The sequence below is a fragment of the Ptychodera flava genome, chromosome 4 (genome assembly GCF_041260155.1).
Source record: "Ptychodera flava strain L36383 chromosome 4, AS_Pfla_20210202, whole genome shotgun sequence".
Lineage (NCBI taxonomy): Eukaryota > Metazoa > Hemichordata > Enteropneusta > Ptychoderidae > Ptychodera > Ptychodera flava.
Window position 1 is genome coordinate 6,023,103 of NC_091931.1, and position 59,256 is coordinate 6,082,358.

The 59,256-nt window shown below is 36.9% G+C and overlaps 2 protein-coding genes across 2 annotated transcripts; one reads left to right on the forward strand and one right to left on the reverse strand.

Moving 5' to 3' along the window:
- The first annotated feature begins 6,351 nt into the window (after nucleotides 1-6,351).
- Nucleotides 6,352-40,681, forward strand: LOC139130775 (ubiquitin-like protein 3). The gene is made up of 5 exons (XM_070696570.1): nucleotides 6,352-6,735; nucleotides 21,636-21,744; nucleotides 23,590-23,676; nucleotides 33,131-33,208; nucleotides 34,106-40,681. Exons 1-5 carry the CDS (start codon nucleotides 6,688-6,690, stop codon nucleotides 34,156-34,158), a joined length of 375 nt encoding a protein of 124 aa, XP_070552671.1. The 5' UTR covers nucleotides 6,352-6,687; the 3' UTR covers nucleotides 34,159-40,681.
- Nucleotides 40,682-45,931: 5,250 nt separating this feature from the next.
- On the reverse strand, nucleotides 45,932-58,839 carry LOC139130776 (NACHT domain- and WD repeat-containing protein 1-like). Its single transcript, XM_070696571.1, has 8 exons — nucleotides 58,717-58,839; nucleotides 55,483-55,691; nucleotides 54,196-54,749; nucleotides 53,658-53,814; nucleotides 52,632-53,290; nucleotides 51,640-51,815; nucleotides 49,285-51,253; nucleotides 45,932-49,055 (listed from the first exon to the last, which is right to left on the reverse strand). The coding sequence occupies exons 2-8, from the start codon at nucleotides 55,658-55,660 to the stop codon at nucleotides 48,249-48,251; spliced, it is 4,500 nt and encodes a 1,499-aa protein (XP_070552672.1). The 5' UTR covers nucleotides 55,661-55,691; nucleotides 58,717-58,839; the 3' UTR covers nucleotides 45,932-48,248.
- Nucleotides 58,840-59,256: the final 417 nt, after the last annotated feature.

A 59,256-nucleotide genomic window follows, 5' to 3' on the forward strand; every position in this document is an offset into this window, starting at 1 on the left:
GAACACACTGCAAGATTTCCGGTTGAAATTTGTGCATTGACAAACCCTAGCAATACCCTTCAAAGTCTCCATTCAAATTATATGGCGCGACAATTACAATTCCTTGAAAAGCACCTTAGCCTAACACCTTCAATAGTGCATAACAAAAAGAAAACAAGAGCATATAAAGGAAATCCAAAACACCGATTTGAAGGAATCAAGGCTTCTCAATGCACAAATTTCAATCGGAAATCTTGCAGCGTATTCGCTAAAGGGAGGAAAAACCGATTTTAGAAGGTTCAGCAAACCGCTTGTCACGTGACTATTATGCAAATAATGACTGTGTACTGTGAACGGTCGGATGAACCAATATCAGGGCTTTCAGAAAATATACACTTTATTGGGGGGCGGGACTTCTATAACTGAGAAAAAAATAAAAATATGAAAGTGTCCATAAGGTATGTCACTGCCTTATGATAAAATGACAGTACCGGGGCAAAGTTTGTTCTCACTACATTCTTCTCAATACCAGTCTTGTTTGAAACATTGAGTGTTCTCGCCATGAAGTGTTGTATGAAGACATCAAAGTCTCCAGGACCTTGCAAAAAACAAACTTCTCCAAAGCCATACTAGTAATTACACAACAGATATTTAATGTCAGTTGCCCAAGACTTTTTGTTGTTATCAAGTGCCATAGCACAAACTACTAATAATGTCTTTTCAAAAGTTAATTTTTTTTGTACGCGTATGTGAATGTAAGTTAGAAATTTAAGTCGGGTCCTTTGAAACACAAGCATCCGCTGTTCATAATTTGACTCCCATAAATGCATTACAATATTTGAGATGCACTCGTTCAACAACGTTAACACTGTACATGCGATAACCCAATAAACTCAAGGCGTTAAGACTCGCACTATCATCGATCGTATCAAGTAAGTAAAATATCCTTGAAAATGTAAAATGAAATGCTTTTATCATATACTAAAGATCCAGCCCATAGTTTTCCTAGCTTGATCTGATAGGGCACTCATAGTTTTACTCCAGAAATGTTTACTTTTAAATTACCTCATTAAAGCCAGGTATCACCTAAGTATTAAAGTGTTACTCTTTAATTTTTTGTCCATTAAAGCTCCAAAGTTTGATTGTTTGACAACTTTTGTTTGATAGTCAATTGAAAGTTCCTGTTTCACTCCCGAAACACGATGAAAAGCCCACTATTTAGCTTGTCCAACACAGCGTGTATTTCGCCAGCGTACAGTATACGAGTATACGTGTAAAGTGTACCCTTGTTGACATTTGAATCGCAGTCCGGGCTAGAATTCCCTCGTCAACAATAACAATGCAGTCAATGCATGTATAGGATGAGTTGACAAACTAAAGACTGTTTATCTCACTTAACAAGCGTTAAGTGAGATAAACAAAAAATTGCAGTTGCGATCACAAAGAAAAAATTATGGAAAAAATTAACCCAAAGTTACAGCTTCTGACCTTTTAATATCTTTACTTCGTTTGTGCCTTTTTTCGCCTGCCTGAGTTCATCTGTTTGTCTGTTCGTTCCCCTGTTTAACTCTTGTCTGTTCCTCTCCATCTCTCTACCTCGCTCTCTCTTATTCTCTTATTTAGGCTGCACTCACAAATACTGGTGAAGCGGGGGTTGGGGGTTGGATGAATCACGATTGAATTTTTTCGGAACCCCCCTCATTCCCCTCTCTATATGATCAAACTGTTCAAGTCCCCAAATGATCATACAGCCAAATGTTTATTAGATATGTGTTCGCAGAAGAAATAAAAATGTATTGTGCAGTTGTTGTTGAGCACGCATAAATATTTCGTTGTTGTTATAGAAATATTTCAGCGGTTTGTAGAGCCACATTCCAAAGGCAAATTCTTAAATCAGTGGACTTTTTGAATTTATTAGTCTAAGCCGACTTCAGTTAATCCAAATCTGGTCCGATCAATGACACCCACTGAAGAGCCCCCGAAATGACGCCGATAAGAGAGTATGCAAATTGTAAATTCGTGGCTACATTCATCCAAATAGTGAAAAGCGTAGCACAGAGACTTACAGATAAGATAATTTTGAAAGTACAAACCATGTATGCTACTTATAAAAGTTTTACAAAATTGACAATACTGGAAGATTGAAATATTCCACCAAATAAACTTTTAATCTCTAATGACAAAGTTGGTAAAAAATACATAATTCCATTTATTCATACATTTTTAAAATTTAAATTAAGAATCTTTACTGTTTAAAGTTTTAACTTTGTGTTATTGTACAATGAGAATTTGAAAATTTCGTTCACCGCATGAACTTGAAATGAATGTGAATAGTGAAAAGCTTAGCACAGTAACCCAAGATTTATGTAGATTTTAAGTGATTTTCGTGCAAAACAGTGACTTTTCATCGTAGGATTGTAGAAAATCAAACATGGTGACTCCAATCTTTTCCCTGTTTTTTTTTCTAATATACTGGAAATCAAAAATCCCTAATTCATAAGTATGACAATAGTTTATATTTTCCGATCGTAAATCCTTAAGCAAACAATATTGTAAACATAAAATGTTCATACTTTTTCAGTAATTTTGCTTTTTACTCCAACTGCAATCTCTTTTTTCACTGTCATAAGCGTCATATGACCCAAACCCTTCTTCAACTACATGTACTCTAGCTATCGAACCTGAAAATGTAAAAAATAAGGAACCAAAGTTTTTCAGATCCTCCCTTATACCTTCGAGTCTCCCTTCTACTAGTACCCCAGAATTTTCATTTCCCTCCCCCGAAATCCTCCCGCGCACCCCCAATATTTTGAATGCAGCCTTAGTAATGCTTCACTGATCGAGGTCAAAATCTAGTAAACTGCATGATTTCAAAGCTGCGGTATAACTCCCACTGTCCCCATCAGGACTGGTTGACAGACCAAAGGCATATACAACCTTATTTTTAGTAAGTTTAAAATAAGTGGGAAGCCGTTTAAAATTTATTATCGGTCTACCGTCATAATGACACTATATGTTATTTGTATTACTGGGGTTAGAATTATGTTTTTGTTGTTTGTGTTTGTACAATAAATCTGAATTTGTTGTACACATGCGCAGTTAAACTATAACACATACGTTGTGACAAGCTTGGAGACATGCATTCAACAGAGTGCTTGAAAACGTGTCCCTCATACACATGACTTACCCTGTCTTTGTGCATTTGAACTTGACGGCAGCTTAAATGCTAATTTTCAGTAACTTTTTGCGCTTACTCGAAAAATAAATGAAATCTCGATGGCGAAGTAATCTCCGAGCGTCAATAAACGGGTTCTAAGGAGTAAGCTTACCAGTAATGGGATCTCCAAAAGGCGAAAAAAATCACTCGCGCGAACATTTAAAAATGATAATGTGCAGCTCTGCCGCGTCTATGAAACGGTTACACAACATCCATAAAATTGGACATTGAAAGGAGAATAGAATTCTTGGGAAGTAGTACACATGATCTGCGCCCCCCCCTCTCCATGCCAAATCTTTGAATCTTGGAAAAATGCATGTGCTCGTTCAGACAATCACATCCGAAGTATAACACCTCATTCATTACAAATGCGTCAGCCTAATCTTCATAGAATAATTCAATTTATATGCCCTCTATTTGGTCTGTCAACACGAACAATGGTTGTGACTCTTGCGTCAGTTGTATAGAATATTGATATCAGGAAAAGCTAAGTGGCAATGACAACGAGATCTGCACCGTCCTTCAAAGGGTTCTCTGCTAACGGCTTTCACTCACGATTTGATGGGAAAGTGAAGGCGGCAAATCCTTCAACTCCTTTCAATGACGTCAACGCATTGTATTGACGAAAATATAGAATGACTTTTGTTACGAGTCTTGGCAACGGTTACCTTGTCAAATTACATTGACCTACTCGCATAGGATATTTCTCCTATACTTCCAGGTATTTTTCCTCTCTTTAACATTCACTTAAAGCATCCTGTTATAAAATATCCTTGGAAATTTAATAACTGGTCAAAGACACGGGTCGACTTTTATTTGCGATATCACATCTTCCAAAATATCCCAAATATAAGAAATTGAAGACCAACGGTTATTGTTTTTACAGAGAAATTTGGAAACGAACGATAGTTCACGTATACTTCCATTTCTTCACAATGGTGTATAAACCATCGCAAGCAAAGCAAACATTGTGATTTCAATGTACATCACAATATCATTCTATCGACGGCGTTTCTTACTTACAATTTCTGTCCACAATCACATGGTTGTTACGCTCAGAAATGGTCTTACCAATCAAAAAGTGTGATCGGCATGTTAAACCAAGCGTCGGTGTCTTTATAATGAGTTCAAGTTAGATAGCTGTACATTTGAAAATATATACAATTAAACATTTTCCTGAGCTCTACATAGCAGGAAATTCTGGATATTTTGGTAGTGTGACAGTATTCAAAAATCAGTTTTTCTAAGGCAGGCAAATAATATAAAATGTAAAGTTTTGCTCGTGTGCGATCCCCAACAATCAATTCTGTACAGAATTTGGTAAATATGTCAGATTCTGGGACCGAATGGAACCAAGAAGAAAAAGTGACCAACTACATTGTGTGTGTGTGTGTGTGTGTGTGTGTGTGTGTGTGTGTGTGTGTATGTGTGATACCAGGCTGAGAGCTCGATAAGAAAAGCGGAAAAAAGATAGAAGAAAACTACTAAACAATAACTGCAACACTTCCTAGCCATATATACGTATCTCCTCATGGAAGAAGATCACGATACTATAAGGGACTGGTCAGTTTCTTCGGCCTGGGGGGGGGGCAGGTGGATTATTTTTTGCCGATGTCAAAAAGTGGCTGACACCTCCCTATTCCAAATTTTGAAAACAGGGTGACCCCCATTCCAAATTTCGAAAACAGGGTGACATCCCGCGCGACAACGATTGAACAAAAGGTGGATATAAATTGTATATATATATATATATATATATATATATATATATATATATATATATATATATATATTATTTTTATATTTAAAGTCATTCTGTGTTTTAATGAAATTGTTGACATGTCAGTTGTAAGATAGGAATTTCAAAGTGTCAATTTTAAAGTTTGAATACAGTACATTTTGAATGAGCTGTGAATGTATTTCACACTTTCTATGCTTAACCAGATGTCCTGAACTGTTGTACAGAAATGGATGTCAATCATTAATATCAAAGAGGAAAAAGCAGTAAATCAAAAACTTTGATGGGTGTTAAGACTTACTAGCCATCCAATTAAATCTCCTGAGAAGCCATAGAGAGCTATTTTCGCCAAATCTGATGTGTGCAGTGTCTAAGAGGACCTTTTCTTGTAACATTGAAACCATAAAAGCACAGCTAATAATGACGAAAACTGCCCTTTTTTAACTGTAATTTTTGTCATAAAAAGCATCTTTTTACAGAAAACCTGAGACACAAAGGAAAATAGTTGCATCAATAAGAACGAAAGATATCTTGTCATTTTTCTATCTCTAAAATAAGTCACTGTATCAAATATATATTGTGAAATATTTGTGCATGTTGCTTTCTCATACTGAATTCTCATAGAGAAAACAGAAAAAATATCAGGAATTTATAATGGTACTCATTCACTTAGCAAACATCAAGATATCTCTGACATAGGCCTATATCGCTGATTTACGAAAGTATGGCACCCGAAGGGCGCGCCGAAAAATATGAAACATCCTTCAGCTGATCCTTATATCTCTGATACATTTGTCTTGTATATTAAAGTCATGCACCAGAAGGGCGTACTGAAAAATGTCTGATATATTAAAGTAATGCGCTTGAAGAGCACGCTGAAAAATATTGAACATACAGATATCTCCGATATATGTATGCCTGATATGTTAAAGTCGGGGGTGCTGAAAGACACGTCTGATTATTGAAGTTACGCGCCCGAAGGTCGCGCCGAAAGAAAGCAACTGAATGATGAAATTCGTGGCTAGTAAGATGTATTTTAGACAAGTATCACCCCTTGTTGTTATTCAAGAACACACTTACCCCCTATTGAGCATTTCAAAAACATGGTGACCTCCCATCACCAAAGTTAACGGTGACTCCCCGATGAATCCCGCACCGCCGACGTCCCCCCCCATTCCGAAGAAACTGATCAGTCCCTTAGAGAGCAGTACAAAGTTTCGTTATCGAGCAGCACGTAGAGTAACCGTAATGACGGTATCTGTCACAGAATTTGGAAATAATACAAACACAAAATGACTTTGAAGACAAATCCAACCTCATAATAATCAGTATGCTTTATGTGCTTTTACTCGGGTCAGAAAAAATTTGAAGGACAGCTTCTGTAAGCGACAAATCACGTGACCGATACCCACAATGCACCACGAACCTATCCGCCATATTTTTTGAATACGCTGTATGTGTAACTATGATCAGACCGAGCGAAAATGAAGTATTTTAACGGCTACACAGCGCTAAATTAGGGATTGTCTCGGCGGATTTCAAGTGATACATTTTCCTGAGGTGTAAGAGCTGAAAATTTTTGCTGCACGAGGATTTTACTCAAGGAAAATCCATCTGGAAGGCGGCGTACTAAAGGAAACATATCAGCTGAGTATCGAGAATTCAGCTGTTTACTTCACCAGAAGGTCATTTAAAGACACTACCTACTTGTCCGGTATTCTTGATTGGAACTTAGAGAAGGACTCAATACCTAATGACAAACAAATTAACAATGACTGGGGGATCAATACCTAGTGATAAGGTAAGAAATTCGTAATCGTTGTAGCTGTAGGAAATTTTAGACAGCCCAGTCTTGTTAACTTATCAAGTTCTGTATCATTTGTGTTGTCGGTCTTCACAGAATTTTCGGGGTGCGTCAGAGACATCATTACTTCATAAATCATAGAAGATTTCGATTGTTTTCAAATATATGGATTCTTGGGTTGATCGAAAACATCGACAGGGAAGCAGCCTATCGGTGTCCCTGTAAATACGTCCCTTATGTGTACTCGCTGATTGACTATCTGCGATTTTTCAGGTGTTAATTTTTTGTTTACTTCAGTTGATACACGTCAATTGAAACCTGCTCCGAGTATTCGAGTGTGGCGAGGGTTTCATTCACTAACCACACACAGATGAAACGTGCTCAATGTAGACTGTAAGACAACCTGTCGGAGAGACTGGCAATTGTGTTATATTGTTTCAAGGAGTAGAATACTAGAATCGAGACAGCTGCCAAGAATCGCACCCTTCAAGAGTGTGACAGGGGCTGCCATCCTCAATGGTGTTTCCGCTCCCGGTCACAAAACTTATCTTGGCGCTTTGGTAAATTACAAAAGCGTGCACAAAGAGTGGTTTCCTGTGACACGGTAAAGCAGGAAGCAGAATGTATGCGTTTGTGCAAGAAAGTCAGAACTTCAGCGGTGGTTTCTATTTGTTCTGGACAGTTCTTGGTGAGAGAAAAATTGAAAGCCATAATACCATTCCATGAGTTGGTTTCTTGTAATAAACACAAGCTGTATTTATTTAGTAAAGTTTGAACTTTGCACGTCTGGTTTAGTGGGAAGTTGACTCATATGAAAGATTGTTATCATGACATAATGTAATTTTTTCTTGGTTACTGTATGTGTTCCTGATTTGGTTGGAAGCAGCATGCCGAGAATTTTGAAGAGAATATAAGCTGTACTTTCTTGTTCTCTACTACCTCCATGTTCCTCCTTACCAACATTTGGTGAATAAGTTACAAAACACTGGTACACCATGTCACTGTGATGGGTGCAAAGTACAGATGTATATTTATGTACATACCGGTATATACCTTTTGCACCAGGATACATGGTCACATGCAGTAAAGATGTGTTGTTTTGATATAGACAATCATACACACCTTTGAGAGTCGTACATTCTTGAACATTTGAATAATTATGTGAAGGTATGGAGACGTAATATATGATATATTACGTTACTGACTGATTTCAAGTACTTACCTCAAATTTATAACAACAATGGAAGCGAAAACTGGTTGGAATGTCTGCTGTTCAAATAAAGCTGGAATAGTAATTACAATCACTGAACAATTGTTTTAATGTTGTACATATTATATGTCATATCATCTAATTATTGATATGAAAATATATTGACAAGTATTTTGGCATATTTTTTGTACAATGTATACATACTCTCCATATAAGTACCTAAACTACAACTCAAACTGTTTTAAAATTTGTATAATTCACATTTACAGAGAGTAACATGAAGTTTCCTGGAAGGAATAGAATGGACTGAATCAAACTCCTTGATTGGCATATCATTATCACATATACACTTTCCAATGAGAATTGTAAATTTACAGATGAGTTATCACAATAGGAAAATTTGGCTAAATTTATATATACTGGTCAGTGTGGCAGTAGTTTCTGTTGTTTCAGTCATTATTCTTGACATTAGTCCCTGACTGTTTTCAAGAAGATTGATGGCCTATGTGTATGGAGAGAATGTTGTTTAGTCTGGCATAAGGGCAAGTCTGCCAAGTGTGTTGATGAAACAGGTTTTAGTATTCATCCTGGTCCTACAATTACAGTATCAGAGTGCTGAGTAGATTGATGATTTTTTCTAAAAGTTGTACGTATGACTTCTGTTGTGATTTCTTCTCTGCAAAGAATAAGATGGATTGTGTTGTTTGCTCTGTGTTTATTGAGTAACGTTACTCATCTTATACGTTATAATATATTATTGTGTCTTTGAAATACTTTATATTGCATCCACCAATTTAACATATGATCTGATTTTAAGTGCCTCAAGATAAATTTTAACTTGTGGAAACGAGATCATGGGCTAGGAGTTGAACTGTGAGAGAACTGCTGTGTTAACGTTGACACATATGACCTGAAAGAAAGTGATTAGATTATATATCAGTTTTTGTTCCACATGTACGAGTGGTGTAATTTTTACTGTATTTTTGCATAGACACTTCACCTGTACTCATACTGTCTACCAATTATTTTGTTAACTTTACTTCTGTGAAAAATGTTGATGTAGAAGCCAGTGTCTACCTTTCAATTAAGTCTCACTAACAGAGAAGTCTGTGTTTATTAGCTTTGTTTGTGGCAGTCTGACAGAACTTTGTGTGATATCTGTACAAGGTTGTGAACCTTGTGTGATCTATTGTTTTAGTATCAGTCATACATGTCAGTGTATACTGTCCATGAAAGGATGTCCTCAAGTCCATGGCTACTTTTACCTGGGTGTATAGTTTCATGGTCGCTGTTTTCTTCATCACATCTGTTGTGTGTGTTTAACTTCACAAAATAACACCTGTACACATTGCTGTTGTTTCAAAAGGTAATTAACCAAATCATGACTGAAGAAAGCAGTTACATCATCAAAGCAAAGAAGCAAATTAGACAAAATTTTGGTTCAATCATGAGGGTTGGTTGCCACGTGGATTTCCAACCATGTGATGTCAAATACACCTTTGAAATAAGATTTTTAGGTATTTATGTAAATTAATACTTTGAATAGGTTTATACAATTAAGTCTAGTAGTTTTTCTTCTTAGGCCCATTTCTACAATGTTTTCATAAATCGTACTGGATAAGAGATTTAAGTTAGTGTTGTTCTTCTTCTTTTTATTTTAATACAACTTTATGAGCATGAAATGTACACTTCCTGATTTACACACAAGTTGCACATGTTGGCGTGTACCATAACATGGATATTTGTTTAGTTCAATGCAAGACACGTTAAACTGCAGCTACATGTACTGTACATCTGTTATGATTTTAAAGAAACAGCTGAAAGGAAGTACCAGATTGGAGTTGGTGGATAATGCAATGTAGATAGAGATGGGAAGAAGAAGAGTCTTTGGGCGCATCAAAGAGATCCCGTTGAAATGACTATGCTGCCTTGGCAAAACCTATGGGTTCACTGCCACTGATGAAACATTGCGATTGAATCAGCTCATTCTCAGAAATGTTCTGCAGGCTTGTCTTTAGCAAAATAGGTTATGCAGGCAAAAAGACCTCTCCATTACAAATGTTGTGAGTGCTGTATATAGGGGACCCCTTCGCAGTGTCAAGGTCAATCAAATGATTCCATTCTTCCTCATAACTAACAGTGTACACTGGTCTCCAGAACCAGTTTATGTATTGCATTGGTTCAGGCAAAAATAGCCATAATGCCTGAATTTAACCCGGGTTATGCCTATACCTGCTTACACCAGATAATTTTAAGGATTCTGAGAGGTCTTAATTGTTCCCTGTGACTGTATTATACTGTACCCTTCACATGTACATCTGTACATGTACACATTATACATGTAACCCTTACAGTATGGATAACCTTCATGAAAATCACACCCTGTTTGACTCTAAAATGTTGAGACTCAAGTGTTGAGTCTGGTGATTCGTAGTATTCTCAGAAGCAGGCGGTATTTGCTAGTTTCTGGTCGTCGGCATCTTTCAGGAAATCACACCTTCAAAATGTGATGGGAATCATTGGGAAAAAGTATTGATTGGAGTGTGTTTTGTGAGATGGAAAGGCGTCGTAGATGACAGTTCACAGTGGAAAATGAAAGCGCAGAAAGTTTTAGTTCAGAGTGGAAAATGGAACCCTAGAAAGACTATTACACCGAGATACATGCAGAGATCGTGCAGCTTCTGTTCTACACAATAAGACAATCTGAGTGTAGCTATCAACATAATTCCATTGAAAGTGGTCATAGATACATAGGAGATTGTAATGTGTGGAAACAATCCTTCGTGAAGATGATAAACTGATGTAAACTTCAAACTGAACTGCTGCATGCAAAATTTTGAAATCCATTAATATGAAAAATAATGATTTTGAAAATCAGAAAGTTTTTTATTTATCATTATTTGTGATGACTTATGTAGAAAATGTCATTGTTTATTTCTGCCTTTGGTTTTTGTAGTTAATAATATGTTTGCCCATGGCATATGTACTTGTAGATTGAAGGTAAATTGAAAGAGAAGAAACACAAATGACCAAATGAAGGTGCATTTAGTTGTAGCAGTACAGATAAACCGACAATGTTTTAATAGATCACAGTGTTGATGACCAGACAGTGCAGGTAATGGGGCATTGATTGTAAATTGCTCTACATTTGTATGATACTGACTGAGTCATGCTGTTACATCTGATCAAAGATCCTTGACATGTGTGACTCACCTTTTGTGTCTGGTCTTCTAGCAGTAGACTGCTACAGAATTAAAGCTCTCTTGTAGGTTTCATGCAAAGTGCACACAGAAATGTACATCAAGTACCTACATGTACATGTATGTTACACATTTTGGCTGTGTTTCATTGCCACAGACATTTAATTTTTGGCAGTGAAATCACACCTTCAAATGCAGCTACATGCAGCACCTGATAAAATCTTGTCACTGTACCAAAATCAAGTACTTATTTTGCTAACCTTTAGCAATTGCACAATGAATTTGAAAAAACAAAAAAAAATATTGAAGTATTGGCTGTGAACGTGACTCTTCGAGGTTACATACATGTATGTAGTGGCTTTCAAAGAGGTACTTGCATTGTTGAAGGTTCATATTGAGTATTATATTTTAGCTCTTGCACGTCATTGACGATAATAGCCGAAAGAGGGTCTGTCATTTTAGGAAATGGTTTGCTGTATCTCAATGATAAATGGAGCATACTCAGATACAATGTTTTCTTCAATATCAGAAACACAGGAGATCATCTTAACCCTTTCACTACCATGGTTTGTCCAAAATCCATTGTTTTCTATGGTAAAGTTGGACCTGTACACAGGGAACTGGGGGTGAAAGGGTTAAAGTATTGGCTTCCCTGATATTTCATTTACTGATTATGAAACGCTGCAAATGTTTAATTGTTACTGATTTAACTTTCTTTTATTTGGATAAATAACAAATGAAAAGTAATGGCAATCAATTACATGTAGTTGTTTATACTTCCATTTTCTTGTATGTACATGTAGTCTACAAGGACTGGCTGTTTCGATAAATCTGTAAGTGAGATATTTAGTTATTAATCATGAGACATAATACAGTATGGGTTTGGCACTCAGTCAGTGTTAAAGGTACTTTCAATGTAAGTGAGTGATACCATCCATATAGGTATTGCACACAGATATGATCAATTGTGAAACAGATGTAATGCTCTTTCTGATACCAGGTGAATGTTACTCAGTACTCCGGTACTAGTCCACTGTTATAATAAAGTTAACATTCTCAACCTGGTATTGAATCAGAGACGTTGTCAAGTCATGGGCATTCGTGATATTATTATTAGTCTGCACTTTGGCCCGAATGTCTACATAATGCTTGGAATTTGCTCATCATAAATATGCCAGTCATTCTTTAATACTGTAAACTGTGTATTCAGCATGTTATGAATGATAAACCTATTTCTGTAACCTCTATTGAGTTCAAATCATACAATATGTTACGATGTATTTTGCACAATACGCATGCAAATAAGGTTGTCGAGTCCCATATGTATGCAAATTTAGGAATAAAGCTGACCTTTGGCCTGTTTTCTCCCTATGCAAATAGCAATTCAGTTCAGCAATGCAGTATCAAAAAGTGTTGACTACTTTAGGTCACTCGCTTGAGAAAGAAAACCTAAAATAAAACCCCAGCATTTTCATGGTTAGAGAGACATGTTTCATGAATCGAGGTGTCAGTATTTAAATTGTATGATGTATGGCCTCTCTGCACTGTATTGTGAGGCTAATCCAAAGCATGGTAGTATTTTACAGTTAACACACCAAATTAACAGTCAATTAACACTGCCACAAAGCTGTCTTTTCTTATTGAAATGATTTCCTAGTATGGCTGTTTCTGTTTTTCTTTTACAGTACTTGTCAAGTGATAACTATGACAAATAAGTATGACTTGTGCCTCTATGGCATATTGATATTTGTAAATTAGCATTTACCACATCACATTTGTTTTGAATGAAGTCTGATGTCAGCTTTGTGACCAGCTGTCCCTTTTAAGTCATTCTTCCTGTCCAGTTCTTCTCCTGCCTCGGTGTATTGTCTGTTCACAAGTAACAACACTGTACTCTTTCATTGTAGAGAAGTTGAAAGAACTTGAAGGGACAAATGTCTCATATCTCTTCATGTCACTTGATAACTCTCAAAGCAGTGCAACATGCACACTTACAAGAATAGGGAGTACAATGGGTATCATGAACATAAATGTTAATGAATTGATGTCAGTTGAATTGACTGTTAATCAATAAAAGATAATATTCTATGATTGATTTGACATCAACTAGCTCTCTGAAGTAGTATTATGTTGAGATTGTCACATTTATTTGTTGACCATGTAATTTACTTTACATGTACAGTATGTTTGCAGACACCCCACCTGAAATGATATCAGCTACTGTAATGCCTCACCTTCTTTACACATTACATGTGCTTGCTTTTGGGCTTATTATTTTGTCCTGTAATTTTACATAGGCATCAGCATTAGCGCCTGTTTTAAAATGTAACCAGTTTTTGATCTCTGAGTCTGACAAATTTGACTGTGTGTTACTTTGTCAAACTAAATCAATGAAATTTAATCTCCACTACATATAGATTCCAAACTCTTGTTATTTATATTTTTCTTTATGCCCACATGTATTAAGATGCCTTGGCAAATACCCTACAGTGACTCTGTAAGTGTCAGGTTTATGTACATGTACATGTGTCACATGTTATTATGGGTATACACATTTGCAATCATGTTTTATACTCAGATAGGGGAGGCTACTTCTGCAGATCCTATGAAGGTAGTGTGTGATTCCAAACTGAAAGATTTAAACTTGCCCTTAGTACATTGTAAACTTTGAACTGTTTTTTCCTTAAATCAAGAATAAATGTCAAGGGGTCACCATGGAAATTTTTGTCATAGACAGACAAATTACGTAAAATTTAGTGTTACTTGAAATAAAATATGGCAGCTTTTCCTATGTAAACTGTATGAGGGAAAAACAAGTTTTGATTTCTAAGAAATAAGACCTTGAGAACTTTATTATTTCTGCATACTTGAAAATGAGTCTGAGTTGGAATATGTGCCCCAAATGTAGCAATCTTTAAACTTTAGGGGATGATTATATCGTAGCAATGGATAACTAACTCTTTTTAGCACTGTTTGTTAGGACATACAATAGTATGTATTTTAGAGCACTGGCAGACTGTCAGCTGTTCAGAACAGCGCCCTCTGTGGCCAGATTGAATATTAGCATTGATCATTATTGAATGTTAGCATTGATTGTTATCATCACTCTATTTGCACGTAAAGTATCTTTAAATGTCATAATTGAAACACAAGCTAAGACTTGTTTTGGAAAATGGAAAAAAAATTACGACTATAAACTAGTCTTCTAAAGTTCACTGTTTGAGAAATCTGTCTTTCCAGCCTTATTCTGTACCCTACCGATGACAAGAGACCTACAGTATTACTTTGGGGTTCAGAGTAACATTCAACATCATTGAAGATAAATCATCTTGTTCTTCCAAACATTAAGTTAGCTGCCCTGCTTTTTATTAGACCAGCAGACAGTACTATGCTAGTGAAAATCATGTAGAAAATGTGTTGAAGTCTGTTTATACATACAGAAGAGCTAGAGATTAGGGAAGAGAGAAGTTGACAAAATTATATCAAGGGGGCGCTGCACCCAACACAGCATTTTGCTAAAAAATTATATTTTTGCAAATATTTATTCAATTTTAACTAATTTATTAACCTCAGATTAAAATATTGGTTGGGTTCCCCTGTTAGCATGTCAAGGAGTCGTAAGTTGCGTGATAAAGAAGTGTTAATTTATGCAAATGTATGCAAATTACCCGATTTCTTGGCTTCTTTTTCCTCCCAATTTCAACATTTCCAAAGAATTTAACTCCACTCTGGCTGGGTCAAATTTTCTGAAATTTTCACACATTATGTTCTTTAAATACTCTATAAAAAAAAAGAGTATTTTGTCTGGCAATAAAATTCTTACATCTTGAACAAGAGACATTTGAATTTTGCTAATCATGATTTTGATCTCTTTATTTGAGTGTCAGTCTTTTAACCCTTGCCATTTTTGAATGAGGATAGATAATGCAAAATGAAATAGTCGTTTTTTACTACATATACTCTTCTTTCAAATGCAATATTACATTACAGAAAATAGTGTCAAGTTTTTTACTTTAATTAATTTTTATCATTATTAATTAATACCAAAATTGATGTTTTTTACCCCAATATACACCCACTTCATTCCTCGAGTAAACCACTCCTACCATAATAAACTTTAGAGTCTCTGCTTTTTGAAAATATATAGTATGAGGGGGTTTCCTTGTCATCTTTGATGAGAAATATTGCTTTGAAAAAAACTCTGTTGGCAACATGCAGCTCCACCTTAAATTGCAGAAGAATAGCAATGATGACAATGGGTAGATTTTTATTCAGATACCAGTGCAAGGGCAACAGAAATGAAAAGTTGGACAAGAAATGTACAAAGTTTTGTAACAAGTACATGTACCACAGGTAGGAGGTATGATTTGACAATTTCAGTGAAGGTGACATTCATGTTCAGATATGTTTAGAGCTCATGGTGCCATTTCAGCCTCACTTTTTGATTTTGTTTGTAGTGTTGCTGCTTCCAGCATACCGTAGGATTGTGTTATCATAATATGGCTCAATCATGTAGGAATCACATAGTATAGTAATTTGATTTTGAATTGCCAGTCATTTACGTGTATGAAATGTTTACAGCTCTATTTTTACACTACAGGAAAAGTTGTTTGGTTGACAGTTCTTACAGGTAATTGATAAGCTTGCACAAGGAAGATCTCTACATGTTCAGGCACTATGCCAGCTTCCTATTTCTCTGTCAGTTAACATGTCTGTCATGATCACATCAGGATACCAGTACACATTTACATGTACATGTCCATGTAATATGACCACACTCTAAAGATATATACATACATGCATGCTTTCCTGAATTTATTTCTCGAGAACCTGTTACACACGAACTTATCAGTTTGTGTTTGAATGTGTAAAATCCCAATAGAGATTGATGCTTGAAAAGTTGTCTGTAGCAGAACTTACATAGATGTAGATGTACACCTAGAATTGGTTGTGCTTTCAATTTTCATCCCACTGGTACAGCAATATTTGCTAATACTGTATGTGAGACAATAAGGATTGCAAGACCATGCAATGCACTCCCATGGCATGTCTTGAAATGTATTTTTTATTTTTATACATGAAAATTTCCCCAAATTCCAAGTTAACATGAAGAAAACAGAAAGCTCATGTGCAGTGTAGCAGGGGACAATAAATGCGTCCCTACAAATGGAATTTTGGTACTTGGTCACACACTTGAATCGTTGCCAAGATTGTCCAAATATCACGTATGGTCAATTTAGCAATCATCTTCAGACTTAGAAAAATGAAATACACCGGTACAAGTAAACAAACTCAACAAATTAAATCAGTGAAAGTTAAATGATGCAACTTCAAGATGCTTAATCAGCTGGCTGGTGTGTTGATATGTATTGAATATGATGAAGTTTTTAAGAGATTAAGGAAGTAAAAATTTATAGAAGTAAAGTCCACCTGCCGAACAATTGCATGACTGTGTTGATACGTTTGATCCCTAGATAAGGGGTATTTCCATATTATGCATAGAATTACATAATTTTGGTCAAAGGTGATCAGTACAAGTTTCAAACTTCTGCAGGAACCTTGTAACATTTCCGTCATCCTCTGATATGATGGCAGTGATATATTGAGAGAAACCCTGGGAAAAGTCACCTTATATTGGTCACGACAATAAATCTTTCAAATAATAACACATAAAGGGGATAAATGTACCCATAACTGATTTCTGTATTGTTATCGAAAGCAGGTAGTTGTCAATTAGTTCATTTATCTGTGTATATGTTCGTAGTTGTTGCTCATCTGGTATCAATGAAAGAGGATTCACCAACATTATTCAATGTCAGTACTTGGAAGGAATTTTCATTTCTGTAGCTCAAATATCAAGATATCAGACCAAAAACAGTTGATGTTTTACAGTTTTGAAAACAGCTCTCCAGCTTGGCTAGCCAATGGTTAGTCCTGAGTCAGTTCAGTACATGTATCTACATGTATATGCCCATTTTGAACTTTATAACTTGTGGACTTTTTAGGGTTTACACAGCCTCAAATGAACTGTACATTGTAGATGGATTCTTAACTGTCTGAGGTACATGTAGCACTTTGCTAGCCCAGACTAGCAAACAATAAAATGTTTTGAAGTTTTAAAATCCCACATTATATATACCTGTGATGTACCTGCTAGGCTTCCTGACCACCAAGAAATACATTGTGTAGCTTACCAACACCCCTTATTTTGAACAACTTCATTTGCAGCCCCGGAGTGTACTAGTTATAGAGATCATCATTTCACCTTACCATAGAGAGAATACCCTACATTCACTGATGAATAGTCTGCCACCTTATTCATGTAATTGTTATCCAATAATTTAACCGTAAATTATCAATATGTATACATGTATGTTGTAAATTTACAAATATAAATTATGAATTCAGTTTCCTTGTGGCAGTGCAGTTCATATATTTAGGAACTTCTTCTTACTCCTTAGTTTGGCAAGGAAAATGGAACTGAATTTCTTAGGGGCAGGGGTGAGAGGAAGGATGGTTCACTGAGTATTGACTATAGTTTGTAAGTTTACAGAGTCTTGCATATTAAATGTGATAGTGCAGTGCAGAACAGGAGAAAATAGTGACACTTGACTCATGTGTGGGTTAATAAGCAGTGTTTTGTCTATAGCATGATTGTAAATACATGTACATGCATTGTCAAAGCCAATACCTGAATTATTAAAATTCAAATATCGCTGTGTAAGTATTATTGTTAACACTTGGAGTGCCAAAGTCAGTTTTTGTTGCCTCCATAAAATACACCTCAGTCAATTTTTTTTGCCAAAATTTTGATTAAAAATTTGAGCTTATGAAATTTGGTGTCCATTTGGTCCAAAATTATCAGAAAAATTACAGAAAAATTCATAAAAATTGTTAAAATGTTGTACTAAATTTTGGTTGGAAAAATGACAGCACTCAAAGGTTAATCAAATTATGCATATGGTGTAATACAGTCGTGAGAAACTCAAAGATATTGTGTTCATTTGTTTGTTTGATAGTGAAAAGTATTTCTTTTGTTGATACTTCTATCAGTGTTTGCAGAGTTCCCATTCCTCTACATACACAATTCCTTTCTGAATAGTGAATGATTACCTAGTATTGTACAGTGTTTATTTTAAGGCTGGTAATGGTTACTGTGGTTCCCTATAGTAGAGCGGTCCCGCTCACCATTTACACACATACCTATACCCATACCTTAATGAAACAAAAACACCGTTTGGACCTTGTAGCCTTGGTGTATGTACAATGTGCATCAATCATGCATGTTGTGAATTCATATAAGTAAAAACAGATTTTAGTTTCCTTATCAGCAAAGCAATTACATAGTTTTACCAACTGTCATCTATTCCTACATCATGTCTGCATGACTTTTACTTGTGCTACGTTAGACACAAGATAAAGCTACATGTCTTATACAGAACTAATGAGCTAAATCTGATGTTCTCAGGGGAACCCCAGTAACATAACTTAGGAAACCCCAGTAAAATTTACAGGCCTTTAATCAAAAACAAACACTGAGTTGGGAATCAATGCCCTAGAAAAGGTTGATCAAGTGGGGACTACGTCATCACTAATGGCTTGTGATAAATTGACCTTCATTGCCTGGTCAGCAACTCACTCATGTCTTCACAAATTTGAAAATTATTTCAACAAGAATGTTTTAGAAATTTATACAGAAGAGAAACTGCAAAAAGTTAAAAGCTGAAAATATTTGTAGAGCAACATGAGCTGCCAGAAATATAGCAATATAGGAAAACTAGTTATGAGTTTCTTACTCTATTTCTCAGTTAGTCTCTGCAATCCGAAAAGTGCCGTTGTTAAGAAAATCATAATATTCTTACTATAATCGCATATATGTAGTTCCCCGCCAGATATTTCTTATGAATTATTCATATAAGAATATTTGCAGTCTCCAGGGAGTTAGGACTATGGTCTTCCAAAAGATACATGATTTAGTTTCCAAACACCCCTGAAGTACTTGCACATGCACTAGCAAAATAGCATTGACTGACCCTAGACCATACCAGTGACATCAAACTTTAATTAAATCTTGAATGTAAAAGGGTGACATGTAAATTTTTGCATTTGATGTCAATAAAATTGAGTTTCATGAAGTGGTGTGAGGACAATATTTTGAAATTGTGAACAATATTTAAAGGGTTACCTGTAATCTTCCTTTCCTATTGTAAATCTATACATTACCTGTGTTCAGGTCAAAGCAACTGCATGCATGCAATAAGCCCCTTTACAGTTCCGCGGACTGGTGTTCTATACCCATGATGCTTTGCGAAACTCGCGGCTTTGAGGGTGCCACTGCACTTTGAAAGTATCACCTATCTTTAAACACAAGTCTACTATATCCAGATTAATTTTTCGTGTGTTTCAGACTCATTCTGTGAGAAAACGTAAGCTACCAGTAATATTTTATTTGTCGATGTATTTATAGCTGTCTGTTGCAACACTTTGCCAATTGTGCATCGATTTTGTGGAAATCTGGAAAATGTTTGTGGGATTCACGTTTGTTTTCATCCACAGTCAGTGTGCACGTAGCGAGCATTCCTGATTCTGCAAAGTTAGATTTGTGAGGTTGCAACAAAAACCTTACAGGAGACACCTTCAGGACATGTCTCCTTCAACTAACGTCGGACTGGTGGTGTTCTATTCTCCAGTTCAATGATTGCCGCTGTGTCCGTATCAAGTTTTACTTGTTTGTTACATGAGAGGGGGTTCCCATTTCTAGTTAAAAATTTTGTTCAGTAGATTTTGTCTGTAGATATTAAAATCACAATTACTTTTTGTACGTAATCTTTACATGTTCAGTGCAGTCTTTACATTCAGTTTGACAGCAGTAATTGTATGTGTAAATAAATTAGAACGACACAAATTTCTTCCAGATTTCCATAAAACAGTAAATAATTGGCGAACTGTTATATTCAACAGCTTTCAGATAGATTGACATATACAAAATGAATAATTAGCTTACTTTTTTCGACAGAATAAGTCGGATAACAAGCAAAAAATGATTCTTGTTATAGCAGACCTGTGTTAAAGAATAGGCGATACGCGCAAAGTGGTACCCTTGAAGCCGCTAGTTTTGAAAGGCATCATGGGTGTCGAACACTGGTGCGGGGAACTGTAAACGGGCTTATAAGAGTAACTATTTTCTTGGTTATCCCACAATGCATTGCAGTTGCAATTATTTAAAACCCTACAGAAGCACTTCAAAGAAATTCATTTTTGTTGTTGTATGCATATTGCATTACATTGTTCAGTTATTCAGTTCACAATGCTGAATATTTTGGGGCGTTGTTTCATTCAGTGACGAATGTGTTGACCAGGGTAGCATCAGCCACAAATATAATAAAGTTCTCACCCTGGTGTGAAATGTAATTTGTGTAGATTGGTATGAGGACGATACTCTGAAGCGAAAGTGCTGTCAATAATTTCAACTGTATTTGATTATTTGATATAGAAGTGTTCTCAGACTGTTGGGCTGAGTGACTGTTAACATTTGCTGGTTCATTTGCTCAGAATCACACTTTTGTTAGTAGTTATAAACAAAAGATTAATGTTTTAGAAATATTACTCAGTCAAAAGTTTGGATATCTGGTTAAGAAATTGACATAACACGTTTTTTACATCCCAGGACAAAAACATCAGTGACTGCAGGATTTCAGAAATATCATCTCTCATTGCAATGTTGAATGGCTTCTGTTATGACAGTCCGCTTGTTACTGTTGACACTTTTGGACATGTGATCACCAACCTACTTGTAGTGTGGATTGGTAACTGTGCTCCGTGGATTATGCCTCTCATGGATACCTACATGTACAGTCTCAGGCATAAATGTACCACTGTAACATCCATACAGACTTTCCACAAGGATGTTGTTCACAATCATTTGCCTAAATCTCAGCGTCTGGTTGATAATAAATCAAGTAATGTGTATCAGCAATGACATTTGATTTCACTATCGAACAAATAGTCATGTCAAAGGTTGTTTGTTGGGACAAGACCTAGAGTAAGGTTCTAATGATTGGGCAAGCCACCCAAGGTCTGTTATTGAGCAGACTTACATTACATATACATGTATGTGTGAAAGTTGTGGTATTACATGTATGAAAAGAATATAGGGCAGTGCATACGGTAAAGATCTGTCAGAGTTAATCATTTTCATATGCTAGTTTTTGACATATTCTATACGGTAAAATACCATCACACAAAATGGAATGTCAAGATAGAAAAAATTATGCATTACAAATCTTGATAAAGATTTGTTTATATAGAACATTAGAATAGAATACATGAAAAGCCCTGGCATGTTTACCTGCAATTCAAGGCTTACTGATGCAGGACAATCAGTTTTTAAATCCAACAAAAATAAGAGCCACACATAGTGAGAGTTACTAGGTGTAATGAAAGTGGCTTTTGCTTTACATCATACACTATGTGTGCTTTGTTCGCAGATAAACCTCCGTCTGATTCTGGTGTCTGGTAAAACGAAAGATTTCCTATTTTCAACCAATGACTCAGCAGGTGATATAGCATCACATGTATATGAAAATTGGCCACCAGGTGAGTACAAGACTTGTATGGAGATTTGTAAGCAGTGATGTTTACAACTTGCAAAGTTTCGTAAAAGAATGGACTCATGATTACAGGTATCTGGTCGGGGAAGTTTTTGTCACCCTGATAGCTCCAGCTTTGTTTCCAAATGACAAGGCCAATCATGCTGAAAATCTGACAAATATTTCACCCTATGATAACGCAAAGCTAAAAACCATTCATACTGCTTGAAAAATAATTCTAGAATTCATCTAAAGAAACAAAGGCTTTGAAAGGTTGTCTTTGATTGAAGCAAATCCAAATCTTGGGTGGCCTTTGAGGGCTCAAACTTACGATGTACTGTATTCATAGGATTCATATAAGGTGAACAACTTCCCATAAACCAGATCACACAATTTTCTGCTATATTTTTTTATATTTTCTGCAATTTTTATTTCCTGGTCAACAGAATATTTTTTTATGATGGACCAAACCTTAATGGGAGTAGTTTGTTGAAGCAAGTCTTTCACACATCCACAAGGGAAAAATAAATTGTTTAGCCAATGGTCATTTTTTTGAAAACACTCAAAATCTGTCATCCATTTATCATTTGCATATTTTGCAAATGTGTTAGTCTACACTACACTTACACTACACTACACTACACTACACTACACAGAAAGACTGTCTGAAGTCATGTGTTGCTAAATAATGAAGTGTTGTCATGTGACAATGCATGATTCAGGCAGAAAATCTTGAACATAAGCCAGGCTTCTCATTTTGCATATCGCTATCTGTTTATCCCAAGGTTATTGCATAAAGAACTCTTGGACTTTAAATTTTGAAATGTAGGAGATATTAATAACATAGCTTGTCATAAGGAGAAGTTGTCGGGTGCCAGGCCTAGCCCTAGCAACATCGAAACATTGCCATATGTAGTTATTGTTATACTGATTGATGTGACATACCTTACAAGACTAAATTTGCCAGATGACATTAACATGGAAAGCTGAAAATAACACAAGTACAATTAATAAAATAAAGAAAATCATCACAGCCTAAAACATGTCAAAAAAGCAAGACTTTTGTTCAGAGTGTAAATTATTAGGAATTCCTCAGGGTACAATAAACTAACGCACAGCCAATTCAATATCATCATGAAAAACTCAAGTTACCAGAAAGACCAGTGTAACACATTGTTCAGTGACATAAACTATAACACCAAATCTGTAACAGTCTCAAAATTTAATCAAATCTTCACTAGATCAGCCTGTGAACATCATATTTGTTTCACAATCTCTTGGTTCTTCCTGAAGTCAGACCTGTCAATATGAAAGTACAAGTGTACTGGTTTGAATATCTTTGACCGTTACAGCCTAATTTTAATCAAACTTCATGACAAAATTGACACCAATTTGATTTCTGATGTTGCGATCTAATCGGTAAAAGCTGTGTTAAAGAGAGAATTATAATTGGTGACGGCTAAGTGGTCACACTGGCATGCATAACCATCAAAACTTGGGAGAACAGCGCCCCCAGTGGCAAGAGTGTAGAATATCTTGTTTTGTCAACTCAAACATGGCTTTCACATTGTTTTAATAACTTTAACTGATTTGTGAGAACAGTAATCATGACACAGTTGCAGGCAGTGTGGACCTGTTGGCCAACAGGTACCAGGAAGTGTGATTAATTACACCTATTGTGTACACACACACATACATGTATGTACAAACATACATACACTGCCAAAAAACATGGAAAATTACATACATTTCTGCCAGTTTTTGAAGTGAATTAGTATCATTTTGCTAAAGCATATCTTGCATCACTTACAGAACATTTGCTCATTCATGTTATGTTTATTTTTTTCAACAGAGTGGGAAGAAGATGCAGTGAACTCCCCTCATATCCTTCGCCTTATTTACCAAGGACGCTTTCTACATAGTAATGTTACATTAGGAGGTAAGTTTCTATCATAAAGACTGTTTCTATCATAAAGTCTGTTACCTTTGATTTTTGTGAAAGATAAAATTTTATTTTTACTTAAGTATCATTCTATGTCAGTGAAAGGTCAGAGCTGTACTTACCCGTACACCTATAAAACAGTACCGTTCTCAGTTGTATTTTGTGTGTTTTTAATGTTTTCATTTGTGTGTGTGTGTGTGTGTGTGTGTGTCTGTACGAGTGTCAAGTTTCTCTTTTTCACAACAATTTATACCTGTCATAGATGATAAGAAAAACAGCATCTTTAAAATATGAAAACAAGAAAACAAGTCTTGAAACTAGTACCGTAAAAATCCCAATTGAGGCCGCACCTCTAATTGAAGCCACACCCTGACTTTGAAACATTGTCTTGGCTCATTGTTTGCCCATTTTGGGTTTTTGAATTGTACCATTATAGAAGCCGCACCCCTTCTCTGAGCCCATCATGAAACAATGCATGCTGAAATTAACACCAGCTGGCTTATGTCGCCTCATTGACTTGTGCTAATGATTGACAGGTGTCTTTCTTACAGAAAAAATACCCAATAAAAAGTTCCTTTTTAACACTACTACCATTGTGCATTTTGTCATTGATAGTAACAAAAGTACAAACAATGCCCCATGTATCGGCACGTTTGTGTGTATGTTTGAACACGGCCAAAGTTTTTGTCAGTGTGGTAAACACCGCCATAGTCAATTACCTGATGCAACAATTTTGAAGCAACGGTGTTTGTGTACAAGTTAAAATAGTTGAGAGATTGAAATACCATGTTTCAAATACGTAGTTTTCATTCAATACCCACGTACCCTTACCGATGCCTGACGTACAACACTACCACCTGCATCATATTGACATAATGAACTGCCTATACTGTACTGTGGTTGCTGAATGACCATGGTGGGTGCATATAAGCTTGTACACGTTCCGTTTTTGATCATGAGAAAATAAAATTTGACCACAAAACAGTTAACAAAAACATGCCAGTAAAGTTACCAAAGGTCATTCACTTGCCTTTATTGCACTATCCGAGTATGAGCCACCGGTTCGGCAACACAAGACAGCTGTAAATCAAGGGGACCCATCTGCCATGCCATGGACGCTTAATTTATGCTAATTTTATGCACGATTTTTTTCAAAACCATTTGATCTTCTATCGCTTTCAAAATCGACTTACACATCCAAAGAAATTGATTGTACAATCTCTGAATACAGAAGTGACATTTTTGTGAAATTTCAGCGTCCAAAAACCCCTTAACTTGAAACAAAGACATCGATCATGCATGCTGCTAGCTGGTCAACATGGCCGACCTTAGTGAGACTATTCTATTTAGGGGACGGGGGTCAGCAGGGTCAGAGAATCAAGAAAGTACTGGCCGGGAGTACTGGAAAAACGTGTCATTTTCCTTACGATGCTGTCAAGGGAACTCCAGTTTCTCATTGTTTTAACATCTTTTAATAGTTTCCTTATTATCTAAAAGGAATTTTACCAAGTTTAACGACCAAATACACTCTCCTAACGTTTCTATATTGGAGTTACACTAGGGTAGGGGCTTTTTATGCGGGTAATTTATTCACGCAGAATTCATTGATACTAATTTGCATAACAATAGCGATTGCCCCTGCAATGCTTGGTGAGCATTGAGAAAAAAATCGAAACACAGGAAATGTACGTAATTGAAGCCGCACCGGACTTCAGTGCGTGATCCCAGGGGTCCCTCAAAAATGTTTCTAATACAAGCCGCGGCTTCAATTAGGAATTTTACCGGTACATAAAAGAACTAGAGACCCTCTCTAGGAATTGCAAAACTCATTTTAGAGGGTCAATGGAGAGCAAAGTACATGTATGTAAAGTAAACATAAAGCAGTGAATAATCCATACTTTGTCTCTACTGGTTTTGGTTTGCTCATGCAAAGATGAAATAATAATGTTCATAGTTGGAATGAGATATATATGATATGGAAATCACAAGATAACATATACATGTATGTTAAACAAATTTCTAATCAAAGACATAAGAGTTATGAAACTAAACAAAAATTTCACTCTAAGCAGTTTTCAAAGATCATTTGAAAATCATGCCATTACCTCCACTTTTGATACATATTGTATTCAGCTTTGATCTGTCTTGAAAAGTCTGTGTATATGTCTCTGAGTATTGTCATGTACATGTGAATAAGTATATTTCCACGCTTCAACAAACTTGTAAACTGCCTCAAGTTGTCTTTTCATTTCTTCATGAATACATAGGTCTGAAATAGGATTTTGTTCGGGCAGTTGCTAGGTGCAAAATATGCTGAAGAGCTAAAACATGATAAATGTCAAAAATGAAAAATGTGTTGTTGATCAGATTGGATGGTATAATAGGTACTGTACTCCAAGTGGTGTTGGTGTTTGTATATTGCAAGAAGATGACACTAATGCTTGTCCAGAATTTTCCTTTGGAAATTAATCAAGTTTGAAATCGTAGCCACAGAACTTTCCTCCTGCCATGAGTTCTAGCTCATTATAATATTGTCAATTAGCATAAATCATACAGTTTTGTATTAATGAGCATGTGCCTAATGGATGGCCACTGTATTTCTTGTATTTTTTCTTCATGATGAGTACAAAAATGAATTTCAGTTAGATACTTATAAGTTCATAACTTTTTAACATTAATTTCGTGCTATTGTGATGTATTCTATAAGTTGTAAAACATTTTCCCAGCTTAAAGTAGGGTAGACTCTTATCCAGAGGCATTTTCAAAGGTTACTTTTAACACTTGGAGTGTCCATACATGATACTGTAACTTGATTTGATACTCACATGTGATCTGTCGTTATGTTCCATATCTGGGAATTTTGAGTTGTAGACTATAGTATGTCGTGAGTTAGGTGTATTTTACATGTCAAAAGGCATGAGGAAATGTATGCCTTATAAAAGTGATAAGGGTTGTTGGTGTCTCTCAAGACTGCAAGAAATATCCACTGTTGGAAATTCCCTTTGTGCCACCATTAGAATGGTAGGTTCTGCATGAGTCAGCGTCACCAATCATGTGCTGCTAGTGTTTCACTTCCCCATGTCATTGTTGTTAATATTAAAGAACACAAAAAAACCCTGTACAGGCAGACCAGTGCCTGCGGAACATTTACTGTACCATTTCATTCGTGAATTCCACCAAGAATGGAAGGCAGGGTAGCTACTGGTCTCCAATGCCTGATACTTGTCTATGGGATAGGTGTGTTTGGAGCAAGCTTTCACTCACTCCCTGTTACACCATGGAAAGTATACAATCAGAGCTATGTGCGGATTGTCGGTAACTATGACAATGGCATACTGGCAAAGCTGCCAGAGTATATAACACATGTACAATTGATTGAAAACAACATTACACACATCAGTGCTTCAAGTTTTGTCGGACTGAGCCATCTTATAACATTGGACATCGTGCATAATCCAGTGAGACATATTGGAGAGAGATCGTTTGCAGACTTGACTAAGCTTGAGTACCTGGGTCTGAACTGCCACTCTACAACCTCCCATTCGGATAGCAATTATACTACCCCAGTTCTTACAGAAAATGTCTTTTATGGCTTGGACAAATTGACTGTCTTGAAGTTGGTGATGATTGGCATCGATAGACTCTACAAAAGTTTCTTTACACATGTGAAAAACTTGCGCCACTTGGAGCTGAGAAAAAATCCTATACGGACAATAGAGTCTGATGCCTTTGACTACCTAGAAAAGTTGGAATTACTGGATCTTTCCTATACCTACATCACAGAGCTACATCCACAGACATTTCAGAAGCTATCAAAGTTGAAGACATTGAATATTGCTCCAACAAGACTGCATGTCATTCCGTCGGATGCCTTGGCAAAATTGCACGGTCTGAAAATTCTTGTGATTGGTGGCAATTTTTCAGAAATTCACTTTGGGGAATCAATGGAAAACGTGACATTGGAGGAGGTGACTTTCCAGTTAATTTACACAAAAAATGTAATTGAGTACATACTAAAAAAAGACAGTGTAATTACAGAAGGTGCCTTTTATCACTTGCGCACAAGATCATTGGTAGTGGATGACAATTACTTTGAATTTACCTCAGTCATGTCAAAAAACCTGACGTACCTCTTTTCACCATTTTTGACATCACTGTCTTGTTCAGGGGTTGCATCCTTGAGTTTGGCACGCAAGATACACGAAATATCTAATACAATTTCATTTCCTTCAAATCTTACCAAATTGAACTTGTCAAAAAACAGGCTGAAATCAATTAAAGCAAAGGCTTTCAAAAATACAAGAGAATTGCAGGTACTGAACCTAAGCTCAAATGCGTTAAATGAGTTGCACGAGGAAGCATTTTGGGGTTTAGAAAAATTAGAGGTTTTGGATTTGTCAAAAAATCTCCTTGATGTGACATGTGTGGAAGCTTTTCGGGTTTTTACAAATCAAACCTACAGACTAAGAGTTCTCAACATTTCTTGGAACATTTATTTAACAGGCAGATCATATGAAGAAGAGATTGCATTGAAGGGAATATTCATAATACCTACCTTGAGAGAGTTAGCAATGGTATCAATGGATCTCAGATTTGAAGATAAAATAATGTCACATAGCCTTTGCCAAGTCCCTGACTTGTGGGTGCTAAGTCTTAGAGACAACCAGCTGTTCAAATTGGAGTGTCTGCCAAAATTGAAATCACTTCGGTCTTTGGACTTGGCCAATAATGTTTTAATCCCACTTATTTCAAACATAAAGCATGTGTTTTCAAAACTTCCCAATCTTGAATACTTAAATCTCTCTGGCCAGAAGTTTGACCTGAGCATTTTGCAAGGCGCATTCTCCATTAGGAAATTAATTCTCAAGAATGGAATATCAACCGAATATGAAAACATTTGGGAGAATTCATTCAATTCAGACTGGAAGGAAATGAATTTGCAGTTCCCTAACCTGACTGAACTGGTTCTTGCACATACAAGAATTTCCTACTTATCTCAGACTTTCATCGATAGTATTCCAAGTGCACAATTGCTGCAACTTAATGATAATGAATTGACCTTCCTAGACATGTCACTGTTCAAAAATCTTACAAATTTACATTATCTTGACTTGAGTGGTAATAACATTGTCACAATTAAAGGCAGTTCATGGCATTTACCCAATCTCCACACATTGCTGTTAGCCAGAAATGGATTTACCGACATTCCGGAATCTTTCCTGGATGCAAAGTTTCTGCCATCACTACAGGTCCTTGATTTGCAAAAAGTGAGTTTAAATTGTGACTGTCAGCTAAGGTGGTTTAGAAAGTGGGCCCAGAGGGACCTAGTTGTGAATGTAAAGGAATTTCATCATTACCAGTGTTCAGTGCCCGATGACCACAAACAGTTACCCACATTTGTGAAGGACTTTGACCCTTGGCTGTTGAACTGCGAGTCTCTTCTTCTTGTGTACCTATTAGTAAGCCTTGCTTGTACTGCCTGTGTTCTGGCTGTAGTCCTTGGTCTTTGTGTGTACAAAAGGTGGTATGTTAAGTATGCTTGCTTTATGTTGAAATTAAAGATGTGGAGGTATCATGAGTTAGTTGATATGGAAGAAAGGGAAAAGTCGTTTGATGCCTTCGTGTCGTACAACAGTGCAGATGAAGATTGGGTGTCTAGAGAGCTACTCACACACTTAGAAGTCGGTGACCCTAAAATTTTTAACATCTGTATTGATTTCAAAAATTTCATACCTGGCAAAACAATCATTGATAACATCATAGACAGCATTCAGGACAGCAGAAAGACTATATTAATATTGACACCAAATTTTGTTAAAAGTGAATGGTGTTACTTTGAAATGGAAATGGCTCTACTTAGATTATTCGATGAAGGTAGAGATGTTGTGATTCCTGTTTTGCTTGAGCCAATCCCAGACAGAGACTTGACAAGAACTCTGAGAAAACTTTTTGCAAGGAGAATTTATATTAAATGGCCAAGAGAAAACAATGACACAGCAAGAGATCTTTTCTGGGCCAAGTTAAAAGACGCTATCAAAGTTCCTAGTAGAGTTGATCGTAGATACAGAGTCTGAGGCATGTGCAGGGAAAGATTCCATCTTTGGGAATTCAGGATGTAGTTGTTCAATCCCATGGGAAACTAAAGCTATGTCCTCATGAGTCCTGCTTGTTCCTGTGGAGTGGTGAATTCAGCTAACTAGATACGGAAACAATTGCGTCCATACCCAGCAGAAGTGTTGGCAAAGTGATTGTAAATGGAACAGATTATCTACGAGCTGCACTGCTCCACTTCTTAACTTGACCTGTCTAAAGAGAACTGCACAATAATTCCCTGTTGCTAAAATAAAGGATTGCTTACAAATTAAAGCTTACTGCTTTACTTCAGAACCCCTGTCCTGCTGTCTAACACAATCTTTCAAAATGTGAATTAGAGTTGGAACGCCTGTAAACTGTATGTGTGAGAGATGAACAACTTCACCACCATAGCAATGTTATACCGGTATACTGTTATACCACAGCTATGACTTTCCTCCATATGTTTCACAAATATATTGCACACAGCAGTTCCATCATTTGATACTGTGGTAATCGTAGATGAACAAATTCCTGTGATTATGTACATAATTGCTGGAGAATTTTCTGAAAAACATTAAAGAGCGTCACAGCACATTTCTGAGCATTGTAAGTCTTCTGAGACTGGCTATTCAAATATTTCATCAACTATCACAGCACTAGCATTAGTAATGTGTTCATTTTTGTTTAATTTTCTCCTAAAAAAAAGGTTCTGTCAAGTCGTAAGAAAACTAAAACTTTTTTTTGAAGGTCATAAGTGTCTTATTTTGTACCTGCTGTCACAATTGCTGATGCAGGCAACTTTCAACCAGATACATGTACATTTATCAGTCAGTTTAGTTCTTAACATGAACACAGTATTAAGCAAGTGAGGTAGTGAGTCGTCAAATTTCTACGCTCTTCTTTCTTCCTTAGAATGTGATTTTAATGCAGTATACCTGGTATGAATGAGCCAGGAACTGCAGAAAAATTCTTAACGTTCCCATCAGAATATTTGAATTTGTGTGCCAAATGTTTTAACAAAAATGGTCTGTGTTATTAATAATCTATTAATTAGGTACAAGGCCTTTACGGTCAATCATACTCCTACCTGTGTAATAAATATAAAAGGAAATGGTCACTGTTATAGAGCAACATATCGGAAACATGATTACATACAAGAATATAGGCAGATATGACATTGTATAATGGACATTACCAGACAAACGTCATGAACTTTCATCCCTTCCTATGAACATTGCAACTTGCTATAAAATCATGGCACATTTTAATAAGTTTGCTATTTTGAAGTTTTCCTGATGAAGATGTGGATGGTTTCCATATTGCCGCAAAAAGGATAAATAGATACAATAAAATGAAATTCATCATTGGTAACAGAACACTATAACATTTTTTAAAACATACAAACACTGTGCTAAATGTGGACATTTTGAATTACATCCAAAGTTTATGTTAAGTTTGAGCTTAGAGCAACTGTTTAAGGTGGTTGGAAAGGCTAGAGCGTCAGTTATAATTTCAACAAAACTATTAAAATATAAAAGTAGTCAACATTCTCTGTGGAATAAAAAAAACTAGACATTTGGGCACAAAGGCATTGCAGAGTTATAGCCTGTTAAAACTTCTGAAAAACTGACCAAATAAGAAGAAGTTGGGGAGTCCTTAGTGTATTAACTATGGTAGAGGTCCCCTAGCTTTTAATAAAATGTTTGAAAAGGGAAAGTCATTATTTGCTGTTTTTCAGGAAAGTTTGACAAGGCGGTGCTGGCATTCAGAGTGAGTGACTGCTATTGTAAATGCATTTTAGATTCTTTGAGTGTCAAAGAGGTGTCAAAAGTGAGATTAACCAAAAAAACTGCTCTATGACTTCAAAAGAGGGGTGCAAATATGGCTTGTTTGCAACATTTTTGACAGAATAACAGTTTTCCTACATAATTGTATACCAATTTAATCCAACTTTGAAATGAGATATGGACATGGAATTTTTACAGCCTATTAACAAGGTTACAGATAAGATTTGTACGGCACAATTTTCCTGTATTTGAAGTACTTTTTGAAAAATCACATTTTGAAATTTGAAAGAATTTTTAATAATTTTTTGATATATAAACCCATGTAAAATCATAAAAACAAATTTTATTAACAAATCCTGCCGTACAAATCTTACAATAAATAGTGTCAACATATTTATAACTAATTTGATAATATTAATACTATCCAATTATTATTAAATTCAAATATGTAAAAAATATATGAAAAATTAAATTTTAATATTTACTGGTGTCATATTTCAAAATCATGGCTGCAAATATACAATTTTTATATTCTTTGGAGAATATATTAACTAAGGGAGTTATCCTGAAAATTTGAACTAAATATCTTGATTCTAACACTTGAAACTTGACATTAACTCTGAGAAAAGAATTGGTGCAAAAATAGCCTTTCCAACCACCTTAAGTGTCTTGGTTTATGGTCAGTTAATTTACACCAGAAAATATGGAAATATTTAATATATATGAGAATAGATGGCTCCAGTACCTTTTCCATTCTGTAGTACAACATTTTCAAGGTAAATATTTGTGTAAAGGACACCATGCAGCGTTACTATATGGAACAACACTTGTGAGATTTATGGCTTATTTCCTATCCATGTTAACTCTGTTTTGTCATTACTCAGATCAAGGAATTGTGGAACCATGTACATTTATTGTCTCTTTTAGACAGTTTTACTTTACATATTGTACCGTAGATCTTTGGCAAATAAAGTGCAAAATGTTGAGTGATGTCGTGTTAATGTGTTATAGTTTCTAACTGTATGAAATCACTTCTATGTGCTCACTACAGGAAGTTTTTAAGTGTCACATGTTTTGTTTGAAATGTCAGGACACTTCCTTGTGCAATAAAGGGTGAAGTGTGTTAGTGCCGTCACGATGATCAACTTAAAAATGTCATTGTAGGTGTATGCCCATATCATAGTCTCTATTTGTAGGGGGGGAGGGAGGGAGGGAGGGAGGGAGGGAGGGAGAGAGAGAGAGAGAGAGAGAGAGAGAGAGAGAGAGAGAGAGAGAGAGAGAGAGAGGAGAGAGAGAGAGAGAGAGAGAGAGAGAGAGAGAGAGACTGACTGACTTTCAAAATGTTATAAAACACAGAAATAGTTACATAAGTATTTGATATCTGTGGATCTCTTGTGAGACAAGAAAATTCAATATTTGTGATAACCTACACTGTACAGAAACGACTGACCCTGCATTGTATGAAGCGTAATTTATGTTAACAGCTGTTGTAATAACTTGTATGTAGAGGTGTATGCATTAGTTTGTTATGTTATGTTATCAATGGATTCATCATAATGCCCTCTATCTTTTTCTGCTTTTGCACACAGCTTTACAACTACCAACAGGAAAGACGACGGTTATGCATCTGGTACCCAGGGAGAATCTTCCAGAACCCAATTCACAAGGTACTTTCCTACTTTTTCCTCTGTTAAAATTCCATCTGTGATAGCAGGATAATTTCAATTTTCTCGGTAGAAGGTTTGCAAATGATGAAGAAAGTCATGTTTCTTCTGTATGAAAGGAATAAGATGTTATTATTTATTTTTACTTGTGTTTTTGCTTCAACTGCAAAAAATAATAGCAATCCACTGTACATGTATATATAGCTGTAGTATCTCCCATCCCCCTGGAAATCACACACGCTCCATTTACCTTTATTGTACATGGTGCTAAATGTTGAAGTCATTATTTCTCACCTGTAATATCTTCACTTAACCACAAAGAAGACTGTGGGAAATAGCATTCAATTTTTACATTAAAACACATGACTTAAATACAATGATGATTTATTTTGATTTTTGTACATGTTCTCAATACAGTGTGATGACTTAGTTACATGTGCGAGGAAGAGGAAGTAGATATGTCCTTGCACTTAACAATGAATTAACAATATCAAGTGTTTTGTCAGTCATACCAATGGAGTGAATGTCTAAAAATAGGACATTCTTTCCAGAGTATGCTGACAATGAGCTATTAAAATGCTGGCATTAACCTGTTCATCAGCAGAGTTTAGTGCAACCCTATGGCTGTCTATGATAATATGGACCTTTATACAGGGAAGACAGGTTTGGAAAGGTTAAGTTTCATTGGACTGTTACATTTGGAAATGGGGATTGAAAGAGTTAGGTTCAGTGAGCCTTTACACAGGGAAGAAGGGCTTGAAAGGGTGAAGGTTCATTGGACTTTTACACAGGTGAAACTAGAAGGGTTTAGCTTCATTGTACCTTTACCGAGAGAAATGGGGATTGAAAGAGTTAAGGTTCATTTCTCATGAGCTAACACCAGGTTATCTTTCATTGCAGGCCAAACGAAAAGAGGCAAAACAGAGGAGAGCAACTGTTGCATAATACTGTGAAGAAATGACAAGCGACGCAGGAAATTTACATCATGTTCTGAGGAACATCAAAGCAAAAAAAATAACAAAACAGAATTTAAGAAAATCATATAAAGCGGAAGAGTAGCAGTTTACTGAAGAAAGATGTACAGACTGTGTGTACTTAGGAAGAGAGATCTCTGAAATCTATCACTAACAAATTTCATTTAAAAACTAATATATAGATATAAAAAGTGGAAAGTTAGACACAATGAGATGAATATCTGTACCGCGACCAACCCCAACCACACCAAGAACAATAATTACTATTATTGAATACCTTCTTATTTGACATTTACATTTTCCTCAGTACAGTACATTTGTGGTGAATTTCTGCATTTATGGTAAAATTACTTTAAAAATGTTCAGGGAGTGAGCTTTTGAGCAAGGGAAAGTTTTGGACATGAATTTGTATATGGATGGTTGTACATGTACATTGATAGCTTTAGCAGTAGTCAAAAAAATATCGTAGGCAATGATTATGAATTACTGTGCATTGGGGTTGGTCCTGGTCAACTTGGTGACATTTTGCAAGACTCGTAATTTGTTTTCATATTTAAATGTTAAGAAAAATGCTCCGGCATATTTCACATCCCAAATGTTAAAAAAGTATCAGTGGGTTTTTTCAAGACTAGGGTGACATTGCAAATAACTCCTTTTTTGTGGGAGGGGTTGATTTATTGAAAATAACTGCAGCAGGTTTTACTTTTTTAGATTCACAAACTGTGTTTCTTTTATCGTATAATTGTAATATAGTAATTCAGTAGAAATGATACTTGAATTAATGGATTGCGTTATGCAAATCATCTTAGCATGACTTGTTTCTCTTTTGCCGTGGCAAAATGGAGAGACATGACCTAGATTAACACAAACCTGTTTTCTTTACCTGATTTCTGACAGATAATGGCAAGGGTATAAGTGTAAGACTTGTAGCTTTGTGTAAAGTGTGACTTTCTGTCTATGAATTGCAGAGTTGAAATAATGAAAGGCAGACAAGAAAAACACTGTGGATTGGTGACTTTCAGTTCTATGTACAACTCATATATTACCATTTTAAAGTAGAAATACTCAAGATTCCTTTTCTTTTTTAACCATGTTTCTGAGAAATTAATTGGTAGCTCTTGGTAACCATGTTGCAGTTTACAGCTGAATAGGGTGCAGAGGGAAGGTGTAAATTCCTGTCTGCCTTCTTAACACCAGCAAGCTGAATGCCAATCTCATTTAAACATGATAACACTAGAACAAAGAATTATTCCTGCAGAGAACAATCATTACAAGGATTTCTGTTCAGGTCAGTTGTTCATTACATCACTGTAGGGAATATTTTGTTTATGTTTTCTGGTTGATCAAAAATGTTGCCAGCTTGACCAAGCTGTTTTCAAGCTTTTGTGCAGAAACAGTGTAGTCTGTTACCTGTACTTTTGGTATCAGATTAGAAGTGTTTGCTACAAAAGCATTGCCAGTTTGCAGGAATGCAAGTTTTAATATCCAAACAGGTAAAGTTGCCTTGAGATGGGTCAAGTGATCATAACCCTTGGATATGAAAACTGTCAATATTCAAACACATGACTGGTCAGTTATAGCATATTAGACAGAAAAATCACATCAAAAAAGGCCAGTTTGTATGGTCTTAGTTTGGTTCAGAAAGGTATAAAGTATCAAGATGTCACATGTACTTGTGTGCAGTGGTTTAGCAAAGTTGGGTTTCTGTTTCTAGGAAATCAAGAAGTTGAAATACATACTTCAAAAAAAAGGAAAAAAAAGAGAAAAAAAAAAGAAAATTTACCTGTTAAATATTATAGTCACCGTTGCATACACTAATGTTTCTTGTATGGTCGAATTATTATAATATAAAATAAAATGTTGATAATGTTATTATCTCTGATCTTTTTTGACACAAGTATTTCAACATCTAATGCCAAAATGAAAAATATTTCTCCATGCTAAAATTAGTAAGCAGTGCACAGTGCAAGGAAATGAATCCTAGCCAACCGAAGTGTTAGAACACTGTCGCATTGTTGACCTATGGGAAGTTTGCATATTATTGATAAAGGTATTTTATTGCATGGTCCATGAGTTCTTTTACATGTGTACAATTTCTTTGTGGAATAATCATATTGTGTTTTGCGCCAGCATGTGTTCCATAACCTCCGATACTGTTTTGTGATATGGCCCTCCTGTCTTCAGTAAGGTAGAATTTTAAAGGTTGCAGGGTACAGCACAGACCGTAAAAGATCTATGGGTAAAGGAAGTGTGCACACACCAGTGTCGATTAAAGTAGCCTCCAAAAACATCTCTACCAGTGTTTTGATAAAAGTGTATCCTGACTGACCAGAAATCCCTTATTGTATAAAACATGAATCCAGCAAGATTACATGAAGTACATACTGATCCAATCAGCTGCATCGTTACTGCAGGGTATTTTTGTTTCCATCAATCCATTTCAAAAATTGCTTTGAAAGGTATAAAAAAAACCCCACTGTGACTGCATCAAAATGCAGGGTCACAGTCTTCTTTTGATGATTTCATTCTTCTGTTGATGAACGTAGTTTTCCAAACAAATTGACCATTGCCTCTTACCTTTTTGTTCTACAGGGTGCTGTTTTTGCTTGAAATTCTGTCATTTCAGTGTAGATTTCATGAACAACACAGTATAGAAAGACACTTTCTAATTGATTAATTTAATGTCCATTTAAACATACTTGGAAAATAGAATTGTTCTCTCTTGAAAGATGCCATGACCTCAAGATTGGTAGCATTATACGATTGATATCATGTGACATTTCCTTACCACCTGCCGCCACAAAACATGAGACAGTGTTTGGAAGATGAGATTTTTCTGTCCTGTTGTGCTAGTCTTTACCTAAAACTCTTGTGAAAACTAGTCATAGTGATTCTCAGCAAAAAAATCTCAACTGTGTGTAATAGTAGCGTTACATGATGTTGAAATTTCATCGAAGGATATCATGTGGTATTAGTGAAGTTTGTTGCCAGATTTGATTGTTCAAAACAAAGGGGATTCCAGCAGTGCAGGTGAAATTTTCCATCAGCATTTGAGTATGAGACACCAAAGCATTACCATACTCTTTTTGTCATAAAATTTCCCCTATTGCTTCATTTTTTATTCATGTAGAAAGAGTTAAGATTCTTCTTGCAGGGAAAATAAGTGGAAGTGTCAGGTCGTTTTCCTAGATAAAGTACCAAATCTGGTGGAAAAAGGAGGTTATTTCTGTGCTAGAAAACAGGAACATATCAGACACCAAGTGAAGAGGTTATGGATCACAGTGTATTGTCTAGAAAACAGACAGTTCTGTATTTTAGTGAGTGAATTCCCCTATCCTTTTACCAAGAGGTAATTTGATTATTTGATTTCATACCTCATTATCCCTTTGATCAAATAATTGAATCCGCTTGTGTGTAACTGAAAAATTGTAAAATTTTCACTTCTGTTCAGAAACCTCTTATTTTCTTCAATAACTTGATACCTTGCTGACATGTATACAGTCATTATTTTTACGTTTAGCAGATATTTATCTATCAATAAGATGTGATGCTGTATATAGATTTTTAGTTTACTGTAATAGCAACATAATGTCCACTTTGTTGCTTGTAAATCCAACTGTCCATAATCTCAATGCCAAGTTTATGTCTTGTAAAAGATACAAGCAGTAGACATGTGAATGTTCTGCCGCAGTATTTGAACTTTCCAGAATGTTAAGTTGGTTTGAAAACCAACTCATTTACTCGGTTCAGTCTGCTTCAATGAGTTGACCATCACTACCATAAAGAAATCAAACAATAGTTAGCAAGTAAAGTATTTAAAATTAGTGGCAGTGCAGTGAAGCCGATATTTGCAAAATGCATCAGTGAATTAAATTATGTTTAAAAGCTGACATTTTCAAGGAAGCTTTTGAATGAATAATCTGGAGTACTATACAAGAAAATACCCATGATGCTTTGCCGTGGCATTTGCCTTTCAAAGTTTGCTTACCCAAATATTGATAGTATATTTAGCTGACTCATCAAAGAATGGACAATTCTTGGCATAAATTTGTAAGGTTACTTGCCTTCAGAAAGCTAAGTTTGGCCAGTGCCAGGTGTATGGCATTGCACTGAACAGACATTTCTGTGTTACCATAGACTGTTGACAGTTTCTCATTACATTTTGTGTGTTTTGAACAGCACATCACAGCAAGCTGTAGTAAAGCTAGTCTGTGTTGTTGCAGGTGTAGTCTGGTGAGGATGTGCACAAAGCAAAAGCTTGGTACATCTTGGATAGTTTTGCAGGTGAGTTCTGTGTTAGCCCCCAGCTTGCTTCAAAGTGTTGAAACAAGAGAAGTGCAATAAAAAAGGCCAGAATGGCGTAAGTTACTGTCAACAGTCTATACCTTTATAATATCACCTCATTTGTTGCATTGAATGATATAATCAATATTTGACATTGGCATTGAGATTATGGAGACTTCACTTTTTCAAATTGTCAGGGAATATGCACTCTGCCTGTGAGGGTGCACAACAAGTCTTGAAACAATCTCCAAAACGAGGTGTGGAAATGATTTATAACAGAAAACAGCATTCAGTGTTTCTTTCACCATTATTGTAATAACAACTTCATTTCCTTTTCAACTGTCTTCTTTTATATAGAATCTAGATATGTTGTAGATTCATTTAGAATTATGGTGCTTAGACTGTACAAGAGAGAAAGGAAAGGTGATATGTAGTTTTGATTTATAATTTCATCAGTTCTTTGGTAAAGGCTTATATTGGCATCGTAGCGTACTATGCAAAAAAATGAAATGCGTGTTGATGTGTCCGTATCACAACACTGTGTTTGATACTGACTTACCATATTTTTCAGTTGACCATGGTACAATCCAGTTGTTGAAAGTGGCGAGGTTTGGTCCATATGCAGGGAAGTAGGGGAGTTATGTATATGCTGCAAAGCTTGTCATAGTGCGTGTAATATTAATTTACTACTTACCCATCTTTTGATGGTAGCTGGCTGTAGCATAGGCAGGAAGCTAGCTGTCCCAGACTTACTTCCAAGCATGTGTAGGAGTACCCTCGAATGGTATATTTTCCAGTATAGCTGTACAAGTGAAATGGAATATACTGGCAATCCAAGTTTTGTTTTCATTAGCCTTACTTTAAGTCAAGTACTACTGGTATGGAAGTAGTAGAAAGGCAAGGCACATGAAGCGTCACTATACACCACGATACACCAATCTCACCACCCCAGGTCCCCTACATGTCTATGGCTATGCACTGTCTGTAGGACTTGCTGACCAGACAATTTGAGGCATATCAGTGCAAATCAGAGATTGTTTGAGTGTGAAGGGGTATATCTTTTACCGTTGTACATCCTTTCTGCTAGGTTTGTATGAATCCTTAGTGTGTGACTTCCAATGTTACTACATGAAAGCGATTAATCTCAGTTTGCCGTCTTCTTTGATATGGCCCTGTCATATATCACACCCATGTATTACCAACGCCAAACAAGTGAATGTTGGCGTGTGAGAGTAAGATGGCTTTGAACTTCAGAGTTGAATATTGACTCTTCTTGTGTGGAAAATGTCCAGTACATAGTCAGCCCCAGCATTGATGAAACGGCTTATTGCTCTTGGCTACAAACTAACAAGCAAGTTCGTTGTCATGGTAAATCAGTTTTGTTTCAAGCACACATGTGTGAACTCCTAGAGTGTGACAACTGCTAAATTGGACTTAAATACTGCATACAGCTGATTATCAGCTGATACTCATGGCTTACTCTCTTGGTTGACAAGAACATTGTAAGTCTCTACTTTGAACTGGCTGTATTTAGCAAATCCTAAGCAAATTGTTTGTATGTAAAAGGCAAGTTTCAGTGAAATATGCCCTACAGAAAGAGCACTGTAGAAATACATTGTATAGCTCACAAAGTAAATTAATAAATTAAAATGTTGGTTTTTACATATTTTTTTCATTCAGTACACAGTTCTGATGTAAAAGTAAATCTGGACTTTTTTAATAAGCGTAGCATTTTAAAGTCATTATCTTGGAATACGAAATATAAGTGGTTTAGTTAAATTATAATTCCGCTTTTACATGCAAATTGTATGAATTGAAGAACAAGAAATTGAGATGGACAAGTCCATTTAATATCTTACCCGAAATTGAAAATGTTTGTAAATGTACATTGTCATTTCTTTCACAGGTAGTAATGTACTAGTATTTTTACGTAAATCAGTTTTGCATCGGAGACCTAAAATTTGCATATAGATGCTTTGACCATCGTTTAATTTTTTGCAATGTTTGTAAAATCTTCCTTGAGTAGCACTATGTGTATATATATTACAAGACGGTGTGTGTCACCAGACTCCTGTCAGTCTAGGCTATTTTGCTAGTTTTGTCATCTTTCCTTACATTTTAGCAACCTTTCATGCAATATTAAACAGTGGGTGTTGTTATATACTTGGGATACTATGTGAGTGCTCACAGTGAAATAAAAGATGATTTTTATAAAAAAGAGATGTACGGGTAAATTTTATGTGTGTTATGGACAAAGGTGATGGAAAGTGTCACAGAAATAATCTATACAGAAAATGTAAGAATTCATTGATGTTTTCAACATTGCAATGAAAAATATCCATGGACGATCCACTAGATTTGTTGCAAACTTTGCTGTAGCTTGCTGATATTATGGAATTCAACTTTAGAAGACTCTAGAAAAGTTGATGGAAGAGTTGTGTCAGAGCTACAGCCATTTCTAAAAAGCTGATTTATTCATGCCTGGGGTGACACTTATAACTGAAAAATGTTGGGTACCCTTGAGTAGTTCGTGAAAAGTATGTGAGTGTGTGTTCCAAAGTTCAATACACAGTTTGGCTTTCTCTTTTACAAATCCCATAGATCCTATTGGAGGTGATTATTAGGAAGTAATCAAATTGTTATCGTCTGTGATGGGTAATGCTACTTGAAACATGAGGTGGATCTTGGATAAAAGATTTTATGAAATTTTGGAACCAGGTTTCTCAATCTGTGAGATAGAAAACACTACATTCTATCACCCCAGAAAGTGATTTACATCACATTTGCAAAACATTAAATTGAAAAGTCGCTTTGATTCCACAAAACAACCCCAATGCTTAGGTCTACTCTTGTTACTAGCATTCAGAAAGCAAGTGCCAGACTAACTTTTTCGATACTTTGAGGTGTTTTGTATAAAGTTTTTATCGCTAATTTCCAGTAAGCAATAATATGAAAGCCTGAAAAATCATCATTTACAGATTGTTCAGTGTTTTGAGTAAGTAAACAGCAACTGAGAATGTGTAGGAGTGTTTTGTTTTTTCTTCGTATGGTCAGTGCCACTCACATTTAAACATATTCCAGGCCCATTCCTGGGAGTTTACCTTTCTGTCTGCAAATAGCAATCATGAGCCTCTTATTGCCATATTGTAAAAACATTAACTTTGATTTGTCTTCAACTACAGCTTTGACTGTATTTCTGAATACAGAAAGGATGAGAGTTAGTATTTTCAGTCCAGATTAAGTGAAAGACAGCGTTACCTCTCAAAAGTCAGGTGCAGCCAACGGAGCTATTCATCGAAAAAGCTATTCCGGAAGCATTTTTTGAGGGCAGGGGAAATTTTAATTTTATTAGGGCAGGGGACATATTTTTAGGTGGCGGGGGAGCAAATTTTAGGGTTTTTGTCGGGCAGGGCAGATATTTGTTGATTGTCCTGGGGACAGGGCTTGGCGAAAAACGAGGAGAGGGGAAGCTACTTTTAAAACGGGCACAGGGGAATTTCAGCCATGGTGTTTCCGGGGATGGGGACACAGGGCAAGTACTTATACCTTTTAAAGGTTACCCAGACTACTTAGCCTATCGATTGACCCAACATCTCACTCTATGCACTGAGAGATGGAAACCAAATAGAAGGCCACTGCAGTATGTTTCTGCACGGGAATGTTAATTTTCAGGGGAATTTTTTTCTCAGGGCAGATTTTTTTTTTCATCACAGGGTAGGGTAGCTACATGTCTGCAGGGAAAATGGAATGACAAAATTTCGAGGGGAATTTTTCCAGGGCAGGGGAAATAGGCAAGTTTTTTTCGCCACAGGGCAGGGGAGCTTCAAACATTTACAGTGGGGAGGGGAAACAGGCAAAAATATATGGGGAGCGGGTAAAAATGAAGTTTGAATGCGGCAGGGTAAGTCGAAAAATTTTCAGTGGGAGGGCAAATTATGAACAGCTATTTAATTACCCTCTTGACTTAAAATTAGTCAGTTCACATTACTTGTCATGTACAATATATCTTATCATAGTAAGGACCCCTTTAAAAGTGCATTGTTCGTTGGCTGCACCTGAAAAGTAGGGTGGACTAATGGGTTTCAGGCCAGTATTTTCTCAACACATTGGGTGAAGGACATATTTTTCACGGCAGAGGACAAAGTTGTCAGTGCAGAATATGCTGAAGGACAGAAGTAATTTTTTCACCGCAAAATAGGGCGAATGACAATGTTATTAGTGCAGTTTATTGACAAGGACACTAGTTTCATTACAACGTATGTTGAAGGACCATTTGCACTACAGAGTATGTGAAGGACAGTATTTTAATTGCAAAATAGGGTGAGGAACAGTATTATTAGTGCAGAATATGATGAAGGACACTACCGGCGGTAGTTTCAACACAGAATTGGGTGAAGGCAGCATTTTCACAGTACAATTGGGTGAAGGACAACACAATTAGCAATGCAAAATGTGTGCAGATATATGTGCAGAATATGGTGAAGGACAATAATTTCACTACAGAACTGGATGAAAGACCACATTATCACTGTACAATTTGGCGAAGGACAATGTTGTCCATGCAGACTATGCTGGAGGACAGTATTTTCACTGCTTGGGTGAACGACAATGTTATTAGGGAGCCATCATTATTGATGGCGGGGGTTGGGGGGGGGGGGTTGGGGTTGTAGGAACTTTGTTGGAAACTGAAATTTCGAGTAATCCCCTGCTAACCATGATGAATTTGAGTACCCCCTCTCTAACTCAGAAATTTTGACTTGAAACCCCCCCCCCCACCTAGAAAAGTTCATACCGATAGATATATTTGTAAAATTTTCATAAATATAGCAATAATAAAGACCTTTCAAATCCTAATGCACCCTGCTAGATTATCATCAGTTACCTCATGACGGTTGAAAAAGGTGAAACCAACAAAATATAATTCAAAGTGACAACAAAATACAGAATATAAAATCTCATGCTATAACCAGTATCCAACAATATACTCTTTAACTTGGATGGGTATCATGACAGGGTGATATCTGACTGGGCACAATTTGTACAGGGGAGAACACATGAGAGGTTCAAGGGGAAAGTGTCAGAGGGGGCTGTCCCCTATCTTGCTTGGAAAAAAATTGAGAAATTGATGTGTGTAATGGTCCAGTCTGGTGCAATCTGAGAGGTGTCTTAATTTCTTTTTTTTTAAGTGAAACTGTTAGACTAGACAAAAGCACCCAGGGGTAGAGCACAGTGTAGAGCACAAAATTTTGAGAAATTGATGTGTGTATAAAGTTGCAGTCTGCGAGGTGATTTTAATTTATTTTGCATTCAGTAAAATTGATTGAAAATTACATTGAACACTGATATTTTTATTACATTTTTGAATGATCAGTGTTTGAGTCACAATATTCAACAACCAAACAATGACAATACATTTGGTAAAAACAGTTGTCAGTTTGCAAGAGACTGAAGACCAAAGAAAATGCAGGAACAGAAAATCTGTGACCTTCTTGTGTCATAACCTGCCAGCTTCTAATGAAACGCCTGAATACGGTACGGTTATCTGTCAAAATGGTTATTAAACTGAAGTCAATGAAAATATACGTTTCTGTGATAATAAAGGATGAATTCACAACAGTTCAGTTTTGTCCTAGATCCTGTGAAAAATTTTAGAAATTGATGGGTGCAATTGGGCAGTCTGGTGCAATTTGAGGTATGTTTTCAATTTGTCTTTTACTAGTAAAACTGGTAGAATACCCCAAGGGGAAAACATGAGTGGGAGGGGGGTGTCCCCCCCCTTGCATCGAAAATTTAGAGAAATTGATGTGGAATGGTGCAATCTGAGAGGTATTCAATTTATTTCATACAAAAAATTACCTAATCCCATCTTCCTCTTTGAGCAACCCCTTTAAGTTTTCAAGTTTTTGAGTGACCCCCCTCACATTCCTCCGACCCCAGGCTGTAAATAATGACGGCTCCCTTAGTGCAGACTTTAGTGAAGGACAATATTTTCATACTACAGTGTTTACACTGTTCTATATCTTATTCGGCGCTAAAAATGTTGTCCTTTGCTTAGTTTGTACAGAAACACTATATTTTACAACTTAAATCACAGGCGACCCAATAAGTATTACTGAGTTTTTCACACTGTTTTCTCTATCATTTTCTCTTCTTTCTTCATGCTCTGAATGATCGGAATAAATAAAATAAATGGTTTATACCTAGCCTCTGTGACTCTTTATTTATTTTACACTCCATTACAAGGACGTATATCTCTCATACACACATGCTGTAATTAATTAGTCAACACAACTAATTATGCTAATCCGTGGACTTATCAGAGGTTGGTGAACATCGGAAAGATAGTGATGTTATTTCGTTTTAGTAACCATTCCTATATTTCGCGATGTTGACCAACCCGTAAAATCCCAGATAAGTCCACGGATTAGCATAATTAGTTTGTGTTGAAGAGTCACAGAGGCTAGGTTAGGTTATGTAAACCATTTATTTTGTTTATTCCGATCATTCAGAGCATGAAGAAAGAAGAGAAAATGATAGAGAAAACAGTGTGAAAAACTCAGTAACGCTTATTGGGTCGCCTGTGATTAAATTCGGTTTTCTGTTCGGCCTTCACTCTCCTTAGCTTTTAGTTTTTGCTATTATTTATCCTTTTACCCGATGATTTACGTGACAGCCTGCCAAGGCACATTTATTTAATGTTCGCAATCACCTCACCTATAATACTTTATTTAATATTTGTATACCCACAGATTTGGGGCAAGTCTAATACAGCGTTTTTTGATATCGTATACAATTAGACGATTTGGTTATTATCTATCAAACCAGTTAACAACATTGTTCAAATAGTGAGCAGTCAGCGAAGTTGATTAACATCTTGTATTGGAGAAAATTTTGAACTTATTTTTGTATTATACTTTTATTGCCACAAATGTGATGTAAGTCATATATTTACAGGCAAGCAATAAAAAATTATTATAATAATAATTATTATTATTATTGTGTGAGGACAAGGTCATTTACAGATATCTGAAGACCATGCAAGCAGTAATGTCCAATAAAACTGTGACAGTGATTCAATTATCACAGATAATGAATCTATTGCACCCATTCAAGAAAATCAGTGTTGTGTTGAGAAGCATGTACTACTTTGTTCTTTAACAGCTGTATGGCATGGTTTGTTAAAGTATAAACTTTGTAAGATGCATAAAGCTGTCTGACATGGAGGTAACACCTCTATGGTCAGTCAGTTAGTCAGCCAGTCTGTCAGTGTCTATTACCTCCATGGTCAGTCAGTCAGTCAGCCAGCCAGCCAGTCAGCCAGCCAGAAAGTCTGTCTGTCCATGAATGTAACACCTCATACCATGGACAGTCTGCTGTTAAGATTTATTGGTGCTATCGGTTGTCACACGTTACTTTGTGTACTTACACTTGAGGATGTGTAAAGCCAGTAAAATAACACACAAAACAATTGCATTCAATATAGGAGTTTAATAAACTAAAGAAAACGTCACATTGTTCTCAAGTTGTAAACTAAGATGGATGAAACTGCTTTTTATCTATACGTGTCTAAATCTATACAGAAATCTGTGAGTCATAATAGGAAATGGTTATATTCTGAAAAGAAATAGAAGTGTAATTAACTTACACGGTGCGTAGTAATGTATAGCAAAACGACATGGTTATTATGCGGACAATGACCATTCTAAGCAATAGGTCCCATTTTACATGTTGTACAGTGCTTCTATTAGAGATAAACTTGATTTTTTGCATTTAGCAAATTTACCAAAGAATGTGATGGAATACTTTTATGATTAATATCTTCGTACATTGACAAGCTAAGATACTTATTATATGAAGAACAAATGTAAGTTTATTTATTGGAAACTTTTACGAAGGGGATAATAACACTCTGAACAGAAGCTGATTTTATAGCCTAATCTCTAATTGTCCATGTGATATTTCCTGAATAGGAAATCACTGGCGAAATACACCGATTCTTTTATATACATACACATTATCCACAAGCTTCACAAGCACAGAAGATGCAGTAGTATCCTACATAAAGCACCTTGAACAACTAAAACTTATGAAAGACTAGAGACAAAATTATATGGGACAGGTGACAAAGTGTATATCAATTATCAAACGTCTATATATGCACAGATATTGTTAGTTTTATACTGGTAAATAATTGTTCATAGTTCTCTTATAGACAACCATGTATAGTGAATTAACATTTTGGTGAAATTCCAAAATCAATTCTTGCATATTCATGCACTTATAACCATCCTAATCTAATCAAGTACATTAAAATGAATTATCCAACAGTTTTGTATTGGAAAAAATTGTTCATGGTTCTCTCATAGACTACAACGTATAGTGAATCCAACATTGCGGTGAAATTCCCAAATCAAATTTGCACACACATCCACTTGTAACCACCATAGTCTAAACAAGTACATTAAAATGAGCTATTAAATGTCTATAAATACACACATATTGTTAGTTTTATATTGGAAAAAATGTTCATAGTTCTGTCATAGATTACCATGTATAGTGAATCAACATTTAGGTGAAATTCCAAAATCAACTTTCTTGCACATTCATACACCTGTTACCACCCTAGTCTAATCAAGTACATTAAAATGAATTATCAAATGTCTATAAATACACAGATTTAGCTACTTTTGTATTGGAAAAAATTACTCATAGTTTCCTCATAGACTACAATGTACAACATTTCAGCAAAATTCCAAAATCAAACTTCTTTCACACAAATCCACTTGTAACCACCCTAGTCTAATCAAGTACAATAAAATGAATCATCAAACATCTATAAATACACAGATATTGTTAGTTTTATATTTGAAAAAATTGGTCATAATTCTCTCATAGACTACCATGTTTAGTGAATCAACATTTCAGCGAAATTCCAAAATCAAATTTGCACACACACATTCACTTGTAACCACCCTAGTCTAATCAAGTACATTAAAATGAGTTATCAAACATCTATAAATACATAGATATTGTTAGTTTGATATCGGAAAAATTGTTCATATTTTTCTCCCAGTCTACCATGTAAAGTGAATCAACATTTTGGTGAAATTCCAAAATCAAATTTCTTGCACATTCATACACTTGTAACCATCCTATATAACGTCTATAAATACACAGCCTTAGCTAGTTTTGTGTTGGAAAAAATATTCATAGTTCTCCCCTAGGCTACCATGTATAATGATAAACATTTTCCAAAATGAGATGACTTTATTTATTGTCTTAGGTTGGAGGTGCTGCTGTCAACAAGACACACATGCGCACAGCAATAGGACGGCCAACAAGTAGCAGTCTGGTCCCCTGCCCAATTTCTACCGCTGGCTGCGCTGTTTACAAAACTAGGGACCCTATTTTCGTGAGTAGTTAGGTCAGCGGCAGATACGGGACAGCGGACCAGACTAAACAAGAAGAAGATTCAAATAAGCGCTCTTTCAAAATGAAAAAACGATGACGTTGTCATCTACAGAAAGTTTGAATTAGTGTGAAATAGTTCTCTGATACCATTCTTCATTTTAAATCTGCACCTTATTGTGCAAATGCTTGAACTGATAATCCTGTTACTTACTATTTCAAAATGTTATACTAGGTCATCAATTTGATATGTTATGGAATAATTGTTCAACTGACAGATCGTATCCATTCATATTGGTCTCAATTATTCCCAAGAAGCAAAAATTACAGAGAAATTCTATTGTAACATTGTACCTCACTGCCGACTTTGTGACCATCTACTGGATTTCATTGATCCGCAAGCAGTACACATATCCCACAGCGTCACCAGCAGCAAGTAGGTTTGCATGTTTTGGGTTCCATGCCAATGCCCAGACTCCGGACACTGTGTGGAACACGTGTACCTGCTCTTGCTTCTCAATATCCCAGATTCGTACACTTTGGTCTAGAGCAGCTGATGCTACATATCTGTCATCGGGGGAGAAACAGACTATCCGTACCTCTGACTCGTGGCCTGGTAACTCACAAGTGACTTTGTTGGTTTCAGTGTCCCGGATTCGAACCAACAAGTCTCTAGAGCAAGTTACCAAGAGTTTGCCATCGTGAGAGAAGGAGGCACAAGTGATCCAGTCTGGTTGTTCAATAGTATGGAGTAGGGTTCCATCAAGAGCACCGTATGTACGAGCAGTGTTGTCGATAGAAGACCCAAGTATTTTCTCTTCATCAGGAGAAAACTCGGTGTACTGACAGAATCTATCAAAGCCACCCAACTCCATTAATTTACTTTGGTTTTCCCAGTCCCATACTTGCACGGACTGTGAGAACTCTCCGACTGCAATGATTCTCTTGTCATCTTTTGAGAACCGTAGACACCATGGTAAGAATGGATCACATAGAATTACGCTCTTGGTTTCTCCTTTGTCTCTGGTCCAGACCCGGATTGTAAGATCGTCACCTCCACTCGCGACCAATTCACCATTGTTTGAAATGGTGCATGCACGGACTCCACATGAAAAGGTACGTTTCTTGTCGTGGCCCTCGTAGATGATCGTTGGTCTGAATGTTTCAGTGTTCCAAATGCATACCTGAGATGAAATTGGAAAATACTTCATGTTATACTCGATAAATTAGTTATTCGAATCTACTGTTCTCAATGACGAGATTATCATTTCCACAAACTTACATCAATCATAATAGGTCTGCTTCCTCCTTCTCAAAGCGGTATGCATAATCATCATCATCATACACATATAGAGCAATAGGTTGGCAAGCAATGCTCAGTGCATTTAGTATAATATCTTTGTCTGGCCATACCTTGAAGTCATCTGATGCAGATGCCAACCATTTTCCATCAGGTGAGTATGACACACTCCAACATCTTTCGGAATGAAACCGCATCGTACTTAGTTTCTCAGCTGCCATAGCATCCCACACTCTAACAGACTTATCGTCTGACACTGAAGCAATCAATTTGGAATCTGGTGAAAAGACAACATCCATTACCCAGCCAGAGTGACCACCAAGTAATGCTAGGGTTTCCTTCTTCTCGATGTGGTACAGGTGGACAGTCATGTGACTTGAAGAACTTGCGACAAGTATTTTATCATCGGGTGAGAAGGCGACTGCAGAGGCGTCATTTGGAAGACCGAAAGTGGCAATAATATCACCAGTATTGCTTTGGTAGACAACTGCATTTGAATCGACCGCTGCTGATGCCAACATCTTGCCATTGTGGGAGAATCTGACACACCAAATAGCCGACTTATAATCGATTACTTTATGACCCTCCAGACGATCAGAGGCAGGGAAGTTGACGTTATCCTTAATTTCGTGTCCAGTGAGTTTGCATTGGACAGATTTCTCGTTAACGTCCCATATGAACAGTTCTAAGTTGTCACCACATGTAGCAATTTTATTTTCGTCGACTGGTGACCAATCACAGAAAACCGTGTGACCCTTGTGACCACTTAGGGTAGCAACCTCTTTTCCCGATTCAACCTCCCATATCTTGATCTGCTTATCCAGGGAAGAAGAAACCAATTTATCACCCTTTGGAGAAAATGCAATGCAGTTAATCCACTGCTCATGCGCATTTTCGATGACTCGTTGAAGTTGGTATGTTCTAGGACTCCATATATGGATGCTCTTATCTCCTGAGGCTGTGGCAATACACTGATTGCTTGATGAAGGTGAATATCGAACACAAGTGACTGCACCATTATGACCTTCAAGTTGACCTTTCAAATCCCCAGTGTGTCTGTCCCAGGCTCTGACTGTGCAATCAGCAGAAGCTGAATATATGACATCGCCGTCATTGGAGAATGTAACGGAGAGGACTGTTTTCTGATGTCCACTTAGTTGTTGTTTGTAGGCTTCTGTTTCTGATGGTTTGTTGATGAATTCAATCCATGCTGGAGGGACTGGAATGTGGTCATCTTGAGTAGCACCCCTAACTTGCTCTCTCCATCTTCTTGCTGCCCTCTCAGGTGTTGTACCAACTGGTGCATTCTGCATCTGCTGATATGTAAGCAATGGCGCCTTGCTGATGATGTGTGTTTCCCGACGAAGGAATCCTAGCATATCTTCAAAGTCTGAAATAACACTGTCATCGACCACGTCTTCTTGATGTTTTGCTGCATGCACTTCGGCAACACCCTTGCTACATTCAGACAGTAGGTCATACGCCATACCTGCCATGCACTTTGCTTGCACGAAACTCAGATCGCAGAGGATGTCACGAAGTCGTTTGTACTCTCTGGCATTTAAAAACGAAGAAGCTAGCTGACTTAATTTACGCATGTTCAGGGCCTTTGGACTATATGCTAAAGGCTGTGCTGAGATTGCGCGATCTTTTCCGAACAGTGTATAGTAATCTCCAGCGAAAAATTTCCCCAGGGTTAGAAAAGTGGCCTTCAAGCTATTTTCATCCAGGTAACGGTTTTGTGCGACTTCTATGAACTGCCTATGATAAAGAGACAGTACGATGGCCCCTTGTGCTCCTCTTTGAACCAAAAAATTCCCAAGATCATGGCGCAGTCGTACTAGCAACACTGGTGGCAGCCTCCGTTGTGGTGGTTTATGCCATTCCAACACGTCATCTAACAGCTCATCATCACAACTAAGAATGTCGAGAAATTCATCTGGATTGATGCCTTCACTGGATACAGCCAGCAAACCCAATACACGTTGCACAAGTAGCTTCCCATGGTAGTGCTCTAATGATTCATAGAAAGCATTTATCATGCCGGGAACATCGACTTCAAGTTTGCATTTTTCTAGACCCCTATGAAATAAGTCAAAGGAATGGAACATTAAAACAGGGAAGAAAATGTGTTTTTAGGCTAAGGATTATGGAAGGTAAATAACAAAGAGAAAACGCAGTCTAAATGTAGCGAATATGTAACACGTTTCTCTTATCGAGCCTTCCTGAATAGAAGGTTCATGATTGAAGACAAAAGATGCATAGTGTGCATCACGAGAGCACGAGATAACAGCGAGCCCCCATCCACATGCCTTCGTAACCCACAATTGTGTCCATATTATTAAAAACAGCTAAGAAAGTAATTGTCCATATTTTGTCGCAAAGATTTCTTATGGAGTAATAGTGTCAGCTTAATAGTGAGGGACAATAAACAAGTTTTTAAAACATTCGACGGGGATCAGACTTACTTGTAGGATGGCCATTCCCGGCATCTTTGAAATGCTAGTTGAAGGTACAAAGGTAATGTACAGGAATTGAATGCTGAAAGTACCATGTCACGTTGTTCATTTGTCAAAGTTCGACCAACCGATTTCAACCGGGCATCTAAAATAGCCGGGCCATCAGATGGGTCCAGTCTCTTTATCTAAAGAAAATGTATGAAATGTCAGTGCCAGAGCATCGAGCATTATAAAAATTTTGAGGCACCGAATTGATGAACACACACAAAGTCATCTGCCTGAAGATGCACGAAGTCATCAAGCTGAAGATGTTTCGAACCTTACTTTCCCTGCCATACACTCTGTATTTAATATGATATGTGCCCAACATTGGTATATACTTTTATGTATCCGTGCATGTGCTGTGCACTGAATACCACAAACTAGACACGTAAACTAGACACGTAAAATATTCATATTCATAAGATGATGTCACAAACAGACCATTGAAATTAGACCTGCTTTTGTTTTCGTGTCCGTGCACAAGCACGGTCACAGACAGGAGACAGGCTAATTTGTGATGAAAACCACTGCCCTTGACCACTGCCACACGGTGCCAGGAGGCATCGTGGGGTAGTGGTTAGGGTATCGGACTCACTATCGGAGGATGATGAGTTCGAGACCCCCTATGTCAAGAGTAACGGACTCACTGTCAGAGGATGGTGAGTTGGAGACTCAAGTACGGAGTTGTGCCCCTGCGCTAGGCACTTTACTCCTCATTGCTCCATTGAGTAGAGGGTTATGGGTACCTCATCCTTTACTTGGGTTCGCCTGTTGGATGAGTCATAAATAACGAAAACGAAAGCGAAAACGAACAACACGGATGTATTCAAAGTGATACAAGTATAGAAGGACTTGTATGTATATTCTCATTTATTGTTATCTCTTGTCCAAAATCTAAGTTTTTAATCATGTTGGTTCAGGCAGCCTTATTAAATGAATTGATGGTGTACCTAACTCACCTGTATGAAATGAGATGTTGGAAGTCCGAATGCTTTCAGTCTTTCGAGACATCCACCACTTTCGGGCAAGGTGGTAACGATGAATCGCACGTACCGTGGAATACGTCTAGGGATAAATTCAAGGAATCGTCGAGCTCCATTCTCATCAGACAACTGATCGAGAGCATCGATAAGTATGACCAACTGCAATTTCTTACATGCATTGTTCAATATCTTGATGAACTCTTCAACTAGGCCAGAGTAGGTCTGAGGTATTGTACCTTCAGCGATGCCGTAAATACGGGAGATTTGTTGACACAGCGACAGGAGCAAACCACGGCCTGTGGAAGAGTGTGATGAAGTGCCACAGAAACGATATACTATTGCCAGATTGGAGCGAACGTCGTTGTTTTGGATATCATGCACAACTTTGGAAACAAGGGAAGTCTTCCCAACGCCCGATTCGCCGTATACGACCAATGGCATCATGGGATCTTCTCCGTCGATGTATTTGTGAATGGCCGATAGGATGTTTGCTCTGCCGATGAAGTGAATGGTGCGTTCGTGGCAAAACAATTTGTGTCGAGCGACCTCTTCTTCTACTCTGTCAAGAGTACCCAGGTCTTTTATGATATCCTTCAAATTGTTTTCCAAGACTGACTTCACGTTCTCACACATTTCTATAACAATAGAGAAAAAAACTTCCTGTAGTTTAGACACTTTTGTTGCTTGGTTGATGCAATGGCAAGATGGATTAGTAAAAACTTGTGAGACGGCTTTTAGACATTGCATCAAAAAACGCAGTTCAGTATGCATTAAATCTATCAGCTGCATTGAATGTAGCAACAGTTGTACTGCTTTCGAAAACTTAATATGACATGTTATTTGAATAACCGTGATCGTAAGTTGGATAAAGCTTAATTGGAGTACAAGTGTAAGTGTATGTAAAAAACCCAAAATGCGAGAGAAAAGTAAAACAGCAGCCAAGTAAAGAGCTGTCAAATGTTATGTTTAACACTGTAGTAAGTAACAAACATCATTTCTTACCATCGATGTAATCTCCATGGAATTTCATGGTTATTCCATCTTCTTGCCATTTCAAATCACGAAACACAAATAATCGATCAGTTCCAAGTTTCTTCGATAATTCTTCTTCTTTGAGTTTCTTCATCAGTTCCATGCTCTCTTCATCGACATGTTGACCCTGGTAAAAAGAGTTTGCATTGATTCGTTGTCACTCTGACATCCTTGAATGTGGAGATGGCCAGGCCGATTTAATCATAGATGCTTCAACTCCTTGGACTATGATTTGATGTGAATTGTCTAATCTACCTATCTTTCTAGGTCTTTTTTGCCAAGTCATAATTATGAAAACATTCATGAAAACAACCAAATGATAATCAGAAATATGCATCATCGTCAACTTGATAAAAGTGTGTGATTATAATGACAGTACTGAAATGACTTATGTCACTGTGTTGAAGATATTCAGCTGTGTTTCTGAACGTAATACTGTACGTCTGACTAACCTTATCTCATCTACATATTTTTGAATAGAGAATTTGAATTTATTCTTTGAAAATACCTTGTAATTAATGTACCGCCTTGCAAGTTTAGATTGCGTATCGATATCATTAATTCTCCTGTCAATAGCCAAAGCTCTGTCTGCTTCAAACGGGTCAAATAGTATGCCAACTTCAACCTCCTGTGCCGTGATTGAAGTTATATATTTCTTCTTCTCTTTTTCACTGAGGGCAACCTTTTCAATAGCTTCCTTCAGGCCTCTTGAAATTGTCTGTTCCACTGACGACCATTTATTCCAAGCGTCGTCCCTCTCTTCTTTTGTAGTTGCACAGACATTGAACTGTTGAGTGATTGGCTGCAGGAGATAGCATGGTTCTAGGGCATTGTCATCTCGACGGTACCAGTTTCTTACCAACTCACGGTCCCCATCCTCAAGATTGCTGAGGAGAGTCTCGAATTCTTGGTGAGGAATCACTGGAGGCAACGGTCTCCAACCATACTTATCTCCAAGGATTGCAATGAAAGCCATCCCAAGGGAGGCATCCTGGCAACGTCTCACCTCTTCGAGGGAGATTTGCAAAGTACGATGATCTGATGTAGCTTGTTGTCGAATCCCTGACATTAAAGATGATAAGAGGTTATCCTTGAAATGAAGGGATTATAGGATTGGTTACTCTAACCCACCGGTGACCCATTGAACCCCATTTTTACGACATATTCCAAGTTGGGAATAGTGGCAGAGCTCACCAATTGTACTGAAGCTTTGCCACTCATGCCTGTCGAAATGCTTCATGAAAATAGGATACATGCATATGGTACACAACCACACTCACTCACTTTACATATAGTTTCGCGCCTAAAACTGTATCTTGAGGTCGGGAAAATTTTTATACACGTTGGTATCTCATCCTGATCAGGTTCTTCCATAAATTGTTATGACTCGAATTATGCAAACTGCTGTCAAATCGAGAGTGCTCGGAAAATGACAATTGGTAAAGGTTGACAAGACCGTCATCAATCAAAAACATTGTCCGATTTCCTGGATCTTTATTTTTTTAGGTCTGCTTAGTTCACTGCTTTTCTGAGGCAAAAACCCCTACATTTTACTTTTAAGGGAAACGTGACATTTATGTATAATGTATACATTTTTCACCATAGGTTTTCTGGCAACGTCTCTGATAAAAGTTTCAGGGATTGACAATATTACATAATTATTTTCTTTCATTTTCACATGCAAGGAAATGGGGTTGGTCCATGCTGCATTATCCATGGGTAGTCAACTGTCCCAGTAGAGATAAAGTATTTTTAAAGTGCTATTATTTAAGTTATTTTAATTATATCTACGTACCCCATCTTAAATCGACCACCTCAAATGCAATTCCGTGTTCCCGACACATGTTTCGTATTGGCTCAAACACACGCTGCATCATCATATTACGATCCAATTTTGTGTCAGTAAATGTTGAGCTGAGGAAAATCCGCACCGTCTTGTGTATCAGCTTCGGGTCCATGACGTCCGGGACCATGCTGGCTATACTAGCCTGACCGTTACCTTTCCTGAAGTGAAAAGAAAACTTCCTCCATTAAGATAAAAATTCAAATCAGATTTGATATCTTGGCTTTCTGGACTTCTGATAAGGCATGTCACTATTCTAATTTCACTTATGAGGTAAATTTGCTAATTTTGATATCTCAAAGCTATTGTTCTTTGTGTCATTTGAATCTTTCTATAGGGTCCCGTACTTTTCTGTTCTTCCCCGAGAGAATAGTATATCATCGCTTTCAATGTCACCAATATTACCTTTGGTAAATAAAGTTTAACCATATTTAAACAAAACTTACATTTTCACATAAATCGGTTTACCCACCGAAAATAAAACGGAATTTAAATACTGTCACACATCCAAACATGTCAGGATGTTGGGTCATTTAGAGGTCATAAAAAGTGCCGATGATACATTCCCATGTACTCAGACTTAAGGCAAGTCCGGTTACACGATATTGCAGTCACGTCCACGTATTGGGCTGTTTATGAAGGCAGCTGCCACGGCACTGTGATACACGTATGACAATATTTAAGGTAGAGTGCACCTCTGGAACGGATATTCAGATTGACACAAATTTTTACAATATTCTTTTTGGCTTACGACTCGTGGGGGCTGATTTTGAAGCTTATTGAGTAAATCAAATTTCCCATAGAGATAACATAGGGATGACGCTCATTTTGAAATTCTTTTAAGGATACTTTTAATTCATGTTTCCTTGCTTTTACGTCCCAAGATTAGTTGGTACAATATGTTTCTTAACTAACAACGAAATGAACTATGAACGAACGTTATCTGTAGTAGCCTGTCATAACGCCCTCCCCAAAGCTATGGCAAAACAAACCTTTACAGACTTGCCAAGACAACATGTAGGCCCTATATCAGACAGCAAATGCATTTACTTTTTTGAAAAATAGTTTTCTGACTTCAGGGAATTAAAAAATGCGGAATATCATCTTAAGTTCCGGGAATATTTGTGTAAACTGAAACGAGGTTTTTGATATGATGGACAATTTTGTACACTGGAACCAGGGCTTTTGACAGGGTTAACATTTTTGCCAATCAAGTGATTCGCTCGGCCCTTCTATGTGCTGTGTGAGTTTTCCAATTTGAGATGACCATGGTGGAGTTTACCAGCCCTCCCGACCACAGGGACGCGTTATCTTTCGAATGTAGCCATGCCATGCGCTACATTAATTATGACGAGTGTTGGTACCACGAGTACCTATTTTCGAACATTATGACTCGATCTTATGCAACATTTGTTTTCCGTGTTTGCTTGTTCATATTAACATATTAATTATTAAAATATATTTATATTTCCGTCTGATTGTAAAAATAGTATTTTCAAGATTAAGTGCATTGCTTTTGTTCTGATATAAATCACCAAAGGTGGAAACAAACCGGACACCTGAAAGAAAACTGCTCTGTACGTCAATCAAATTCAAACAGCAACTGTCTTTGGACAGCTGTCGCGTGGTTCATCGCAACGCGTACGGTCTGTACGTGACCTCGACGACTCGCGCTCCAACCTTAGTAGAAATCACTGAAATGTGAAAAAATGACCAAAAAGATATTCCACACTTAATATATTGTTAGAGAGGCACTAGGTTTATTAGTTGTACGCATACGTCTTACTTTAATGCCATGAAACAGTCGAAAACTGGGCGAGATCCATACTTCCGGGTTGAAACACTAGGACGTCGTTTGCCATTTTTATATTTCCACATACTTACGTCATAGGAAAGGCGGCACTTCATAACCAATCAGCACTCGAGAAATCTATTGCGACATCGCGACCTGTAATTTGCATACGGAGTAGTTTTCTCTTCGTTCAAGCGGCAAAATTACACTCCGCTTCAAATGACAGACGCACTATTTGGTAATGGTACCGGGAAAATGATTTATTTGACGTAGAAATAGCCATAATTATTGGTTTTGTTTGCATATAACCCGTTACAATGTAGACTTTCCCAAACGGTCGGTGTCCACCCTTGGATTTTCTTATGAGTAAGAATGTGAATACAACTATTCATTGTACCCAAATTCGCCAGAGGTTGCAGCGTGCGCATAACACAACTCGGAAAATAACGGGTCCCTGTGCTCCCGGCCATAACAAGTGGGTGGCCCGCCCCGCCCTATTCCCTGTAAAATCTGAACAGACGCTGTGCGCGAAAGATTGGCGTTGTCGTCACAGCCACCAAGAAATAAACCGTCGCGTCGCGTTTTATTATAACATGCCCTATAAATCCTGTTTTTAAGGTCAGTCCTTCACTCAATGTGTTAACAACATGCTGTTTTCACAACACTTCTCATCGGTCGTAAAACCATGATGGCAGTCAGATGATGAGGTAAGATAAAGTTCAATGGGTGAAAAGTGACAGGGAAACAAACGACGAAAGTGTATCCATGGAAGAAAGCGAAATTGTAAAAGAGCGACGTCAATAAATTGCTTGAATAATAAACTCCCTTTTACGTGAGAGAAAATCTCAAGATTAATGAAAACGAAAATCAAAGTGAAATTATATTATTATATTATTCTTGAAGTATTTTTTTCTGGATGAATCATTTTGGTAAGAACTGAATCACTTTCGTATGAACTAAACCATTATCGCGTAACCGTAAAAATGGACACCCTTTGAACTGTAAAACAGACAGTTAATTATCAGTGCACAAGATGTCATACCTCTCGCTAGAGTGTTTCAAGCGAAAAATCGATAGTGATGCCACTTGGAAATACTTAGCGATCATTTGGTTTTTGATCCAAGAATACATATCTTGTCAGCATAGTTGGTGAATTCCTTGTCTGACCTCTACAGAAACAAACGCATTTGGCAAGCATATTCAAGTTTACGTGTCATACAATTTACTGTACACTACCCTGGGTCGCGACAAAAAAGAAAACAATGAGGTCCTATCCACTGATGCCGATGCACAAATCATTAGTATTCCCTGCTCGATTCTGTAAGCTTACGCCAAACCGAAAAACAGTTTATCGTAGAAGCTTTCTTTGTTCCCGTCTCTCTTAATATCCATACCTTCTCCCCTTCTTGCGACGATTTCGAGATATACACTGTTGTTATCAGATTCTCACTCGAGATATACGCTATCGTTTTCAGATTCTCAGAACATCGGCTCACAGCAGTTTGCTTACTGCCCAGATACTTGCTTGAGCTTGATTAACTAGGCTTACTTCTATGCATTTCCCGTAGCGGATCTAGCCAATCAAGGCAGTGTGACGTCAGCTGAGGCCCACTAAGGTCGCAGCAATTGAAAAACCATTCACCGAAATGGAATATCAGCCGTAATTTGTTTCTCCGAAAGGTTATTTGATAAGTCAGAAAAGAAAGTGTCATAATCGTTACATGCTATGTCATCGACAATTCCTTTGTCCTTTCTGTGAGCTGATTGGTGTCATGGCCGATGGCACTTCGACTTGTCTGCGCTATATGGCGGGTGGGGTGGTATGATCAGTGGGTGTCGTTTGCAAGATAAGGCATAGCCCAGCGTCAATAGTCTGGGCGGCACTAGCTCTGAATTTCCATTCCGGGGTTAGCGAAAAGTAGGCTTTAAATGTA

What these genes read in the sequence shown, in the direction of transcription:
- LOC139130775 (XM_070696570.1), top strand. Translation starts at nt 6,688, where the DNA reads ATGACAAACAAATTAACAATGACTGGGGGATCAATACCTAGTGATAAG. An exon ending in GATCAATACCTAGTGATAAG is followed by an intron (nt 6,736 to 21,635) that starts GTAAGAAATTCG and finishes CTTTGTTCGCAG; the next exon opens with ATAAACCTCCGTCTGATTCT. An exon ending in TAGTAATGTTACATTAGGAG is followed by an intron (nt 23,677 to 33,130) that starts GTAAGTTTCTAT and finishes TTTTGCACACAG; the next exon opens with CTTTACAACTACCAACAGGA.
- LOC139130776 (XM_070696571.1), bottom strand. Translation starts at nt 55,660, where the DNA reads ATGGTCCCGGACGTCATGGACCCGAAGCTGATACACAAGACGGTGCGG. An exon ending in GGTGGTCGATTTAAGATGGG is followed by an intron (nt 54,750 to 55,482) that starts GTACGTAGATAT and finishes CTTTAATGTCAG; the next exon opens with GGATTCGACAACAAGCTACA. An exon ending in GGCGGTACATTAATTACAAG is followed by an intron (nt 53,815 to 54,195) that starts GTATTTTCAAAG and finishes TCTTTTTACCAG; the next exon opens with GGTCAACATGTCGATGAAGA.